The 71,921-nt window shown below is 49.3% G+C and overlaps 1 protein-coding gene and 1 pseudogene across 1 annotated transcript; one reads left to right on the forward strand and one right to left on the reverse strand.

Annotated features, from left to right (window-relative positions):
* Window positions 1–8,679: 8,679 nt before the first annotated feature.
* LOC136154191 (melanoma-associated antigen 10-like) lies at window positions 8,680–9,474 on the forward strand. The gene has a single exon (XM_065916459.1). It carries the CDS (start codon window positions 8,680–8,682, stop codon window positions 9,472–9,474), a length of 795 nt encoding a protein of 264 aa, XP_065772531.1.
* A 51,608-nt stretch (window positions 9,475–61,082) lies between these two features.
* On the reverse strand, window positions 61,083–62,359 carry LOC136154592 (protein EOLA1-like; annotated as a pseudogene).
* Window positions 62,360–71,921: the final 9,562 nt, after the last annotated feature.

The raw sequence follows: 71,921 nt of genomic DNA on the forward strand, positions 1-71,921 counted from the left end.
GGGCCCGAACCCAGAAACAGCCAACAAGCAAGAGAACAGCACTGTCCTCAGGCTGTCCTTCCCCAGGAAGCTCTGGATGATCGTAGAGCATGTGGTCTTCACCTCTGTGTACTAGAAACGACAAGGGAGACACAGTGGTCATCAAGGCAGATATCTTCCAGACAGAGGTCCTCCAGGGTAGAGTTGTGGACAGGATCTTCCACACAGACAACATCCAGTTACATCTGTGAACTGAACCTGTATGAGTTCAGTAAAATCCATCCTTCGGGTAGCTCTGTGGGGAAGAAGAGGATGATGGCACCGAAGAAATCCCTTCCAGGGAGACTAGACTAGATGAGCCGAGAGCTAGACAGGTTTAGTTTCCCAGGAGAACTTTTTTCTCATGAGAGGGTGGCCAAGGAAAGAGAAGAAAGCAGGGCTTTTTGTGTTCCTCAAACCCCCTTAGACAGGATCCACATGGGTGCCTCCAGACCCTGAGAGGCCACTTGATGTCAGGGACGGCCAGTAAGACCTCAGGTGAGGCTGGCCCCGGGGGAGCTCTAGGGAGCACACTCACTAGGACCTACCAGGAATGAAGAGACCTTGTCTCCCTCCTTAGGGAAGTTCAGGGCTGTGGTGGGGAGGAGGGTGGCAAGGAATGGCTATTCTCCCCCACATTGGCTAAAGTAATCCATTTTCTTTCAGATCTATCACTACTTCAACTTTCAGAGAGACAAGCCTCTCTTCCTGCAGAACATCTGGACAAAAGGCGATCCCATAACAACTGCTCAGCCCGCCACCAGCACAATAATGACTCCAAAGAGAAAGAAGCGAGTGTTGATGACTAGACACTCTCCTCGATTCCATCACAATGAGTCCACCCAAGAAGCTGACAAGAAGGCCCCGAAGGGATCCCCAACTGCTCACAGAACCCCCTGCACTCTTTCGTGTTCTGTGGCCTTTGGTTTATGGGCAGTGTAGCCGTGCAGGCCGGGGCAAACCATCTTCCCAGTGAGCAGGGTGGCCCCAGTGGAGAGGGTACGTCCAGCAATGCCACGTCTGTACCCCCACCTACTGCTGGAAGGGACACCACAGGGGAACTGCTGGAGAGTTTCCAGAGTACCCAGATTATGGTTCAGTGATGAGATGATTACGTACAGCACCTATTATTCCATCGTGAAGGCGGCTGTTTCAGTTGTGGCCCCAAACGAGGCCCCTGAAGTGGATGAGGAGAAGCAGTCCTCAGATTACAAGTGTGCCCTCTGTGAGCAGTTCAAGGACAACCCCAATCCCTGACCTGCCAGGTCCCCAGGGACACTCAAAATCACTGCCTTGTAATAAAGCAATCTATTTCTGGCTCTAATAAAGTAAAGCAAAACTGGCCTCCAACTAATAAAATAATATTAAAAAAAAAAAAAAAAACTAGTTCAAAGGCTTTCTCAAAAAAAAAAAAAAAAAAAACTTCACTGGAGTAAATAAAGAATTGAACAAGAACTGTGAGTCTGTCTTCTTTCTGTCTGTCCATGCTATTCACACATGACACTGGATGAGCCATATGAGGCTGGAAGCCCACACCCCAGGCCAGCTTCAGTCCAGTCCTCAACGTCCATTTTCATCTGAATCAGCAGCATTTCACACGCTCGGCCAAAGTTCTGACCCACAAGCTGAGTGCTGAGGCGAACCCAGGACGGGCTGGTCCCTGTGCCTTGCCTGCCACTCAGCAGACAGCCCAGCCAGGCTCCTGACCTTTGGGGTGTCACCTTCCATGAGTCATGCACCTTAAAGCAGAAGGGGCTCCTCCTGGGTCCCCCAGTGATGCCACAAGTTTCTGATCAGTAGTTGAGAGTCTCTAGCTCCCAATCCAGGGGTCTCCCCAAGAGGCCTACTGGAAAGCAGGGTGACCCCGCCAGCCAAAGGCCTCACAAACACATGACCCCAAACGCAAAGCCAAGTACAAGGTTTCCAAAGTCAAGCACAAGGGTGGTGAAGGCCAGCCCTTGTCTTTGGACGTGGAATAACCAAGCAGCACGTCCAATACACACTTTGTGAGCCAAGGGACACTTTACAGCAAGGCAAGGGTCACCTGCAAAGACAAACCACGGCCTATTTCTGGGCCTGCAGGCCTCTCCACGTGCCCGAGGCCTCGCTGGCTGCTGACACTCAGCCCAGCCCCTGGCCCTCCCCCATCACCTGCTGGACACTTCCAAAACTGGGGAGTTTGGACCAGAACATAGAGGGAAAAACACTAACTGGTTTCTTAAGAACACATTCACAACCACCCAGACCCAGCAGGACCAAAACGAGTGGCGATGTCATTTTTTCGTAAAGGGCAAAGTCCCGGGGACTCTCCCTGAGTCCAGGGCAGCAACACATGATAGGAGTCTTAGACCGGCCCTGCCCCAAGTGGGCAGCCCACCACAGGGCGGGGCCAATTCAGACCGAACCAGACGAGCATGTCCAGGGCACAGTGGCGACTGGACGGTGTCACCATGACCTAGTCTCTCAGTCACCTTCCACTTGAAAGCCTAGTCTGGACAGGCTTCCTGCCCAAAGGGGATCAGGTGCTCGGGGATGTCCACCTGGAAGATGTCCTTCCCAGCCCTCCCTGGGACGGTATGCAGCAGCCACTGGGAGTTGGCAAGCGCAGTCATTACTTCTGTTGCAGGTCGGGCAGCAGGGCTTGATTCTCCAGCTCCTCCACCTCGTCAGGACCTAGGTTTTCTTGGCACAGCAAAGTGACCCCAATGTCCACGAGATCTGTGTGCAAAGACAGGGCACAGAAGGAGAACAAGGTGATTCAAAAGTCACGTCTGCTAGAGAGTAAGATCGCATTACGGAAGGGAACCTTGGTGAACTGGATCCTCTGTCTGAGCCTTTCAGCGGGCTCACCTCGGCAAAGGGAATTCAGGGCAATGCCAAGTGAGGGAGGGAGAAAAATGAAAGGGAGAGGCCTGGCGCTCCAGGAACCCACCAGGACGTGGGCAGCTCTCAGTCTGACCACTGCAGGCCGCAGGGTCAGAGCAGGAGGGCCCCGGCGGGAAGCCTGTGGATATCAGGTCCCCAAGTGATTCACCAGCAGAGAGGTGTTGCTGTGGGGCCTCACCTCTGGGGAGTCAGGGGGCTTGTTCAGGCCCTGCTGCACGCAGTGGGGATGGGGAACCCAGGCTGGGTGCTGTGGTGCCTCTCATGTTCTCTGCCGGGCACACAAACACACACATATGTACATGCACAGAGACAAGTGCCACATGCAGACCTGGATCTGGGCGGGGCTCATCCCCAGCCTCTGCTCCAGGAGCTCCCACGAGGCTGCGTCCTCCCAGTCCACTGCCTGATGTGGACGGCCAGGGTACAGTGCCAGGTCTGCATAGTACAGGCCACGGACCGCGTTTCCAGGTTCTTGACATCATTTAAGAAGAAACCTGGATAAGTCTTTCAGGACAGACAACTGAACTTCATCTCCCAGGGCTCCCAGGGCCTCACGTGGCTGTGGAAACACAGATCCACAAGGGCCAGAAGCCTGACACAGCGGCCTGCAAGCTCACAGCCCTGGGCCGGACATCAGCCCCACGTGTCTAGGCATCCTCCAAGCAAGCTGACACAGAGGGGAGGGTCACAGAGGGCTGTTTCCTTCCACCCATCTCCACACTGTCTGTTGACTGGGTTTGGTGAGCCAGAGGACCCGTCCATCACATGCAGTCTGTGGGGAGGTCAGGAAGGAGGGCGGGACAGCAGGAGAGAGGCATGAGGTGAGTTTGAAGAAAGAGGGAGTTAAAACCCTGGGAGCACTCAGGAGGGAGGATGGGTCCCCTGGCTTCACAGCCAGTGGCTGGGCTCTGGTCCTCTCCCAGCACAGACAGGGACAGTCCTGGGCTTGGTTTCCCCCAACACTGGGCCCCACCCCACCCCTCAGCTCCCTGGCCCCATCACTGCCCATGCTCTGCAGATCCTCCATCTTAGCCCAGGGCTGCTGAGCGCAGATCTGTGCTAACCAATCTGGCCTCGACCCTGGGGCTGCCCTGGATCTCAGACGTCCTGCCAGGTGTCTTTCCCGGGTGTCTTCATCTTTGGGAGCCACCTTCCTCCCATCCCTTCTCACACCATGGCCTCCACTGTCAGCAGATGCCCTGGTCCCTGCCCAGAGCCTAGAGTAGAACAGAGAGCAGAAACTACTGGGACGGTCATGTCCTTGTCAGGGCCTGGGATGGCACCACACAAGGATCACAGAATTCAAACCTCAAATAACCCGCTAGGTTACTGTCACCTCATTTGACTGCTGAGGAGGAGCCGAGGGATAGAGAGATAGCCCATGACTGCAAGGGACCTGACCACTCGCCCCTCCATTCTCACTTCTTTCCTTGTACCTGGTTGGGGTTCCCTGTTTACTCGAGGGGGGTGGAGGCAGAGGAGCAGAGCCAAGGGCCTGAACATCAGCAGCATCTCAGCACCTCACAGGGAGCCTCCGTTTCCATGATTCTGTGATGACGGGGACAAAGTCCCAGAGGCACCCAGTTCAGGACCTTACGGGCCTTTCCTTCCCCAAACACAGCAAAGCCACAGTTCTCACAGGCCCACAAGGCCCCACCTGATCTGGCTCCTACCCTAGTGGTCTGCTCTCCTCACCCCTGGATTCACCCCCAGTAGCTATGCAGGCTGTCCTTTCACCCTTAGAACAATTCAGTGTGTTCTTACTTTAGAGCCTTTGTAGGGTGTGAGGAGTATCATCGTGTCCCCTCAGAGTCAGGTGCTGGAGTCTCAACCCCAAGTACCTCGGCGTGACCTTGCAGACAAAGGAAAGGTCTTCTCAGAGCTGACGGTGGTCAAGTGAGCTCATTCGGATGGAACCTCCTCTAACAGGACGGCTGTCTCCATACAAAGGACACATTTAGAGACAGACAGACACAGAGGAGAGCTCCAGGAGAAGAGGAAGGTGGAGTTCTCCATGCCCAGACATAGCCACCATGGCCAGCAAAGCCCCAGAAGTGAGGGGGGAGAAATGGAACCGACCCTCCACCTCCGTCATGAGAACCAGCGTCAGTCAAAACCTTGACCTCAGTTGCTGGCCTCCTGAACCAACACCGTTTGTAGTTTGAGCCACCCAGTCTGTGTGACCCTGACACAAAACCCTTTCTCCAAAGAAGACCCTTTCTTCAAAGACGACACAGATGGCCAACAGGCACATGAAAAGAAACTCAACATTCCTAATTAACATCCAAATACAAATCAACACTCCAATGAAGTATCACCTTACACTGATCAGAATGGCCATCATCATAAAAACCTATGAAGAATAAATGCTGGAGAGGATGCAGAGAAAAGGGAACCTTTGTACACTGTTGGTGAAATGTAAATTGGTACAGTCAATAGGGAGAACCGTATGGAGGATCCTTAAACAACTACAAACAGAACTCCCAGATGATCCAACAATCCCACTCCTAAATATATACATGGAAAAGACAGAAAGTCTAATATGAAAATATACATGCACCCCAATGTTCATTGCAACACTATTTACAGCAGACAAGATATGGAGGAATCTAAATGTCCGTCAACGGATGATTAGATAAAGAAGAAAGAAGATGTGGTGTGCACACACACACACACACACACAGGAATCCTTCTTAGCCATGGAAAATAATGAAGTAATACCATCTGTAGCAACATAAATGGACCTAGAGATTATCATATTAAGAGAAGCAAGTCAGAAAGAGAAAGACAAATATTGTATGGTATCACTTATATGTGGAATCTAAAAAGATGCTACAAACGAAATTATTTACAGAGCAGATACAGACTCAGAGAACAAATTTATGGTTACCAAAGAGGAAAAGCAGGGGAAACGATAAATTAGGAGTTTGAGATTAACAGATACACATGACTATGTATAAAATAGTACTACTGTGGTGCTGGGGAACTCTTGAAAGTACCTTGGACAGCAAGGAGATCAGGCCAGCCCATCCTAAAGGATATCAACTGTGAATATCCATTGGAAGGACTGATGCTAAAGCTGGTCACCTGATGGGAAAAACCGACTCACCTGGGCTCTGTCCTCTCTGCCCCTGAGTCCCCACTCCTCACACCAAGTCCCCAGTCTCTCAGAGCCCGGGATGTCAGGAAGTCAGGACAGGTCTAGTGTGTTCTTCCCACCCCAGGGGCTCCCAGGGCTGACAACAGAGGCGGGAATCTGTGGGGTCCCTTCAGTCCTCCTCAGGGACCTCATCTTGTCTCTGGGTAGGTCTTCGGATTCTCTCCTCTCCCCTACTAAGCCCCCAGCCCTTAAACCAGGACTCCAGTCACCCTGAGACCCAGATGTCAGGAAGTCTGCTCCCTATATCAGGAACCCAGGCTGAACCCCGTATGTTAGGAAGCCAGCTGCCTATACCAGGTCCCCAGTTTGAGACTGGATGTCAGGAAGTAGGCCCCCTATACCAGGTCCCCAGTCTCTCTGAGACCTGGATGTCAGGAAATGCAGCATATGTTCATCCGCCCTATGTCCTCCCAGAGCCCACTCTGCTCTGGGGTTCAGGGTCCCCTCAGTCCTCCCTCAGCATCCTCACCTTGACCCTCCAAAGAACTAAGATCTTCCCCTCTGCCCATCTGAAGCCCTGCCCCTTCTGACAGATGCCTAATGTATCTGAGACACAGATGCGGAAGTCAGAACAGGCTGCCAAGTGCTCATCCCACCAGCAGGGTGGCTCAGGGCTGACAGCAGGGGTAGGGATCTGTGGGGTTCCTTATAATCTCCCTCAGGGACCTCATCCTGAGCCCTGGCAGATCTGGGGATGACCCCTGTGTTGACCAGAGGTGGGACCCTCACATCAAGGCTCAGGGAGCACAGAGGGCAGATGAGCTCATGCTGCATTACCTGGCATCCAGGTCTCAGAGAAAACGGGGACCTGGGAGAGGGGGCGTGTCCTCAGGTGAGCAGAGGGAAGAAGCCCAGCTCCTGCGGAGTTTCAATTTGGAGACTCTGAGGGAGGACTGAGGGGACCCCGACCTCAATCAAAAGAGACCTCAGAGAAGCCTGTACCTGCTGTTGGTCCGTGGCGGCCGTGGGGTAGGATGAGCCCAACATGCATGGTCTCACTTCCTCACATCCGGATCTCAGACTGGGGACCTGGTATGGGGGCTGACTTCCTGACATCCGAGTCTCAGACTGGGTACCTTGCATATGGGGTGGGGCCTCAGGCGGTCCAATTCTCAGGTCTGGCAGGGTGTCAGGTTGAGGACCCTGAGGAGGAGAACTAGAGGACCCTGGACCCCACTCACAGGACACCTCAGAGAAACACGTTTCTGTTGTCAGTCCAGGGTAACTGTGGGGGTAGAATGAGTACATCAGGCATGATCTGACTTCCTGACATCCGGGTCTTGGAGAGACCGGGCCCTGGTATAAGGGGCGGAGCTTCAGTTGGGGAGAGCAGAGAATCCCGGGTCCTGCTCAGAGGCGAGGTGAGGTGCCTGAAGGAGGGCTGAGGCGACCCTGCGTGAGGACCGACGGAACCCCACAGATCCCCGCCCCTGTAGTCGGCCCTGGGAGAGCTGGGGGTAAGAAGAGCACACTGCCTGTCTGCCTTCCTCACATGCTGTTCTCAGAGAGACTGGGGATCTCGTGAAAGCGGCACGGTCTCAAAATGGCAGACGGGACAGTTCCCGGTCCTGCCTGGAGTCCAGGCTGCATGAGAGGATGGAAGGAGGCGGAAAGACCCCAACAGGGAGGCAGGGATCCTGGCCCTTATGTGGACTCTTGGAGGCCCTAGAGCGGGGTGAGCAGTTTCTTGGCCTCTGGCTTAGGGACCTTAGGAGGTGAGGTTTTTCTGGCGGAGGGTGGAGACTTCAGGTCGGCAGAGGCTGGACTCCCCAAACCCGAGGGAGGACTGAGGAGACCCCCGCCCCTGTGGCCAGTGCTGGGAGGCCAAGGCCGGACATGAGGAGGAGTTGAGGACTGAGCATCTCCCCAGCCTAGGACCCACAGGAAACCCTGGGTAGGTTCGGCTGCATGTGGAGCCCCTCAGTGCTTTCTGTTCAGGCTCGGACCTTGTTCAGAATTTCCATGCAGGTCCCCAGAGGGGAGGGACCAGGTCGTGCCAGGGGAAAGGTGAGCACTACAAGGGAGCCCTGAGGGGACCTCCTACCACACAACTTGGGGGACCTCACAGAGTCTACCCCTCGTACTGTCATGGAAGGCTCAGGGCTGTGCCACAGGATACCGCAGAGCTGCCCCCTCCCTTTCTCTCACAGGAGCTCCAGGAACCGGGAGAGGAAGGCAGAGGACTGAGGCTCCAGTCCTGAGGTCAGAGGGCAGAGGTGGTCCAGGCAGTCCCAGGAGTCAAGGTGAGGAGGGTGCCCAGAGTGTGCACCAGGAGCTCCCCATCCCAGAACAGAGGGGACCCCACAAGGGCTTAATCCCCCACCTTGTCAGCCCTGGAAATCACAGACTGTGCTGACTGCACCATGGGGAGACACCTCCCTTCCTCTTTCAGGTAGCCAGCGGACTGGCTGCCGTGGAGGCTTGCCCCTGTGAGGTCTGAGAGCACCCCACAAAAGGAGACCTGTAAGTGGCCTGTGTGAGACCGCCCAGGGTGTGGATCTCAGCTGAGGCCATTCACAGCCCCTCTCTCCCCTAGCCTGGCCCGTGATCCCCATCTATTCCCCTGCCCCACTCCTGTCTGTGGTTTGATCCCAGGCATCGTGCTCATGGTCGAGATGAGTGAGCTGAGCAAGCCCGAGGAAGGCTTTCCGGACCCTGGCGAGGCCCAGTGCCCAGTGAATGTGCAGCTCTTGGAGGCTGAGGCAGGGGTGGCTGCATCCACCTCAACCTCCTCCCTCACAGTGTCCTCCGTAGCCACTGGGGAGCCCTTGCCCCAGGAGGCTCTGAAGGAGATGAAAGCTAACCTAATAAAGTTCCTGCTCTTCAAGTATCGAGCCAAGGAGCTGACCTCCCAGGCGGAAATACTGAAGAAGGTCCTCAGGGATAACCAGGAGCACTTCCCGGTGGTCTTCAGCCAAGCCTCACAGTGCCTGGAGCTGGTCTGTGGTGTGGAGGTGAAGGAGGTGGACCCCAGGGAGCACATCTACATCATGGTCCCCAACCTGGGCCTCACCTGTGATGTGATGCTGAGCGGTGGGCAGAGCATGCCCAAGGCCGGCCTCCTGGTGCTGATCCTCAGCCTGATCATGAGGAATAGGGACCGTGCCCCTGAGGAGAAGGTCTGGGGAGCACTCAGCAGATTGGGTGTGTGTGTCGGGAGTGTGCACTGTGTCTTTGGGGATCCCAGGACACTTCTGATACACGTGTGGGTGCAGCAGGGGTACCTGGAGTACCGGCAGGTGCCTTACAGCTACCCTGCTCGCTATGAGTTCCTGTGGGGTCCCCGGGCCTATGTGGAGACCAGCAAGCAGGAAGTCATGGCATTTCTGCTCAGGGTCAAAGAAAGGGCTTCGAGGGCCTTCCCACCCCTGTCTGCAGAGGCTGTAAGGGAGGAGGATGAGGCTGCCTGAGCCAGAGCAGGATCCAGGTGATCCTTCCCTCTGTGATTGAAGACGGAGTGGTCAGCCTTCTCAGAAGTGAGGCCCTGGGGCACTTTGGGGAACCAGTCTATAGCATCTTTGGGTTCCTGTTCTCTATGATGACTTGGAGATTCACCTGCTTTCCTTAGAAAAATTTCAAACTTTGCTTGTTTTCATAGAGGACTGAATAAACTTCAGTGTCTTAGCTTCATGAATGATGCTGATCACAGAGCGTTTGTGCTTATCCAATTCATGAACAAGAGTTTTGCTGTTTTGTAAAAGATATTGGAAACTCTTCCATTGTGTTTTGTGGTCCTGAACAGAATGGAGTGGAATTGGAATTAGAACTGTTTTGGAAAAGTGAGCTTATTTAGCAGCAACATTGATGGGGGACGAACTAGATGATAAAAATACTTGTAGAGAATTCATGCTTCTGTCCTTCTTGTGTGTCATTTTCAAAAACTAAATTATCTCTTGTGCATTTGGATTTGCCTGGGTTATTTAAGGAAGTAGCAGATAATTAATTGAGCCCCCTGCTCACTGGCTCGTGTATTCCAAAGACCTTTACGGAGCCTCTGCTCCGTGAAAGGCTGGGTTTGCAGTAGGGACACTAGGAGAAGCAGGACACCCCCACACCTAGAGCGATGCTCTAGTAGCCCTAGTCACACAAAGAAGGTGGAGAGAAGTCCCCTAGTCCCACTAAACAAGGCAGCATGGGGCGGGGCGGTGAGGCTCCAGGAGGAGCACTGGAATGTCAGTGTCTGAGCCAGGGTGTTCTGGGACTTTGGGAAGCTGGGTTCCTTCTGTGGGAGGTCATTGTGATGAGGCTGCATGATGGCATCCCTCAGACCTGCCGACAGTGTATCTTGGGGGTGACAGGAAAGTCTGAAATGAATCATTGATGTGAAGTGTCCTTTTGCATCTTGGGTAAAACACAGAGAGATCTCTTTCTGGGTTGGGAAGGAAGGGGTCCTGATAGTTGTTGCATTGCTGTTAACCACAGGGACAAAGGAGGTGTTTTCTACCACTGCCCCACCATCTGCTCAGAATCCTGGAGAAATGTGCATGTTGCTTTGAAGTATGGCCAAGTATTCCCTGGGTTGGCCCTCTTCTCTCTGTCCTGGGAAAACTGATTACCAATATATTGAAATGAGCATTTACTTGGTCATCTGGACTTTATTTTGGCCACTTGTGAGCATGGTCTAGATTTCAGAGGGATGAAATGAGTGAAAGTGGAGAAATCCTGCTGGCTGACTGGATCCTGGGAACTTTGATTCCCAGCCGAGAAAGACACTGTTTCCCACCCCCTCAAACACACACTAACAGCCAAATTGAATAATATAACCTCTAGGAGGAAAACACACAGAACAGCAATTTTGACTGGTTTTCTATTCCGTTTCCTGTTGAGCTGCCAATCCTATGAGGTGTCTTGAAAACAAAACTATTTCCACAGGAGAGAGGGACAGAGTCTGAGATCTGAATAACAGGAGAAATAAGTGCTAGCCAGTAAAGATGCAACATCCACCAGCGTCCCCAGGTTCACGCAGGTTCAGAAGTGTGGAGACAGCAGAGACTCACAGCCTAAGGCTGTGCCTGGCATCAAATGACAGGAGAGAGTTCTGGGCCTAAGGAGTTGGTGAGGTCACTGCAGTGGGGTGTGCATGTGGGTGCAACGGGCTGAAGGGGCAACTCTAAGGGGTAGCTCTCCCTGTTGAGTGCCAGAGAACAATGGGAACAGGAGATGTGATTCTGGCCACACATGTGGTCACTGCCACATAGTCAATGGACACTTGGAAAAGGTGGAGAATTTCAAGACTCATGTGACCTGCTCAGACTCTCTTCCCCAAAACATAGGCGATTTTGTCTTTTTTTTTTTTTTTTTTTTGAGATTTTGTCATTATAAATTCTAACTGCTGCTCTTTGTTGAGCATCTGTTAGGCAGTGTGGAATTGGAGAGATCTTAGGTGCTCCACCACCTCTTGTCTTCCTCTCTCCCTGCACACATGGGGACATGAGCCTGCCAGGCCTCTTCACTTAGGATGGGTGATGCCATGACCCGTGATCAATGAACTTTGAGAAGAAGCATTTTTGTCATGACCATTTGTTTTGAAGGGACACAGGCACCTGAGAGTTAATCCTCAAGTCAGGACAACACTAAGACACAGAGGACTCCGAGTGAGGTTTTTCTTGCAGAGACTAAAGTCCTGTACTTCTGACCCTTGAGAGAGGCTGCCCGCAGGGAGCTGGCTACAGGAATTCCACGCACCCCCAACCCACAGCGTGCCCCCACCCACCCTGAGCTGCACTGTCAGTCCCCTCGGGGTTCTGCTCGTTCTCCATCGGGAGGATAGCAGCCAGCTGTCAAAGGTCCCTGTTGGAGTTGGGAGCATCCTCCTCATGGGCCCCAGCCACGAGCCCCCCCGCCCGAAACAACCCTGCTGCCCACAGTGCCCCCACTCCCTCAGAACCTGGCCTTGGGTTTTGTCCTACCTGCCCCCCACTGAGAGTGGCTTAGGCCCTGGTCCTGATGACCTCATGTGTGTATCTTTATCTGGAAGTCCCAGAGCAGCATCCCCTTCCACAGTGCTACAGGTGGAGCTGACAGGACTTGACACTCCTTATGGTCAGTCAGTAGTAATCATTGCCATGGATTCATGGGGCGCATCTCTATGATCCTGAGGTGTATCAGACCATTCCCTGTGGAATCCCACGTGTTGGAGAAAACTCAGGGTCTTCTAAATGTGACTGTAAGGTCATGGATTTTGAGCCTGAGTATGAGAGGAAAAGGGGTGTCTGGTCAGCCACCTGCAGAGCCAACTAGGAGCCAGTCGGGCTGTTTGAACAGAGGACAGGCTCTAGCAGATGGCAAGGGTGGTACCCAGGACGCCCTCCTAGGTGCCAGAGTCTCCAGACTCAAACGAGGATTTGGAAAGGAACCAGGCAGAGAGGACACTGGGGTCCCAGGGGTGCAGGCTGCAAAGAGAGCCGGCTGCCCCAGAGAGGTAGAAGCAGCAAGCCCCTGGAGATCCCACCTGACCTGCCCAGGGCTGGTCAGGAGAGGGAGCGGGGAGGAGATGCTGCTGCAGGTGAGCTGCCTCCCTGGCCTCCATGAGGACATCTGTGCTCTGAGGCCAAGGCCGGGACCCGGGGGTCACTCCAGGATGGACATGTGACAGCCATCATAACAGGTACTCCTCATGCCCCTTATTGGATATGACTGTTAGGTGTGGATGGGATCTAGCTCTGGGTACATAAGAACCTCAGGCCTTTGGCTGCTAGGAGGCCCAAACTGCCCCCTGCCCCCACCGACTTATCTGGAGGTCATTTTCAGGATCCAACATCTTCAGCAGCTGCCTCTGTGTGAAAACACACCACCCTGTTCCCAAGCTGATCTTGCCCAGGCCATCACCACTTGGACAGGCGCCTCCCCTGGCTTAAGGATTCAGTGAATGTTCTGCTCCTCTGAGAAGTCCCTGTGTTTCCTCATGGCTTCCCTGGAGGCTCAGTGTTAAACAATCCACCTGCAAAGTGGGAGACACAGGTTCGATCCCTGGGTGGGAAGATACTCTGGAGGAGGAAATGCCATCCCACTCTGGTATTCTTGCCTGGGAAATCCCATAGACCAGAGCCCAAGGGCGTGGGTGGGCTACAGTCTGTGGGGTCACAAGGAGTCGAACATGCTGAGCGACTAAGCATGTTCACACATACACACAGCTAAAGTTTTGCTCTGGACCCTTGTTTCTTTGGCAAGACACTGATCCTTGCCTGGAATTTCTCAGACATCTGTGGCAAATAACACTGGCAGACATCTTAAAGTGGTTTTTGAGCATTACAGGGTTCTAGGTCTATACCTGGCCTCGATTGGTGGCTCTTCTCATATCCAGGGAAAACATATATGAGTTTGGATAAGGGCAGTGTTTGTGGGGCTTGAGAAAAATTGGATCCAGAGATGTTTCTGTGGTGGAAGAGGCCCGGTTAGTGTATTATATTAGACTGGAGGTTAAGGCAGAGGAAAAGCTGAAGATAATTTAGGAAGGGTTGTTTCACACTTACAAGTTCCGTGTGCTTGTGCTTGGTTTCCTATTTCCTTTTTTAACATACTCAGCATGTTTTGCCGTAAGTTTCCTTGTGTCTTTTATTTTGAAACTGTCAATAGACTTTAGTTTGACCTTTTCCTTTGTAATCCTTTAAAATTTGAATAATATTTGTGAAAATAGTGGAATTCTCATATGCCCTCTCCCAGTTTCCCCTATTCCTAATATCTTACATTAATATGATACATTTATTACAATTAATGAGGAAGTATTGATGCATTATTTATTATCAACTAAAGCCCACACTTGACTCAGATTTCTATAGGTTTTTACCTGCTCCAGGATCCTGGCCAGGAAACCACCCTAACATTTAGTTGTAATGTCTCCTTGGGTTCCTCTTAGCTTTAACAGTTCTTTGTTTTGGAAGATCTTGACAGTTTTGAGGAGTACTCAGTAGATGTTTTGAACAATGTCCCTTGATTGGGAGATTTATCTGATATTTTACTCATGACTAGTCTGGGATTACAAGTTTGGGGGAGGAATATTACAGATGTAAAATCCCATTCTCATCACAGCATAGCAAGTGTGTATTCTATTAGTACAATTCATCATTGGTGATGCTCTCATTGATCATGTGGCTGAGGTAGTGCTTGTCAGGTGTCTATGCGATAAAGTGATTGTTTTATGTCCCCTTTCCATCTGTCCTCTTTGGAAGAAAGTCTCGATGTATGGTCCATGGCTTCAGGGGTAGGAAGTTACGCTCCACTCTCTAGAAGTGGGAGTGTCTGCATAAACTGGAATTTTTCTCTGTGGGAGATTTGTCTATCCTTGTTTGCGTAATTAAGAAATAATTAATTTTTCTCAGTATGGACTCATGGTATTTATACTATACTTTGGGTTAAAATCCAATACAACATTATATATTTTTATTTTCAAATTGTTCTCAGATTGGCTATTGGGAGTTCTTCCTGTCAGCTGCCTTTGTAAATAACTTTGTCATATCCCTGGACATTTTGCTTCCTTTTTTGAAAAAATTTTGAGTACTTTTTTTCACATGATACAAAGATGCTCCAGGCTCATTTTCCATATTTCCTGACCCAACTCTAGAATCATCAATTTTTCCATGGAACCCCTTGTTCCTTTTGTTGTCAAAAGGTATTGGCAAATCTCGATCTGTACACTCATTGTGCTCATTGGTACTGAAGGGTCATTGGTCTGGGGACCTCTTGGTTGAGAGAGCAAAGAATTATAAATGTACTTCCTATCATGTGTTTATGTATATATCTAGAAATATTTTAGGTGGTAAAGATTTCATGGATATGACAGCAAAAACAGAGGCAAAAAAAAAAAGAAAGACATATATAAATTGGACCTGATCAAATAAATAAATAAATAAATAAATAAATAAATAAAAGTCTGTGAATCAAAGAACACTATCAAGGAAGCTACCATATGATCCAGCAATTCCGCATCTGAGTGTATATTCAAAAGGAAATGAAAATAAGATATCGAAAAGATATTTTCACTCCTACATTTATTACAGCATTGTTCACAGTATCCAAAATATGGATACAATCTAAGTGTCCGTCAGTGGATGAACGGATAAAGAAGATGCGACATATTCAACATATTCTGCCATCTGCAACAACTTGAAAGGAGCTTGAGGGCATTATGCTAAGTAAAATAAGTGACACTGAAAAAGATAAATGCGGTTTGTTACATGTGGAATCTAAAAAGGACAAACTGGGACTACCCTGGTAGTCCAGTGGCTAAGACTCTGCACTTCCAGTCCCAGGAACATGAATTTGATCCCTGGTTGGAGAACTAAAAACCCACATGCTGAGCAACGAGGACAAAAACAAAATAAAATTAAAAATAAATTTAAAAAGTACAAAGGACAAACAGAGAAATGGGGAAGAGAGTGGTGTTTACAAAGAATTAGGGGATGGGGAAATAGGGAGAGACTGTTCACAGGGTACTAGCCCCCACTTATAATACTAACAGGTTGTGGAATCCAGTGTACAGCAGGATGCTTATAGCTCTATTCTGCATCAAATACTTGACTATTGCTAAGAGAGTAGAACTTCTACATTCTGAACACACACACACACACACACACACACACACACACACACAAATGTGATAGAATGGAGGTGGTAGCTAATACGACGTCACCATTTATAAATGTGTCATATCAACATGTCAAGATTTTTGCTTGAACTCCATCCTTCCTTGCTAGCAAGGTTTCTCTTCTAGTGGAGTAAACCTAACTGCAATGGTGGTGTCATTCACCCATATGATACTTCCAGATTGGAGCAAGAAACAGTGTGAGTGAAATTTTAAACGTCCCTTGGGAGCTACTGTCGCTTCTGGCTCCAGTACAGCATCCCACATGACACGCCCACATCCCACAAGGATTCTGCAGATCAGAATCCTTTTCTGCTTGTTCTAATTTCTTAAAGTTGGCATCTGTACACTGTCAGACTTTTTAAAGTTCAAATTCCCTTACCTTCCCTGACTGAACAGCAGGAATACCTAACGGGACTAGAGGACACATGCAGGTTAAGAATCGCTTTCCTGGTTCAAAGATCGATTACGCAGAAAGCGTCACCTCTCCCCCCACATGCAAATAGAGAACAATGTGAGTCCATTCCCCAGCTTTGACGATTATCACCACACAGTCAAGTTTAGTAAACACCACATGACAGAGCAAGATGCAACAGACCAGCAGACATGGGTGAAGACTGTCTAACAGTATCTCCATAGAGCTCTGCTCTCCTAAAGTCCGATTCTGAATTTTGCACCTGCCTATGGCCCTCATGTGTAATGGGTCTTGTATATTTTCATCAGTTGAACTGTCTTTGAAGTGAACTTGAAACACACTTGATTAATCCTTCACAAAGTGATGAATTACTCTTGGTTCCAGTTATCTGAATGAAGCGATACAAAGAGAGACCCACCTGCCTTGGATTAGAGTCAAGGCCTCACCGCCCAGGAGTCAGGAGCCAGAATCACTCCCAAGGACATGAGCATCTATGTTGCAATATCTGTAGAGATAATAAACAGAGACTTTCCTTCTTGATGTAGAGGAACCTCTGTTCTAGGTCACATTGCCCTGACTGTGGGCTTCCCAGGCTATTTCCCCCGCTCTAGGTTTGAACGCAATGTCCAGGTTAACAGAGACCAGGACAAGAGCCACTCTACCCCTGCTTCGACTTATCTGGGTCTTTCCCACTCTCCCTCCACAAAACCCTTTCCAAACTCTGCCAGCTGGGAAAGGCTGCACAGAGAGCTGGCTCTCCAGGGTGAGATCTTGAGAATGCCCATTTCCCCCTCTGGGAACTGGAGAAATGTTCTCTATCATGGTAACTCCATGTCTCCCACCGAGTGTTAGCAGATGCTCCTGTGATGAGTAAGCACCAATGTCTGCAGAAGCTGTGCTGAACTGAGAGTGGCTGTGATTGATTTCCTAGAACTCCATGGCTTTCTTGTAGGAGTCCATGAAATTGTCCTTTTATTTGAGAAAAGGACCATGATATTCAAATAGCTGTGCACCCCACCCTTAACTCAGTGGACAGCCAGAGTGTCCTGCACTGTGTGGAGCTCAAGAGTAAAGTGGTGAGGGATAAAGAGGGACTCATGGTTGCCACAAACTAGTTGGATGTTTTCAATTATTTTGGCCACTCAGCATGCAGAATATTAGTTCCCTAACGAAGGATTAAACCCACACCCCGTGCGGTGGAAGCACAGAGTCCCAACTACTGGACCTTGAGGGAAGTCCCTTCAGTATTCTTAACCAGGATGCCTCAAAATTGTCAATGTCATCAAAAAAAAAAAAACAAAAAAAAAAAACCACTAAGGTCTGAGAAACTGTCACTGCAAAGAGAAGTTAAAGGAAATATGACAGCTACATAGACTGTGGTATGCTGGATGTGAAATGATCCTCTAACAAAAAAAGAACATGGGGTAAGGACTAAATATTAAAATATAATATAAGCTAATTACTATTATAATATTATAATAAAGTAAATCGATCAGTGAAGTAACAAATCATAAGCATTAAATATGAATACATTAAATACAAAGTTATTATGAATATAATAAATCATAAAATACAAAATCTGTCTATCTCACAAAAAATATGGCGTACAAAGTCGAAGGTATTTACAATTTAACCATTTACCAGGAAAGTTTGCTGATCCCTGTAATAAAGCAAAATAGCATGAATATACTGAGGGATTTATAACATGGATAGAAGCAAAAGCCCTAGGCCCAAATCTGTAACCCTGTGGTGGGAGACTCATTAACAGCATGGCAGACACCTAAAATTTTGAGGGAGGGTGGTATTTCTCTTTGTAAAGAAAACTTCTGTGAGAAGTGACTGTTGCACTATTTTTGTATTATCTCACCACTTGGTCATCTAGGCGAATCCATTCAAAGGAAGTACACAACAGAGTGAAGAAACTATACCCACCCACCCACCCCTGCCACTCTGAGTGAGAGGACCAGAAGGAAAGCCTGCTGGTAGCCAAAGAGTGAGGGCAGAGAGTGGAGAATACCAAATATGACCAAGGGATTCCAGCAAGCTGTAGTAACTCCTAAGTTCAACCTGAGCTGTGCATGTAGGACTCTCACCAGAGGCAGGATACCAAAAGCTTGGAGAACTGCACCATTCCCCAAGGGAGAGACTGGGCCCTGTGTGATTCACAAACACTATGCATCTAAGTATCACTATATCAACCAGAGCAAAATGCACATTTATTTCAAGCACATGGGAAACATTCACCAAGATAGCATCCTATATCATCCAAACTAATTGAAAAAATTTAAATGATGTAGAGTTTGTTCTCTGACAAGAAAAGAATGAAACTGGAAGGCAAACAATATGGAAGGAGAAGAAAAATCTCAAAACACTTAGAAATTAATCAACCATCCATAGGTCAAATAGAGATTCTCAAGGAAGTAGAAACTGCACTGGGATGAATTAAAAGAAAATGCGATGTATTATAATTTATGGGATGTAGCTAAATCAGTGTTAAGAGGGAAAATTATACCATTTAATGTTTAGATTAAGAAAGAATAAAGACTAATAGATCAATAATCTATGCTTCCACCTTAACTTAGAAAAAAAAGAGAAAACTTTACCCAAAGAATCTGAAAACAAACAAACCAAAAACACAAGAGGAAAAGAAAAAAACTAAAATCAAAAATAAGGAAAGGAATTATGGGGAAAAAAGAAAACTGATTTATTGAAAAGATCAACAAATTGATAAAACTCTAGCCAGATAAGCAAAATTGAAAAGGAGAAGAAAAATGACTAATATGAGAAATGAAATGCTGACTAGCACTACAATTCTACAAGCCCTACACTAAAGATGGTGGAAGGATAAAAAGAAAATACTAAGAACAAATTTATGTACAGTAGATAAATTCAAGAACTTAAGTAGAATTGTACAGTTCCTCAAAATCCAGAAACTACCCAACACACCCCTGATGAAATGCATAACCTGTATAGTACTACAACTATTAGTGGGAGATCAGAAAGTGTTCGCTAAATAATGTCTTACTCACAGTTCCTGCAATCTAGTTGGATCAACTTTATTTGGCTCTCAATACATGAAACAGGTCAACGTGACCACAAACACAAACAGGAGCAGTGACAAGTACGCCTCGGCAAACATCTGTAGGAGAGGTGCCTGACACTTACATAGCCAACAGAGACAGAACTATTTTAAACCATGGGTAGCTTTTTTTTTTTTTTTTTCCATTTATTTTTATTAGTTGGAGGCTAATTACTTTACAATATTGTAGTGGTTTTTGTCATACATTGGCATGAATCAGCCATGGATTTACATTTATTCCCCATCCCGATCCCCCCTCTCACCTCCCTCTCTACCCGATCCCTCTGGGTCTTCCCAGTGCACCAGGCCCGAGCACTTGTCTCATGCATCCAGCCTGGGCTGGTGATCTGTTTCACCCTAGATAATATACATGTTTCAATGCTGTTCTCTCGAAACATCCCACCCTCGCCTTCTCCCACAGAGTCCAAAAGTCTGTTCTGTTCATCTGTGTCTCTTTTTCTGTTTTGCATATAGGGTTATCATTACCATCTTTCTAAATTCCATATATATGTGTTAGTATACTGTAATGGTCTTTATCTTTCTGGCTTACTTCACGCTGTATAATGGGCTCCAGTTTCATCCATCTCATTAGAACTGATTCAAATGAATTCTTTTTAATGGCTGAGTAATATTCCATGGTACCACAGCTTCCTTATCCATTCATCTGCTGGTGGGCATCTAGGTTGCTTCCATGTCCTGGCTATTATAAACAGTGCTGTGATGAACATTGGTCGTAGGCCTATTTTTTGTGCTTAGGTATCTATCACCTTACTGTCTCGACCTCTCTGTTGCTAGAAGGGTGGGTTTGCTAACCAAACACAGTCTCAGGTCCTTTTGACTTAAGCGAAAGTGAAATAGAATTACTAAATACTCCTTTCATACACTCACTTTTGTGTAATAGTGACAGGAAGGCCAGGCCTGGAATTCAAACTGTGCGGGCACTTGTTTCTTGTGTACTGACATTAAACTCATACACTATCAGGGAAGGGCCAGAATGTTTATCCTGTTACAAGGGTCAAAGGTCTCTGTGTCTTGATATGTGCCAGAGAATACTTTAGGAAAGACTGGGTTTTATACTTCTGGAAGTCATCAGAATATTGTACTCCTCCAAACCTAAATTCCCTTCCTATTGTGCCTGGTTGGTCATTTCCTCCTAAATGTCACTTTGGTTACCCAGCACTTGGAGGACGTGGGCTCAGATTGTCATTTTCTGAGGAGCTCTTTCTTGCCATCATTTTGTTCTTTCACAGCAGTGATCAGATTTTCATGAAAAATGGGATTTTTTAAAGCTACCCATGGCAGTTCTATTTCCAGCATTTTTAGATAGAAATGCAATATTGCACATGACCATAGTTTAGGGAGTCCATAATACACAATGTGGCTGCTCATCTGGTGTTTTCAGCTCCTCATGAAGACTTCATGCTTTCCTGGGTTTGGGGCCATGATGTTGAGCAGTCACTGGATGGAGTTTGACCTGAAAGAATTAAGAGAACATAGGTGAACTGAATGTGTGTCTTATTGAAACACTTTAATCTCAAAATGAGCAAAGGATTGTTCTTAGACGGGAGTTTAAATGCTGCCCTTCTTTTGAGGTATTCATCAGTACATTGCAAACTGAGAACACTTAAGCCTTCCTCATACCCAGTGAGGATAGTATAGAAGAAATCAGATCCAAATCCCACACCCAAAAGGAACTGAGGAGGATGAGAGGAGCCCAGGTGTGATCATGTCACTCTGCTGCTTAATTCTCTACCACCCATAAAAGAAAAAGCTTCACAGGTGTTGCCAGTGGAAACAAACCTTTCTGCCAATGCTGGAGACATAAGAGATGCAGGTTCGATCCTTGGTTTGGGAAGATCTCCTAGAGAAGGAAATGGCAACCCACTCCAGTATTCTTCCCTGGAGAATCCCATGGACAGAGGAGCCTGGAGGACTAAAATCCACAGGCCTGCAAAGAATCTGCCACGACTGAAGCCACTTAGCATGTAAAATAAGGTCCACACCACTTCCTCTGATATTCAGGGTCCCTCTAAGTTGGACACAAACCCCCATATATTCTCTATTTACACCATGATCCCATTTATTGCTTTCCATGTTGGAAGACTTCTCTTTCACTGCAGGAAATAGGGCTGAATATTTTTTGTTGGGTTGTAATTTGTGTCACAAGTTAGCCATTGTTAATAGTGATTTCTGGGCTGGTTATTTAGGAAATGATCCAAGTGCTAGCTTCCTCTCTTCCTTATTTCTGCCTCTGAGCTCAAGAGAGGAGAAAACCTGACAAACACTCCTTCAGCTAGGTGATCAAGGTAAATATCAATGGTGATAAATCATGTTGATAGAATGTACCCTTGATATGATGTGATAAGAATGGCACTTTGTCTTTCTGGTCTTCCTCCCCAAAACACATTATCGCAGTTGAATACTTTGGACTAACACTTATTTTTATGATGACTGGATGTTGATTTTTATTTGATGCTTTTCTGTATTGACATTGGTCTGATTTTTCTCACTCAATCTGTTATTGTAATAAGGCAATCCTGGGCTTATGCATTCCCAGATCCATCCCTCATTCCTCCTTGCTCTGTTCTAGTGTATACAGGAGCCGACTCCGATAGGCTGCAATCGAACTAGCAAAGAGTTGGCTGCCATTTTGGTTCAGCTTACCAGAGACACCAGCAAGAGATTAGAATCTTGGAAGACAGAGAAGTCAAAGATTTTTCTCCTTCCTCTGACTTCTCCCCTGGTGGCTCAGATAGTAAAGTGTCTGCTTACAACACGGGAGACCTGGCTTCAATCTCTGGGTCAGGGAGATCTCCTGGAGGAGGAAATGGCAACCCACTCCAGTACTCTTGCCTGGAAAATCCCATGGACAGAAGAACCTGGTAGGCTACAGTCCATGTGGTGGCAGAGAGCCGGACATGACTGAGTGACTTCACTTTCACTTTCTGCATCAAGTGGCTTGTCCTTCAGTGGTTCCGTATTCTCCATGACTCCTGCCATTCAACCATGAGATTGACCCATCCTGGCTCTGAATCCTGTTGATTCCAACACCCAAGTTCCAGTAACACGATCTCCTTTCTTTGTCCTTCCATCCTAGAGGTGAGTGATTTCCTCATGTTGCTAATCATTGGGTTTCCCAATTCTCTCCTGCTTGACTTCTTACCACTTTTGTAACCAACCTCATGCATTAAGTTCCCTCCATTTTACATATTTGCAGTGGCTACTATTTTCCTGGACAATCCTTGTCTGTTACATGCAGCCAATTATAATGACTGATCTTCTAGTGTTAAACTCCTTTGCATTCCTGGCATAAACCCATCTCTGTCACCAGCAGTTACAAATGTTTGTCTCTTCTGTAATTAATAAAAATAATAATAAAACAAAATACCCCTGGGCTCTGAAACTTTCCCCAAATAAAGTATCTTTCACCATCATCTTCACAGCCTTCTCAAAACTAATTTTTTACACTCACTCGTTTTGGGGCATACATTGAAAAATTCAAATAGCATACATGATAGAGTGATTTAGTCAACTTGTAAAAAAATTCAAGCAATATACATGAAGTTAAATAGCATGGCTTGTGTAACAGAGCCAAAATGATACTCAAAGGAAAATATATAACCTTAAATAGATGTATTAGAAAACAAGAAATATTTAAATCACCCAAGAAATTCAGGAAGCTAGGTAATGAACATCATATGAAACCTTAAGTAATAGAAGGTAGGGGATTAATGAGGATAAGTGTAGAAATATTGAATTAGAAAGCAGTAAGGCCAAACAAGAAATGCCAATTACTTGAAAATATTCATGAAAAAGACTTTTTTCCCCCAAAATATGACCAGATACTAAAGAAAAAATATAACATGTAAACAATATAAATTAAAAGTGTATAAACTATAGATGCAAAAGATATTTAAATGTTGTAAAAACACAGCAAATATGTTGTATGATTCCCTCATAATAAGCAAATGGTGATCAAGGAAAATTTTCTCCATATGAAAGTATTTCAGGTAATAAGCTAAAATTGAATGAGAGAATTTGAAAATTGCCCCTCTGCAACCTCCAGTGGGTAAATGAAGTTGAGGATCATCAATGACTGCCAACTCAGCACAAAGGACAACAGGCATTATGTTCTTCTTAATGGAAGTACATGGTGTCACCTAGGTAGCAGGCTTGTAAATAAACAAGTTAATCAAGCTTCTACCTGTTACTACCAATTTAAAAAACTGTTGAGGGGCCAATCTGATTTCGGTGTTGATGATCTGGTGATGTCATGTGTAGAGTCTTCTCTTGTGTTGTTGCAAGAGGGTGTTTGCTATGACCAGTGCATGCTCTTGGCAAAACTCTATTAGCCTTGCCCTGCTTCATTCTGTACTCCAAGGCCAAATTTGCCTGTTACTCCATCCAGGTGTTTCTTGACTTCCTACTTTTGCATTCCAGTCCCCTATAATAAAAAGGACATCTTTTTTGGGTGTTAGTTCTAAAAGATCTTGTAGGTCTTCATAGAGCTGTTCAACTTCAGGTTCTTCAGTGTTACTGGTTGGAGCATAGGCTTGGATTACCGTGATATTGAATGGTTTGCCTTGGAAACAAACACAGATCATTCTGTCGTTTTTGAGACTGCATCCAAGTACTGCATTTTGGACTCTTTTGTTGGCCATGATGGCAGAGACATTACTTTGTCAACAAAGGTCCGTCTAGTCAAGGCTATGGTTTTTCCGGTGGTCATGTATAGATGTGAGAGTTGGGCTGTGAAGAAAGCTGAGTGCAGAAAAATTGATGCTTTTGAACTGTGGTGGTGGAGAAGACTCCTGAGAGTCTCTTGGACTGCAAGGAGATGAGAGGTCAACAGGCAGGAAGGCCAGGGGTCTCCAAACGGAAGAAATAGGCTGTAAGTGCCAGACATTTTTATCTCTCTTAAGTGGCAGGAGGAAACAAACCAGCGGTATTTTTTTCTTCTCTATACAAATTTAAAAGGAGGTTTCTCTTAAAATGCTGTGTTGCCATGACACCTGGTTTCACCTGAAGTTAACTATTCTCCAACCTTGAGTTAACCAATACATTTTTTATGGAAATGTTTATCGTAAAGCTATGTTAATTTACCCCAGACTCTGTAAGTTCCGCCAAATGGCCTAACCTCCTTACTCAGATATCGTTCCCCTAATCTATGTAAACGAAACAATTTGTTTGGTAATCTGCCCTTCTATAAGAGTCAAGTCAATCGTTTTATGAACAGGGATGAATTATCTGGTGCCATTCTAAATTCTAAGACCTTCCTTTCTTTTCATTAACAGACTGTGAGTGACTATATAACTTACAGCTAAAGACTAGGAGGTGGGTACTCTCCTCCCCATTCTGATGCCTGTGTCAGAAGCTTTCTCTATCTCCTTTCTACTTTAATAAAAGTTTATTACACAAAAGCTCTGAACGATCCAGCCTCATCTCTGGCCCCGGATTGAATTTGTCTCCTCCGGAGGCCAAGAATCCCACGTCTTATTGTTCAGCAACAACCTTTCAGAGATCCAACCAGTCCATCCTAAATGAGATCAGCTCTGGGTGTTCATTGGAAGGACTGATGCTGAAGCTGAAACTCCAATACTTTGGCCACCTCATGCGAAGAGTTGACTCATTGGAAACGACCCTGATGCTGGGAGGGATTGGTGGCAGGAGGAGAAGGAGACGGAAAAGGATGAGATGGCTGGATGGCATCACCAACTCGATGGGACATGAGCTTGGGTAAACTCCGGGAGTTGATGATGGACAGGGAGGCTTGCCATGCTGCGATTCACGGGTTTGCAAAGAGTCAGACACGACTGAGCGACTGAAGTGAACTGAACTGAACTGAGGGGCCAAACGTGCTAAACGACATCAAACCGTTTCATTCAACATAATTTGTATTATGGGAAACTTGAAAAATACAAAACCTGCTTTTTTTCACAACAAAAACTACAGGAAAAGAAGATGATGCAAAAAGTTTCCCTATTGATTAAAAAAGACTTAAGGAACAGAAAAAAAAATTTTTTTTACTTGATATCAGAGGCTTTTCAGAATGAATACGGTCCTTCTGGTTGTTGTGGTACAAACAAACTAAAAAACAAATTAAGGTATAAGATAAATGTGGAAAATTGCTATATATCTGCTCTTGTTAAAACATTTAAATTTGGGGGAATGATCATTGTTTTGGGTTTATGTTTTATAAAATATTCCTTGTGTTTTAGATATGCATACTGGCATACTTAGAGATGAAACACCCTGATGTCTTGGACTACCTTCACATTAGTCCATTGGCGGAGATGTGGAGAAGGTAAAGGTACATTGGAACCAGATTGGCCATGTACTGCAGATGATTGATGCTAGCTGCAAAGTATATTGGGTCCCTTAAGCCATTCTATATTGCTGTATGTGTCTTGCAGTTTCTCATAATAATAAAGTTTTATGATAACTATCATGCAATTAAATTTGAAATTCTGGGTGAAATGGACAATTTTATTTTTTAAACGACCAAATTGGTCCATAAAGAAATAGAAAATTTTAAACAATATGAACTTTAACTGTACTCAACACCCAAGCTACCCTCTGGTGTTCCAAGACAGGCAATTTTGATGGCCAATTCTACCAAACGTCAGGGAAAGTTAATCACCGTCTTCAGTAAACTCTTGTGAAGCACACAAGAAAACTGGGAAATTATTTATTTTCTCAGACTAGCTTTCGTTTACCATAAAACCAGATGAGCACCCCCACTCCTGCCATGAAAAGAACACTTGAGCAAAGTTCACCCACACAGTAGCAAATATCCTAAGCAAACTAATAGCATATTCAGTATAGCAGTGAATTACATGAACAGACAAGTTATGGCTAAAGAATGAAAATATGATTCAAACTAGAAAATAGCTCAATTATAATTCTCCAAAATAATCAATTAGGGGAAATCATTGAAGCATGTCAATGGATGTGGAAAAGCCTTTGAAATCAATTCAATATGAGCACAACTTTAACAAATTAAGATTAGAAAGGAACTTCCATTTCCTAATATCTACAGCATACATACTTAAATGTGAATTGTTGATGCATTCCCATCAGAGAGCCAACACCACCAGGCCCTGCAAGCTCTGCCCAGTCCCTCAGGCGCATCCTGCAGCCCAACACATGGAGCTCCCCACACCCGCTCGCCTCCCAGATGAAGAACTGAGGCCGTGGGGCTTGGGCATCTTCCCAGGACCAAATGCTAGTGAGGGCCAGGGTAGGCTCAGAGCCCTGATCTCAATTCCTCTGGAGACCCCTCCCTTCCCGCCCACCCCAGGCCTCGGCCTGACCTTGCAACTTCTCACACCTTCCTCCTCTCAGTGCTACACGATGCCTCTGCCTCAGAGGTGACAAAAAGCAGGCCCGTGGAAGGAAGGGGACAAGGAGAATCAGAAGTGCTGTGGGGCTGCTCTGGGGTTTGCTGAGAGCTGACTCTACCGGCGGCCAGGATTTCTTTCCAGTCCCAGCTCCTCCTGTGTGAGGGCAGTACCCTGTTCCTGCTGCTGCCGTGGGACCTCCTGCCTAACTGAACCTGCCAGGCTGAGCAGCTCCTCGTTGCTGCCCCTGCTCAATGCTGCACAAGAGGATCTCCTGTCCTTCCCTAGACAGAGCATTCCGACTCCCTGCAGAAGTCCTCCGGCTGTCCCAGCCCTCACTCTGGAATCCCTCTGACATCTACAGTCCCTTTGCTTTGGCTAGTAAAATTTAGACACCTGGTAATCCTTCTGGGCAACTTTAACACATTCTCCAAATGCTTTCCCATTTGGTGTGTGAGTGCTCCCATTTGTCACGTAATCAGCTGGTTCCTTGGACATAAACCTGAAGTTAAAGAGAGGGATTTTTACTCTCCCCGCCCCCGACATTTGCAGCCAGATTTTAATGAGTGTCTTTGAAACTGGCCACCAGACCCATGCCCAGGTGAATGAGCTTAGTAGGTGGTCAAAATCCAAAGCCTCCACCTTACGGGATAGATGAGGAAAGACCCCAGAAGTGGAGCCAAGGTTTTCAAAGCTGAACTCTTGAAAAGTGAGGGATCCTGCTCTGAGATGAAAATATAGTTCCTTGGTAGCTCAAATTTTAAAAGAAAAAATAATTAGCCAGGTTTCCTTGGCCTCTTGTCTGGTACCTGACCCACAGGAAGGTCATGGTAGTCAGTGTGTCTAATGGTACCCGAGCAGGTGCTCAGGGAAGTCCAGTTGTGTGGAGGCAGCTGAGACTCCCAGGAGAAGATACCCTTGCACAAAAGGAAAGAGACCCTTCTCAATCGACTGACGCTACAGTCAGTATTACAGTCAGGAATGCAAAGGGAAGTACAGAAATGTGCTATGTGGTTATGTGCAAATCCACCTGACTGACATGTACATGCTCCTCTTAAGATTAATGTGACACAGTGGAATAGTACCTATTAAAAAGAATGCATTTGAATCAGTTCTAATGAGGTGGATGAAACTGGAGTCTATTTATTATACAGAGTGAACTCAGTCAGAAAGAAAAACACCAATATATATGGAATTTAGAAAGATGGTAACAATGACCCTATATGCGAGACAGCAAAAGAGAGACAGATGTAAAGAACAGACTTTTGGACTCTGTGGGAGAAGGCAAGGGTCGGATGATTTGAGAGAATATCACTGAAACATGTACATTACCATATGTGAAATAGATTGCCAATCCAGGTTCGATGCATGAGAGAGGGTGCTCAGGGCTGGTGCACTGGGATGACCCTGAGGGACAAGATAGGGAGGGAGGTGGGAGGAGGGTTCAGGATGGGAACACACGTACACCCATGGCTGATTCATGTCAATGTATGGCAAAAAAACCACTAGAATATTGTAAAGTAATTAGCCTCAAATTAAAATTAATTAATTAATTTTACAAAAGATTAATGTGACAATGTGTTTGAAAACATTTGACATATAGAAGGCACTTAAATATCTTAAGAATATCAAGGCAAATATGGCCTTCTCAGAAACTCTTCCAAGAAATGAAGAAGCTAGTCATAACAAATGATAATGTCCACTCTTAATTGAGTGCATATTATGGATCACTGTATGAGAGGGACTACAAGTGCTCTTCCGAATTTTGTCTTCCTTTCCTCCACCCCAGACACAGGGGACGCTACATCGCCTGTCTACTTGCAGTTAGGAAGGGTCATGGGACTAGCCATCGCCAGCAAGATACAAGCAGGTACGTTGTTGGTCACATCTGAAGCCAGTATGCCATCTCTGTGCTTTCTCTTTCACTCAGCAGCATACATGGCAGTTCAATGGTAAAACTCCAGAATGGAAACAGCATGTGAACTTGAGCCCCCTGAGGTCAGAATTAGTGTCAGGTGCTCAGTCATGTCCGATCCTTTGCAGCTCCGTGGATTGAGGTTCACCAGGCTCTTCTCGGATGCTCCAGGCAGGAATACTGGAGTGGGTTGCCATTCACTTCTCCAGGGGATCTTCCCAAACTAGGGATAGAACCTGCATCTTCTGTCTCCTGTGTTGCAGGTGGTTTCTTTACAGTCTGAGCCACCAGGGAAGCCCACGTTGAGCCATTCAAATTTCAGGTTTTGCCTGTTGTGTCAACTAGCAGTTACTTTAGCTGATATATAGCTACTATTTTGGCTTCCCTGATGGCTCAGATGGTACAGAAACCACCTGCAATGTAGGAGACTGGGGTTCAATCCCTGGGTCGGAAAGATCCCCTGGAGAAGAGCACGGCAACCCACTCCAGTATTCTTGCTCAGAGAATCCCACGGACAGAGGAGCCTGGCGATTTACACCCCACGGGGTCTCAGGGAGTTGGACATGACTGAGTGACTAACACTAACTAATAAAAGTGTTGGTAGAGTTACTTAAGTATTGTATTTACAGTGATAATAGTGCATGCACTCTTCTCGAAAAAGCTTTTAATCAAAACTTCAGAGAAATCATATTTTTCCATCCACAAAGTTTCTTCAAATTTCAGCCCCATCTTCAGAAATATCCACAACTAACGATCTGGTGTATGTAATTTTAAAGCTGATTCTAGACTCACAAAAATAATTGTTTGTGAGTCTGAGGATGTGGGGACTGATTATGACCATGGCGTGGCAGTGGCATGTGACAAGTTTATGTGGGCAGTACTTCTACAAGATGGCATGTGAAGGGAAGTCCCTCACAACAAGAGATCTTGCAGAGATATGGTGGCAAAAACTCAACACCCAGAAGGGCAAGATGTAATGGAAGTCCCAGAGGAAAAGGAATCAGAAAACGATGTCACCTTCTTGCACATTGGGGAATCCGTGGGTCAGAGAGCTCCAAAAGGCAGCAGTGGCTTGAAGTCTTACGGTTGCAAGTTATATTTATCTCATCTATGCCCAGTTACTGTTATCTATGCCCAGCAGATTTCAGTTCAGGTCAGTCCCTCAGTCATGTCCGATTCTTTGCAACCCCATGGACCGCAGCAAGCCAGGCTTCCCTGTGCATCACCAACACCCAGAGTTTAGTCAAACTCCTGTCCACTGAGTCAGTGATGCCATCCAACCCTCTCATCCTCTGTCATCCCCTTAGGTCCTCCCACCTTCAATCTTTCCCAGCAGCAGGGTCTTTGCAAATGAGTCAGCTCTTTGCATCAGGTGGCCAAAGTATTGGAGTTTCAGCTTCAACATCAGTCCTTCCAATGAACACTCAGGACTGATTTCCTTTAGGATGGACTGCTTGGATCTCCTTGCCACCCAAGGGACTCTCAAGAGTCTTCACCAACATCACAGTTCAAAAGCATCAATTCTTCAGCACTCAACTTTCTTTATAGTCCAGCTCTCACATCCATACATGACTACTGGAAAAACCATAGCTTTGACTAGACAGACCTTTGTTGGGAAAGTAATGTCTCTGCTTTTTAATTTTTTAATGTCTAGGTTGGTCATAACTTTTCTTCCAAGGAACAAGTGTCTTTTAATTCCATGGCTGCAGTCACCATCTGCAGTGATTTGGGAGCGTCCAAAAAGAAAGTCTGTTACCGTTTCCACTGTTTCCCCATCTATTTGCCATGAAGTGATGGGACCAGATGCCATGATCATATTTTTCTGAATGTTGAGTTTAAGCCAACTGTTTCACTCACCTCTTTCACTTTCATCAAGAAACTCTTTAGTTCTTCTTCACTTTCTGCCATAAGTGTGGTGTCATCTGCATATCTGAGGTTAGGGTGCAGTTTTTCAGGGTATGCCCAGAAAGCAGGTTCTAAATGGGGAAAATCAGTTTATTTGGACTATATTCAAAGTAATTAGATGTTCAAAAATTTAATCTTCTTGGGGAATATTTTAGGGTAGGGCTCCATCTCACACTTCTGTAACCATTCTGTAGCACACCCCACTCCTAGCCCCAAGCTTAACTTGCCTTCCTATTGTGCCTGATGGGTCATTTCATCCTAAATGCAACCACAGTTCCCCCAGCACTTGTGTGACACTGGCTCAGCTTGTCATCCTATGAGGAGCTCTCTCTTGCCACCATCTTGTTGCTTCACAGATTTGATCTGAGTTTCCTGGAAAGTGGGACTTTTTACAGTTACCCATGGGCTAAAATGGTTTGTTGATGTTGGCTGTGTAAGTTTCAGGCACCTCTCCTACAGAGGTTTGCAGATATGTACTTGTGTCATTGCCCCCGTTTGTGTTTATGGTCATGTTGACATGTATTGGGAGCCAAATATACTTGATCTGACCAGATCATGTGATCTGTAAGAAATTTTCTGATCTTCTACTGACTGCCAAGGCCCAAGGTGGCCACCAGGACCATAAAGCATGACATGTGAGCTTTGACTTGAGCAACGCATCATCTAATAGGGGATCTGGCCACATACTCTTCACGGAGTTCTTGAGGCAAGATTATGGATTGGATTGCCATTTTCTCCTCCACTGGACCACGTTTTGTCACAACTGTTCACTGTGACCTGTCTGTTTTGGGTGGCCCTGAATGCCATGGCTCATAGCTTCATTGAGTTATGCAAGCCCCTTTGCCTCAACAAGGCTGTGATCCATAAAGGGTACCATGATGCTGGGAAAGATTGAAGGCAAAAAGAGAAGGAGGCTTCAGAGGGGGACATGGTTATATAGCATCACCAAATCAATGGGCATGAATTTGAGCAAACTCCGCGAGATAGCGTAGGACAGAGGAGCCTGGCGTGCTGCAATCCACGGGATTACAAGGAGTCAGACAAGACTTAGCAACTGAATAACAATAAATGGCCACATAAGAAAGTTCCTTCTTTATGTTCTAGAAGTGCCAAGGCATATAGACAACAAAAATGGGTAATTACATACATGTTTGTTTTTGAGTAAGAATCTTTAGTCAGACTTAGGTTTAATGGAGTTGTCAAAGAACAGAGGCTCTGAATCCAGCCAGCCTGGATTTCAATCCTGACTCTGCCACTTGCTGGCTATGTGACCTTGTGTAAGCTTTCAACCTCTCTGTTCCTCAGTTCCGTCATCTATAAACCACAGATAGCAATAGTACCTAACTCATGGGTCAGTTATGAGGACAAAACCAGGTAATATCTGTAAAGCACATTCAACAGCACCTGGCACATAGTAAATGCCAAGTGAGTGCTTATTAAATCAGCAAATTCTGACCTCACCAGACACTGCTGTGTAGGATTTTGTCATTCAGCTCGGTAAATGGAACTTGGGAAGTTTGTAAAACAGGGCTAAAACTTGTGCTCCACTGAGCTGTGATGAACTTGAAACACTAGGCCTTGTGGAAAGCATGCTGTATGGTTATCCTTAACGGAGGCCTGGAAACCCTCGGATCCTTCCATGCTCCAGAGTTTGCTATTGCACCTCTTGAGTGTTTTTACTGTTTCTGCAACCACCCAGTGGTCAATTCTGTGAAGTCCCTTAACATCCTGAATGTAGTCCATGAATACACCGGCTTATTGCAGGATGCATAAATACATCATAATAACAATGGTAACTGCCTATCATTACACTGCAGGTTATACAGTACATCATGGAGATGATCTTATTTGCTAAAACAAGCAACAGGGCACAATAGACTTGAGATTCTGGCTTTTGACTGAGCCGGAGCCAAATAAATACATTGGGAGCTCTATTCCTAGAGTTTTTGGCAGAACACATGGATGGCCTCCCTTCCCAAGACTTAAGCCTGTATTAGCTAAACTGCAGGGTATAACTTGCGTTTCACTGTCCCTGTCATCTCTGCTGCCATTTCAGATCACAGAGGTCACAGTAATGATTTGAAACCAGATGTTTGCTATTCCTTAGCCTCTTCTCATTTAAATAAATAAGTAGCAGTAGATCAACATCCTGACATGTGCTACTCATCCCCAAACACTCATGTATGTCTTTTCTACCACCCTCTCATGCTGGAATCAAGATTGCTGGGAGAAATATCAATAACTTCAGATATGCAGATGACACCACCCTTATGGCAGAAAGTGAAGAAAAACTGAAGAGTCTCTTGATGAAAGTGAAAGAGGAGAGTGAAAAAGTTGGCTTAAAGCTCAACTTTTTTGGCCTAAAGCTCAAAGATTCAGAACACTAAGATCATGGCCTCCAGTCCCATCCCTCTACAGCAACTAGAGAGGGAAACAGTGGAAACAGTGGCTGACTGTATTTTTTGAGGCTCCAAAATCACTGCAGATGGTGACTGCAGCCATGAAATTAAAAGACACTTGCTCCTTGGAAGGAAAGTTGTGACTAACCTAGGGAGCATATTAAAAAGCAGAGACATTACTTTGCCAACAAAGGTCCGCCTAGTCAAGGCTATGGTTTTTCCAGTAGTCACATATGGATGTGAGAGTTGGACTGTAAAGAAACCTGAGTGCCCAATAATTGATGCTTTTGAACTGTGATGTTGGAGAAGACTCTTGAGAGTCCCTTAGACTGTGAGGAGATCCAACCAGTCCATCCTAAAGGAGATCAGTCTTGAGTGTTCACTAGAAGGACTGATGTTGAAGTTGGAACTCCAATAATTTGGCCACCTGATGCAAAGAGCTGACTCATTTGAAAAGACTCTGATACTGGGAAAGATTGAGTGCAGGAGAAGGGGACGACAAAGGATGAGAGGGTTGGATGGCATCACCGACTCAATGGACATGAGTTTGTGTAAACTCTGGGAGTTGGTGACGGACAGGGAGGCCTGGCATGCTGCAGTCCATGGGGTCACAGTCAGACAGAATTGAGGGACTGAACTGTATTGACCTGAACATCCTTCTCATGGGCATGTGCTTTTGTTGGCCATCAAACACATCCTGCTGCTATAGCAGAGGTAACTGGGAGCCTTGGCCCAAGTGGGAAATTCATATCTACAAGAATATTCATTGTTTGTGATCAGCTTCTAATTAGTTCCATCATTTCTGTGCTCTTCTGAGCCCACCTCTGTGTTTTTCCATATGTCTGCTTCCCTGGTACCTGAAGATGCATGTTGCTTTCCAGCACTGGTGGTCAGTAGCCCAGGGTAGAAAAATAACCCAGCGCCTGCACAGACAGTTCCCTACAGGGACAGAGCGCCAGTGAGATGAGCCAGACAGGCAGCTTCCTGTGATGCTTTCAGAAAAACAGCTCTTTGTAGGGGCCACTTCTGTTATAGGGACCCCAAACAAGTTGCTTTAAAATTAGTTGTGAATACATTAAAACTGCCGTTACTCAAAATTGCCCAGTGTCTCAAGAAACTTTGCAGGCCTTGCCTTGGGGCTTAATTCCTGAATCATGTCAAGAGCTGCCACACTTCCAGGCACGTGGGAGGTAGCCAATCAACTGTGACCCAATTTCCTGGGAGATGTCAGGCTGGTGGAGAAGCTGAAGGATTCAAGGGCATGCTAGTAGGTTTGTCCACACTTGTGTACACACTTGTGTTTTCACTTGTAACATAATGGAAACTCCTCCTTCCGTTTTCCCTGCCACCTTTGCTTTTAAATGTATATGATGTTGAACCTGGAAAGGCCCTGAGGGATTGTATATGGCAAGAAAAGTTATCTTGGTCCTCCTAGTTTATTCTAGATTATTCTGGTTATTCTGGTCCTCCATGAATGACTCTCTCTGACTTCTCTGATCTAATCTTCAGATAGTCTGCTGCTCACTCCTGATACATGTATATCAATACCATTGTACCAGGGTATACCAGTATATTGGTATATACCAGTGTACCAATTTATACAGATGTAAACCCAAATGTACACTAATTGATGAATAAATAGAATGTGTATCTATGCAGGGCTTTCCAGATAGCTCAGTTGCTCAATGACTTATTATTCAACTGTTAGAAAAGAATGAACTAATAACCTAAGGGGAAAAAAGAAGGAAGTCCTGATACTTGTTCCAACTGGAACCAACCTTTAGCTAATTGAATGGGTTAGGTTCCAGAGAATGGCTTTTCTTTCTAGAGAAGGATGTGAAGGGTAATTTGTAGCTAGTTATTTTCTAGAAGGGGATTCAGATGTTGGGTAGGGCTTGGAAGTGGAGGTATATATACACTCACACACACATGAAAGTTTCTCTCTGGTTGAGCTTACTGGTGCAACACCTAGAGGAGGGATGTAACATTTTAAAAGGACAACTTTTGGAAGGATATGAAAAAAGTGCAACCCATGGCTTTAGTCGTTTGCTTGTCTCTGATAAAAGCTGAAACTCACCTACAGCCTCCAATCCATGACAGGGCAGGAGCATTCCCAGTGTTCTTGCTGTTCAGTCTGAAGGGATGTAGCAAAATGGCAGGTATTCCAAAGCCCTTGTGAGGCATCTGCTGACTGGTTATCAGCTGCAGTGTCAAGAGTAACATCAGCATCCCAAACACGAGGGTCCCTGGCACTCATCATGTGTGTTAACTTCCCTGAACAAGCACTAGCAGATGGTAGGGGAGGCCAGGCTTGGATCAACACTCTAGGGTGGTAAGACCTGTTCGGGGTTTGGGAAGGGGGAGTTGAAGTTCTAAGCTCACTGACCTGCTTCAGAGATTCAAATCTGCTGTTTGATGCTGCAAGACACAAGTTCATTCTCAAGGAGGAATTGGAAGAAAGGAAAATCCATAGTCCATGTCACACAGCAAGGTTTGAACACGCGGTTGGAATTGCTTCAGAGACTGAGTTAGTAATGGGGGAGGCTCTGGTTTGCACAGTCAGGCAGGGACCTGCTTTTGTGTACAAGCTGACTCTCACACATATTTTGGTCAATCTGCCCTGGGCTCTGCATAGGCCCCATCTATGGGGACAAATACCTTTGCCAAGTGAGAACAAAGGCAAAGAACAAAGGCAGTGGCCTCTACAGAAATGAAAGCTACAAGTGAAGCCTCAAGAGGTATAACTAGGCTACTGCTCTCTGAGCCAGGCCCTTGGTTGGACACATTGGGTGGTAGGATAAGAGGAAGGAAAATAAGGATGGCAATGTTATCAGGAGCCAGAAACACAGGCTTAGGGAACCACCTTTTCCCCAGAGCCACTGACATGTTAAGTGGCCTCTTACCCGACTAGGCTGGCCAAAACTGGATTGGCTTTGTGTCTCCTGTCTTTTTCCCACCCACGCCAGTACCTGAGCCTCCACACTCATCCAACCACCAATGTCCACCAATTCTAAGTCAGAGATGTCTCGACCCCGCTTTCTCCTATGCGCCATGGTCTGAATTCAGGCCCTCGTTATTTCTGGTCTTCTAACTGCTGTCTACTCCCAGGATCTCAAATCTGCCTTCCACACTGCTGATGAGGAACTATCTAGGAGCACTGGCAGGACCACTGAGATAGGCTCTGGGCTTTCTGTAGGTAAGGGGAGGAAGTCTCCAGTTCAAAAGCAACCCACATCAGCACTGTTGGACAGCCAATCTGGCATTCCACCCTGCAACCTAAGGGGCAGAATAAGAGGCACGGAGCTGGCTGGCACTCCCGGAGGAAGTGGACTCTCAAGAAATGGGCCACGCAGAAATGTGGGCCTTGCACCTCCTCTGCCCTGTATGGAAATACCCAGTGCTTCCCACCTGACTCTTAAAAACTGGTCTTTGCACTTCATGTAACATCTTTCTTCAGGGGATTTCACAAAAGAAGCTCAAAGCAATCTGCTCATAGACCTGGTTCGCAGGCATCCGTTCCCCAGCAGTGTCTGAGGGCAGGAGGAGAGGACAGGGGAGCAGGGCCCTGGCACTTACTTGGGAGAGTTTCTTCTGCTTGGAAATTCCTTTCTGGTCCTCTGAAATCTAACATAGAATCCCATTTAATATGAAGAATATAAACGAATAGCACTGTGTGTTTGAGCGGGAGACTGAGAACAGGGTGGGGAATGGGGCGCAAAGAAAGGCAGGAAACAGAAGGACTGAATGGTTAACAATGCTACCTCTTCTGGGAAGCAGGATGGGGGTGGGCTTTGTGGAATGATTGCTCCTTTCAGTTCTGGGCTATATGATTTTTTGTTGTTGTTGTTGTTTTCAAAAAATTATTTTTTTCCATTTATATTTTTTAGTTGGAGGCTAATTACTTTACAATATTGTAGTGGTTTTTCTCATACATTGACATGAATCAGTCATGGATTTACATGTATTCCCCATCCCGATCCGCCCTCCCACCTCCCTCTCCACCCGATCCCTCTGGGTCTTCCCAGTGCACCAGGCCCGAGCACTTGTCTCATGCATCCAACCTGGGCTGGTGATCTGTTCCACCATAGATAATATGTTACTCAGCCATTAAAAAGAATTCATTTGAATCAGTTCTAATGAGATGGATGAAACTGGAACCCATTATACAGAGTGAAGTAAGCCAGAAATATAAAGACCATTACAGTATACTAACACATATATATGGAATTTAGAAATAACCATCTGCCCACAGATGGACCCGCCCCATCGGAAGAGCAAAGCTAGAAGGATTGATCTAAGTAGCATGGTCCAGCCTCTATTACTCCATGTCCACCAAAGAATTCATCCCTGGTGCACCATTTAATCTCCAGGGTCGAACTCAGCCCCAGTGTCAGGAACCTCTTTGTGGGACTGAACCTCATGTGAGGCAACTCAGGACACAGGAGCGATGTGTCCAATCACGATTTGCTTGCTGGTGGATAGGCTCAAGCAACTCTGGTGTTCTACTTGCAGGAGGGAAGAAAGCCCATCAATGCCAGGGACAAGCAAGGGCAGTGTGGAAAGCCAATGGTGTGGGGGGTGGGTACAGGAGGGCCCTGGCCACCAAAAGTCCCCCCACTGGCCTTCAGTCACTTGCTGCTCAGACACAGAACCCAACAGCAGAGTGGGAGGGGTAGTGAAGTGACTCTATGCACCTGCCAGGAGCTAGAAAGGGGAGCAGGTACTGGGGCTGGGGACAGGGGTTGGTGGGGGCAGAATTCAGAGAAGAGCAACAGACCCCGGGAAGGGTACAAGCTTGGGAGAAGGCCCAGGCGCCCTGGGAAGGTCATGAGAGAGGGGGGCTCGGGGCCTGCGGAGGGACGAGGGGTGCTGGCCAGTGGCCTATGAGTTTTTGAAGACAGACGGTGGGCTTCTCCAGTGTCTGGAGAAAGCTGCAGAGTGTGGGGACAGAAGAGGATGCAGGGCTGTGGTGGGGAGTTGGGGCAATAAGCAGATTTCAGAGATGGGGAGAGGGCCTCAAGGCTTGGGAGAGGGAAGAGTGCTCCACGGAAAAGAGGGGGTTCCGGGGAGAGGGCTCAGGATCAGAGGATCAGGATGGAGCCACAGGGTCTTGTGAAGAACTGGAGTCCTGGGGATTTCCAAGAGGACACCAGGGGTCCAGGGAGGTCAACAGGGTCCAGGGAATGGATGCTGAGCTTAAGATAGGGCACTAGGGTCTTGGGAAGGAATTCAGAAACAAGGGAAGGGCAGGCGCTCTCAGGAGGAAGAAGCACGAGGTCGGAGATGGGAGCACCCAGAGTACGGGGAGGGATGCGGGACTGGGAGAGGGCTTGGGGTCCTGGGGAGCAACACAGAATCCATAGGAAGAGCGTGGGGTCTTGGGAAGAGATGCAGATTCCAGGGATGAATGCGAGTCGAAGGGCTGGGGCCTCAGGGGGCTGAGGCAGTGCTTTACCTGCTTCAGATGGGGTCATTGTCCAGGTCCCGGCAAATGTACCACAGGTTCACGTAGAGGATGAGCAGGATAGCAAAGAGGAAAAGAGCCACGAAGATAGCCTTGGTCACGGGAGAGACCAGGGTCTGCATGGTCCCCCCGAGGGGACACCGTGGGGTCCTGGAGGAGGGACAGCAAAGAGAGCAGTGAGGGCTGCCACCTGCACCCATGGAGAGGCACCCTGACAGGTAGGAAACTTCTGTGGGCCAGCATCCCTGAGGCACCTGCGTGCGTGGGGCCATGGACTTGCCTGGTCTGGCAGAGACATCAGGTCCCCTGGACCCCCAGCCCCCAGGACTCCTTCCGTGTGGTGCAGCCTGGAGGCTCTGCCCTTGGCCGGTGGGAATCAAAGAAGCTTAAGGATGAGGGAGAACTGTCAGGCGCTGTGGGGCACCTCCAGTGTGGACCTGGGGTCTCCTTGAGGAGAGAGACTGGGGAGAGGTGTGGGGGTCTCCCCTATGTTCCCCAGGCCATCCCTAAAAGACGATCCCACTCATCTCCCTGGCAATTCGGGAAAGGACAGATTGGGGAGATCATTCGCTAGGCCCAGCCTGTCCCATCCTGTGGCCAACGTGACACACAGACAGTTTCCTGCTCACAGTGACCGGTTCCAGGGCCATCACCATACTTTGGTGAATCTTTGGGATAAAGTGAAAGTCGCTCTGTTGGGTCCGACTCTGTCAGTCTCCTCCGTCCATGGAAATCTTGAGGCATCACTGGAATGAGTTTCCACTCCCTTCTTCAGGGAAATGAACCCGAGTCTCCTGCACTGCAGGCAGGTGCTTTACCATGATTCCTAGACACCAGGAATCTCTGATCTCTAAGAAGGGAGGAGCCAAAAGTAGCCGCGAGGAGCCAGGGCTGCTTGAACAAATCCCGAACCTCTCAAGGACCACCAGGGTGTGTCCACCTGTGTCTGGGGAGAGCCAAGGCCCACTCTGGCTGCTTTGTCTCCATTGCAATCCACGCCCCTACTCCTACCCCAACGCCTGCCCTCCTGTGCAGTCCACCGCTGGATTGGACAAATAGCATCCACATCACCCGGGTGCAGAGAAGAGAACTGCTATCTCAGGCTCCACCCAGCTACGCAGCGAGGATCTGCATATTAACGAGATCCCCAGGAGGGGGAGGGGCTTCCCCGGTGGCTCAGATGGTAAAGAATCTGCCTGCAATGCAAGAGACCCAGGTTTGATCCCTGGGTTGGGAAGATGCCCTGGAGACCGGAATGGCAACCCCAGAGTTTCATGGACAGTGGAGACTGGCCAGGCTTCCATGGGGTCACAAAGAGTCAGACAAGATAGAGAGACTGATATGTTCACTTCCAGGAGGGGAAGGGGGCAACTTACCACGTGTTCACTGCCCCTTGTGCTGTGGTCCTCTGCCTTGTATAGTCTGTGAATGCAGGGTCATTGTGTCTTCCACAGTCAGGAGTGGTCTCCCCAGTGGCTCCTGCGTGCCTGCTTTGTCGCTTCAAGCCAGTCCTGCGTTGGTCAGCGGGTTCTTTAACCCCTACCGCAACCTAGTGGCAAATAATTCGCCTGCAATGCAGGAGCTAGACTGGGAAAGTTCCTTGCAGGAGGAAATGGCAAACACTCCAGCTTTCCTGGCTGGGAAATTCCATGGACAGAGGAGCCTGGTGGGCTACAGTCCATGAACAACTCAGCAAGAACGAATAGTCAGAAGTAATTGAGCCTGATTTCCTCAGTGGAGACTCTGGAAGCTCCAGTTAGTTACTCACCTAGCAAGAGTTGTTCTCAGTTCCTTAGGAGCGTGATTTCATTCATTCTTGAGAAGAAATTTCTCTGTGACTGAAGAGCAAGGACCACGGAGAAAAAAAATGATCTTAATGGTTTAAAGGAAAAGAGAAGATAGGACTTCTCTTCCCAGCCCCACCCCACTTCCGAACCTCTGTTCTTGGCTTTCTCCTACTGTCCAGGTGGTTTCTCAGGTGGAGACAGGCAATAAATACGGATTTCTGTGCTCTGTACATCAACCCTGCAGTCCAGCCTGTTCTAGTGGGAGGGAGAAGTAGCGCTTTGCCCATGGGATTGTCAGAAAGCATGATTGTCGCATTTGCAAGCACTGGCTGCACAGGCCAGGTCACCTTTCACTCCCTCAGCTGCCAACATACCATTTACCAGCCACTGTCAGGAGAACATTGCTGTTGGATGGAATGAGACCACATCCAATCTGAGTGAGATCCTGTGTGCTCAGTCGCTCAGTTGTGTCCGACCCTTTGCTATCCCATGGACTGCAGCCCACCAGGTTCTTCTGTCCATGGGATTTCCCAGGCAAGGATACTAGAATGGGTTGTCATTTCCTCCTCCAAGGGCTCTTCCCAACCCAGGGATTGAACACTCATCTCCTGCATTGCAGGCAGATTCTTTACTGCTGAGCCACATCGTGAGATATCTCTGAATTGTCATATCACTGAACAAGCTTAGCTGAGTTCAAGCAAGGAGTGTTTTCCCATTGTCTTTGCTGCTAAATCCCTTCACTTGTCACTGCTCCTCTGAGTTAGTGTACCATGATTTTCTCTGCTGAATGTTTCCCTATGGTGGTAGCAACTTTCCTTCTTCAGCACCAGGCAGGCGAGCAGGACCATCCAGTGTGTCAAATATTAGGCACCTACTGATGAGATGGTTGGATGGCATCACCGACTCAATGGACCTAAGTTTGAGTAAACTCTGGGAGTTGGCGATGGACAGGTAGGCCTAGCAAGCTTCTGTCCAATGGGTGGAAAAGAGTCGGACACAACTGAGGGACTGAACTGAACTTACTATGTGCAGGGGGTACGACAGAAACCAGGATGGGAGTCTAGTGAAGGCCTTAGAACAGCATGCAGATACCTAGGGCAGAGGCGGGTGTGGGGTTTGTCTACTCAGATCTGAGCAAAGTTCAGAAGAGAGACTGAAGAGTGAGGTCAGATATGGATGGCAGAATGGGAGGAGGCTTCGTGGAAGAGCTAGCAATAGGAGAGAGGGAAATGTCACTGCATGTTCTGCTAACCCAGAAGGGTCAAGTGCAGTCCTATGTGAGCAGTCCCAATAGGGTCATTCTGTGGCTAGAACAGAAGGTTGTGGTGCAGGGCAAGATAAATGGAACACAGAAATGAAGATGCTGGTGGGGGCTCGATGGCTGATAAAAATGAATGAAGCTGCCCAGCTGCAGGGGAAACACTGGCCCGACACAAGAGCCAACTGGTGTCAGTGCTCCACCCCCACCATTTTTTTTTTTAATTGAGCTGTAAATCCAGATTTTGATGTGGCCTCTCCCAATTTTAAATGGTTGGCAACCGTTGTGGAAATGCTAAAAGCATCCTTTCTCTCATACTGACATGTCTCCCAGTTCTGTTCCCCCACATATGACTCCCTTTGCTTTTCTCTTCTCTCCTTTCCCAGGGTTACACTGCACCGAGCCAAGAAGGTACCTGTGGGTAACAGGTGGTGGGTGGGAAAGGGTGAGGGGTAGAGAAAGTGCCATGGTGATTGAAACTACCAAGCTCAAAGGAAACTACAAGTAAGGTGAAAAGACAGCCCTCAGATTGGGAGAAAATAATAGCAAATGAGGAAACAGACAAAGGATTAATCTCAAAAATATACAAGCAACTCCTGAAGCTCAATTCCAGAAAAATAAATGACCCAATCAAAAAATGGCCCAAAGAACTAAACAGACATTTCTCCAAAGAAGACATACAGATGGCTAACAAACACATGAAAAGATGCTCAACATCACTTATTACCAGAGAAATGCAAATCAAAACCACAATGAGATACCATTACAGGCCAGTCAGGATGACTGCTATCCAAAAGTCTACAAGCAATAAATGCTGGAGAGGGTGTGGAGAAAAGGGAACCCTCTTACACTGTTGGTGGGAATACAAACTAGTACAGCGACTGTGGAAAACAGTGTGGAGATTCCTTAAAAAACTGGAAATAGAACTACCATATGACCCAGCAATACCACTTCTGGGCATACACACTGAGGAATCCAGATCTGAAAGAGACACTTGCACCCCAATGTTCATTGCAGCACTGTTTATAATAGCCAGGACATGGAAGCAACCTAGATGCCCATCAGCAGATGAATGGATAAGGAAGCTGTGGTACATATACACCATGGAATATTACTCAGCCGTTAAAAAGAATTCATTTGAATCAGTTCTAATGAGATGGATGAAACTGGAGCCCATTATACAGAGTGAAGTAAGCCAGAAAGATAAAGAACATTACAGTATACTAACACATATATACGGAATTTAGAAAGATGGTAACGATGGCCCTATATGCAAAACAGAACAAGAGACACAGAAGTACAGAACAGACTTTTGAACTCTGTGGGAGAAGATGAGGGTGGGATGTTTCGAAAGAACAGCATATATATTATCTGTGGTGAAACAGACCACCAGCCCAGGTGGGATGCATGAGTCAAGTGCTCGGGCCTGGTGGGCAGGGAAGACTCAGAGGAATCGGGTGGAGAGGGAGGTGGGATGGGGGACTGGAATGGGGAATACGTGTAACTCTATGGCTGATTCATATCAATGTATGACAAAACCCACTGAAAATTAAAAAAAATAAAAAATAAAAAAAAAAATAAAAAAAGAAACTACCAACTTCATTTACTCTCCAGAGATGCAAGCAACAAGTTCCTGGTAGGTGCTCATTCTCCCTACCAGTCAGAAATAGCACCCAGGAGACAAAGACGAACAACTGTTCTACCAGTTTTATTGACATATATTTTACATACCAGAAATTTTACTCTTCCCTCATTTTCAGTGTATCATTCAATGCATCTCAGTATTGAGTATGATGCTTGCTCTAAGTTTTTCTTTATAGATACCCTTACCAGGTTGAGGAGTTATTCTCCTATTCTTAACTCATTGAAGAGTTGTTATTATAAAAGTGTGTTGGATTTCGCCAAATGCTTTTCCTGTATATATTGAGGCAATCCCGTGGTTTTTGTCCTTTCTTCCATTAATAAATACATGACATTAATTGATTTGCAGACGTTAAAACAACTACATATCCGGGATAAACCCAACCTGACTATGCCGTATCATCCCTCTTATGTGTTGCTGGATCCAGTTGATCAGCATATCGTTGAGCATTTTCTACATTTGTCATGGTGTATCATTGTCTTTCCTTTTGCTGACTTTATTCAGTTTGGTATATAATACCGGCTGTGTAGAAAGAGTTGGGAAGTGTTTCCCCTCTCTTTAACACTTTGGTACAGTCTGGAAAAAATCAGTCTTCATTATTTTAATGCTTGGCGGAATTCGCCAGTAAAGCCATCTGAACACGGGCTTTTCTTTGTGAAAAGAATTTTTACATACTAATTCAAAATTCTTACTATTAAAAAATAATTTCTTTTATTTTTGACTGTGCTGGGAATTTTTTGCTGCATGCAGACTTTCTCTAGTTGCAGCTAATGGAGACTACTCGCTTGCTGTGGAACATGGGCTCTAGGGTGCACGGGCTTAAGTACTTGGGGCACATGGGCCCAGTTGCTCCATGGCACACAGAATCTTCCAGAGATCAAACACCTGTTCCCCACTGTGGCAGGCCGATACCTAACCATTGGATGACCAGGGAACTCTCCAAAATCCTGACTTTTAATAGTTTCATTTAGATATTCTATTTCTTCTTTTTAAACATTCTTTGAAATATGTCTATTCATACAAATTCATATAGCACACGATTCACCCATTTAAAGTGTAAAATGCAATTATTTTTGGTGTGTTGGAAGAGTCAGACAAGCATAATCACAATCAATTTTAGAAAATTTCCAGCACACCAGTAAGAACCAAAGTGAATGAACATTTACAGAGACTGTATCCACCACCACCTCCCCCCAGCCCACCCCAGCCATGTATGTGTGTGTGTTCAGTTGCTCAGTCATGTCTGACTCTTTGCAATCCCATGGGCTGCAGCCTGCCAGGCCGTTCTGTCCATAGGATTTCCCAACCAAGAATACTGGAGTGGGTAGCCATTTCCTTACCAGGGGATCTTCCCAAGCCAGGTATTGAACCTGTGTCTCCTGTATTGGCAGGCGGATTCTATACCACTGCACCACCTGGGAAGCCCCCAGCCTGAGGTAACCATTAATCTTCTTTCCTTATCTGTAGATTTCCCTCTTCTGGATATTTCATATAAGTGGAATCATAATATGTGGACTTCGGTGGCTGGCTTCCTTCACCTAGCATGGTGTTTTCGAAGTTCACCCACACTGTCTTTTTTCATTTTGTTCTTTATGCATTTCGTGTCACATCTAAGAATCTACTTCTGAAATCCAACGTCATAAAAATGTACCTCTGTTTAGAGACACAGATGGACAGAAGTTTGGATTCTGTGGGAGAAGGCGAGGGTGGGATGCTTTGAGAGAACAGCATCCAAACATGTATATTATCTAGGGTGAAACAGATCACCAGTCCAGACTGGATGCATGAGACAAGTGCTCGGGCCTGGTGCACTGGGAAGACCCAGAGGGATCGGGTGGAGAGGGAGGTGGGAGGGAGGACCAGGATGGGGAATACATGTAAATCCATGGCTGATTCATGTCAATGTATGAGAAAAACCACTGCAATATTGTAAAGTAATTAGCCCCCAACTAATAAAAATAAATGAAAAAAAAAAAAAAACAGCAGAAGAAAAATGTACTTCTGCATTTTCGTCTGAGAGTTTTAATGGCTCAGGTCTGTGGATTTATCAAAGGACTGAGGCTCTCTGCTTTTGTCATTCAAAATAGACTTTTGTTCATTTGACTGGTGACATCTCTGCTTGTTCAGATCATGTAAGAACTTACTGGGTTTCCTAACTCTTTTACTTCTAGGAAGATCGTGAACAGCTAGATAAAACCATAGAGCTGCCCAAGTCAGACTCTTCTGATTGGTGCTTTGACTCTGCTCTCCATTACTGTAACCAGGCCTACCATGCCCTTGGTGGTTGTGTGCAGCCACTTTGCTCTGGCCATCTGGGGATCTAAATACTCCCACTGCCCTTAGGTTTCCCAGTTCAGAGACTGCAGTTCCTACCGTGAGTTCTGGCCTGCAGAGAAGAGCACTCACAGAGTTCTTCAAGTGGCTTCCCTCACAGTCTTGATAAAAGGCATGTCTTTGGGATTCTCCCAGTATTTGTGAACAGGTGTTAAATGACAAATCCACACCAACAGTCAAATCTCCATAAACCTCTGAATGGCTTCCTCTGTATTAAACCAATGCAGGTCTGACATTTCCACTCACTGTGGGTCAACTTTTGGCGCGTAGTTCAACCAACCAGACAAACTAATAAGAGGCCTTTCTAACTCCCTGAGTTGCGATATTAAATACAGAATTTATGCTTAGTGAATCACTTTGGCCTGATCTAGCTTTATATAGGGAGGCTGATCCCACTGGGGTCAGGAGGCTGCTTCCCAGAGACAGTGGGGAGGATTCTTCTACTGGCAAGAAGGACTCACCAGACTCAATGGGCTCAGTGTCCCCAGCTTCATCAGGGTCTCCGCACACAGCTCTATCACAATGTACAGAATCCCATTCTTTCCAAGTCAGGGCCCTCATTTTAATAGGAAACTCTAGGGGCAGAATTCAAGTTCAAGTCTAATTCAACCAGTTGAATGATGAGCATTTGCCTGTGATCATTAGCAATCTCAACCCTGTATCTATAGGAGATTCATGTCTCCTTATGGGTACACATAGAATCTTTTGGGTCTTTTACTGTAAACTGAGCTAATCCTTTTCTTTCACCACTCTTTCCAACTACATTGAAGGCAACCAGAAAGCTCATCATATGTATCGATGTTCCAAAAGTATTCAAAAGTATCATATACACAGTCACAGAACACCTTGCATCCAGCACTTCTTTTAAGTGGTTCATCAGGCATATCCAAAGGAGATATTTTCCATATATCTGTTGCCATAGACTATCGATGCTGTCTTTAATACAGAATCATTAGCACCTTTAATCCTAATCAGATTACAGAGCTAATTCTAGAAACCCCAGAACCAATTAAGAAAACTCACTTTTTAAATTAAGTATAGTGGCTATACAGAACTATATGTTACAGATGCACACTATAGTTATTTAAAATTTTGAAGGTTATACACCTTTATAGCTATCACAAAATATTGGCTATATTCCCCATGGTTTGCAATATACCCTTGTAGCTTACTTTATACATAATAGTTTGTACCTCTTACTCCCCTATTCCTACTTTGCCCCTATCTCCTTCCCTCTCCCAACTGGTAACCACTAATTTGTTCTTTGTGTCCGAGAGTCAGCTTCTTCTATTTTAATATTCAATTGTTGTTCAGTTGCTCAGTCATGTCCAACTCTTTGAGAACCCATGGACTGCAGCACTCCAGGCTTCCCAGTATTCACAATCTCCCAGAACTTGCTCAAACTCATGTCCATTGAGTTGGTGATGCCGTCCAACCATCTCACCCTCTTTCCTGCCCTTCTTCTGCTGAATTCAATATTTCCCAACATCAGGGTCTTTTCTAATGGGTCAGTTCTTTGCATCAGGTGGCCAACATATTGGAGTTTCAGCTTCAGCATCAGTCCTTCCAGTGAAAACTCAGGACTGATTTCCTTTAGGATGGACTGGTTGGATCTCCGTGCAGTTCAAGGGACTCTCAAGATTCTTCTCCAATACCACAGTTTAAAAGCTTCAAGTCTTCAGTGCTCAGTCTTCTATATGGTCCAACTCACACATCCATGCATGACTACTGGAAAAACCACAGCTTTTACTAGATGGACCTTTGTCAGCAAAGCAGTGTCTCTGTTTTTTTAATACACTGTCTAGGTTTGTCATAGCTTTTCTATGTCCATGGAACTCTCCAGGCAAGAATACTGGAGTGGGTTGCCATGCTCTTCTCCAGGGTATCTTCCCAACTCAGTGACTGAAGCTTCTTCTCTTATGTCTTCTGCCTTGGCCGGCAAGTTCTTTACCAGTAGTGGCACCTGGGAAGCCCATTTGTTAATTTTTGCTGTTATTTCCTTTAATATAGGAGCAAGCATCTTTTAGGTTCATGGCTGCAGTCACCATCTTCAGTGGTTTTTGGAGCCCAAGAAAATAAAGTCTGTACAGTTTCCATTGTTTCCCACCTATTTGCTGTGAAGTGATGGGACCGAATGCCATGATCTTCATTTTTTGAATGTTGAGTTTTAAGCCAGCTTTTTCACTCTCCTCTTTCACCTTCATAAAGAGTATTTTTATTTCCTCTTCACTTTCTGACTTAAGAGTAGTGCCATCTGCTTATCTGAGGTTATTAGTCTGTTTTATTTTTTAAATTCAACATCTAAGTAAGATCAACATCTAAGTAAGTATTTGTCTTTCTCGGTCTGACTCATTTCACTTAGCATATTGCCCTCAAAGTCCATCCATGTTGCTGCAAATGGCAAAATGCCATTCATTTTTATGGCTGTGTACTATTCCATTATGTGTATGTGGTGTGTGTGTGTGTGTGTGTGTGTGTGTGTGTGTGCGTGCGCATGTGTGCCATGCCTCATTTATCCATTCATCCATTGATGGACACTTAGATTGCTTCCATATCTTAACAATTGGAAATAATTCTACTGTGAACATTGGGGTGCATGTATCTTTTCAAATTAGTGTTTTTGTTCTTTTCAGATATATACCCAGGAATGAAATTGCTGGGTCACATAGCTCAATTTATTTTTCTGAGAAACGTCCCTACTATTTTCCACAGTGACTGCACCAATTTACATTCCCATCAACAGTGCTCAAAGATTCCCTTTTTGCCACATCTTTGGTACCATTTGTTATTTGTGTTCTTTTTGATGATAGCCATTCTCACAGGTATGAGGTGACATTTCATTGTGATTTTGATTTGCATTTCCCTGATGGGTTAGTGATGTTGAGCACTTTTCATGTGCCTGTTAGCCGTCTGTATATCTCCTTTGGAAAAGTTTCTATTCACTTTTTCTGCCCATTGTTAAAGTGTGTGTTTGTGTGTCTGTCTGTGTGTGTGTGTTTACTGACACTATGTTTTTAAGCTATTTATATATGTTGGATATTAACCCCACATCAATCATTTGCAATATTTTCTCTCATTCAGTAGGTTCTTTTCATTTCTTTTCAGTGGTTTCTTTTGTTATGCAGTGGCTCTTAGGTTTAATTAGGTCCCTGTGCTATGCTAAGTAGCTTCATTCATGTCTGACTCTCTGCCACCCTATGGAGTGTAGCCCGCCAGGCTCCTCTGTCCATGGAATTCTCCGAGCAAGAATACTGGAGTGGGTTGCCATGCCCTTCTCCAAGTTATGTTCCCAACTCAGGGAGTGAACCTTCTTCTCTTTTGTATTCTGCCTTGGCAGGCAAGTTCTTTACCAGTAGTGCCACCTGGGAAGCCCATTTGTTTATTTTTGCTGTTATTTCCTTTACTATAGGAGATGGATCCAAAAACAAGGCTATTGTGATTTATGTCAAAGAGTATTCTGCCCATGTTTTCATGCAGAAGTTTTACATAATCAACCTTACACATCTGTCTTAAATCCATTTTGAGTTTGTTTTTGTATATAGTGTTAGATAATGTTCTAATTTCGTTCTTTCACATGCAGCTGTCCAATTTTCCCAGCACCACTTACTGGAGAGACTGTCTTTTCTCCACTGTATGCTGTATTCTTGCCTTCTTTGTTGTAGATAAATTGACCATAGGTGCATAGGTTTATTTCTTATTTCTATCCTATTTCATTGATTTGTATGCCTATTGTTGTGCCAGTACCATAGTGTTTTGATTCCTATAGCTTTGTAGTATAGTCTAAGGTCAAGAAGCTTGATTCCTCCAGTGCTGTTCTTTTTTTTCATTTTAATTTATTTGACAGAGCCTGGTCTTTGGTACGGCACATGGGATCTTTGATATTCATTGAGGCATGTGGGATCCTCAGGCGTGGCATTCGCAACCCTCAGTTTTGGCACTTGGGATCTTTTTAGATGTGGCATGCAGTGTCTTTACCTGCAGCTGTAGCATATGAACTCTAAGTTGTGGCATGTGAATCTCAGTTGAAGCCTGCTAACTCTTAGTTGCTGCATGTGGAATCTAGTTCTTTGATCAGGGATCAAACCTGGGTCCCCTTTCTTTGAGAGAATGGAGTCTAAACCACTGCACCACCAGGAAAGTCCCTCCAAGGCTGTTCTTTTTTCTAGAGATGGTTTTGGCTATTTGGGGTCTTTTGTGTCCATACAAATTTCTAGTTCTGTGAAAAATGCCATTGGTAATTTGATAGGGATTACTTTGAATCTGTAGATTGCCTTAGGTAGTAGAGTCATCTTACAAAATTGATTCTTCCAATCCAAGAACATGGTATAGTTTTCCATCTTGTGCTGTCTTCAGTTTCTCTCATCAATATCTTACAGTTTTCAAAGTACAGGTCTTTTGCCAACTTAGGTAGGTTTATTTCCAGGTAGTTTATTTTTTTGATGCAGTTAAATGGGATTATTTAATGGTCAATGAGATAATATCCTGAAGTTATCTTTCTGCTAGTTGCTGTTAGTGTACAGAAATGTGAATAGACTTTTATATATTAATTTTGTATACTGCAGCTTCACTTAATTCATTGGTGAGCTCTAGTAGTTTCTGGACCAGGAAGCTGGGAGGTCTCTTTGCCACAACAAAAGGGAACCTCAAGCTGCCATGAGCAGCCAAGGGGCTAAGAGGTGGTTGATCACCTCTCAGGAGTATGCAGGGACAGGCAGAACATATAGAGAGGGAAGGGGGGGAGGCTGGGGATTCAGCAATTGGCAGGGAGTAACATGCCTCAATCTTGACAGTTGAGGAGGCAACCAAGAGTGTTTGCAGGGTCCCAGGCAGTCTAAAATGGAACTTGGCTTTCCAGGGATCTGAGGCATCCCTGGATCACATGGGAGGGCACTGCGTAGGGCTTCTGTCTATGGGGAAAAACCTGGGCAATTCTATCTCACTCACCCGAGCTGTCTCTAGAGGCGTTTAATTCAAGCGGAGTTTCAGCCCCCAGTTTGCAAAAGTTGACAAGGAAGCCCATCCCTTGCTGGTGACAGGAGACTTCTAGCACAGAGCCAAGGCCCACTGGGAGATCAGTCCTTATGCACCTTAGATGCAGACTTGCTGTGAGATACAGCCCGCTTTCCCGTAACCACGTGGCAGGCTTAAGTGTCAGGAACCTCGCAACCTCCTGTACCTTCCCTGAGTCCTCAGGACCCAGTGAGACAGGTGCCCCTAGGATTACCTGTGTAGGGAAGCAGAGGCTCAGAATTGGTGAGCCATGCAGCTGGGGATCAGCAGGGCTGAGGTGCCCGCCTTGGGATCTCCTCATCTGAGCCCTCTCTCTCACCCACTGGGCTGGGCTTCTGGGCCCCAGCTGGCTGATACCTCAAGGTCAGAGGTATTTCTGATTCTGGAAATCTTGGGAAGATTCTCAACCCCAGGACCAGAGTTGGAGTGGAGGGCATTAATAGAGTGGGCCGCCCATGTGAGCTGCCCTGCATGGCTGCCTCTTTGATGCCAGAACATCAGGCCCCGGAGCAGGATGGCAGCTGCCACAGCCTGGACACAGAGCCAGATGGAGGTGCCATGGACAGTGGTCTCAAGAAAGGGAGCCACACTGTGTGCGGAGGCTCAGGTGACTGCCCCCTCCCACGTGCCTGGGACCATGGTGTGCAGAGCAAGGGCAGCCTGAGTTGGACATGGGCAGGCTGAGGAGCCCAGAGGACAGTGGCTTGTCCTCCTCCTGTGTCCCTGGAACTTTAGCCAATTTCTCTACAGCCCCCACCCTGGGGTTCCCGCAGACCAATGGCAGGGCCCGGAGAGGGTCTGTGTGGGTCCGGCTACTTGGCCAGCAACAGTGCACAGAGGGCCGGTTGGCTGTACCCTTGACCATGGATCCCCACCCTGGACGTGGCTGTGTTTGAGCCCAAGGTTGCCATGCACAACCCTCAAGTCAACCGTGAACACAGAAGAGGGGCTGACTTTGAGGGTCACACGTCTGTCTGTATGTGTCTGCCTGGCCCCAGGGCTCCAGGACCAGAATGCCATGCCTGGTTTACACAAAGGCTGGGCCTGAAACTTCCCACCTGTGCACTAGTGTCATGGTGCCCACTGCCATGATGACTGTGGACCAGAAGGCTGGCACGCTGACTAGCCTGGGTGCAGCCGGCCCTTTATTAGGTCACTTAATGACTGTCTTGTGATGTCAGCCCCGAGCAAGCAGAGGCCTCTGGTGAGGGGTCAAGCACCCTTGTGAGCCTGGACTGCTCCTGGCCACTGTACTGTCCCTTTTCCAGGAAAGAGGGATGCACCACCCTCCACATGGCTGTGGACAAGGAGGGCCCCGTGATGCACAGGGTGCCCGACTTGGGGGGCTTCACTTTCTTCCAAACACAGGGGCTCCAGCCCTCAGCTCAGGGATCTGCACTCCTCGCTGTGGACCTTTCAGTTGCCCTGGCCTAGCCCGTGCCCACGGGCCACCGCAGCTTCAAGCTGCTGCTGGAAGAGAGTGCTTTCCTGGCTTTGAGTGGAGAGCCTTTGTTGAAGAGACCACACACAGAGTGTGGTGCCCTGCCAGGGGGGAGAGGGCAGCCTCCCCTCCCTCCCCTTTCCCAGGAAGAGGTGGACCATCGTCAACAGTCACTGCTTTGTGTCCATCTACTGGGAGGATGGCACTTGCATAGGCATCAGTGAGGAGCTCTTAGAGAACATTTTGGAGAGGGTGGGCTCAGACAAGGTATTTGGGACAGACTGTATGAAGAGCTTCATCCACCAGTTTAGCCTGTATGGATTCAGCAAAGTGTGCCAGGGTTTGCTCACCTCGCTCTGCCTGACCAACCTGCTTACAGAGGAGCCCGCCTGTCTCCTGAGCAAGGTAAAGGCAGGGGAGTACCTGCTGGGCCCTGGGGGCAGGGTGGGTGCCAACCTCAGAGCCGCCAGGGACGGCGGCAGGTCTGCCAGGAAAGCTATGTGTAAAGACAGAACTGGGGACTGGTGTATGTGCCCTGGGTGGAAGCAGGTGGGGAGAGGGGTTTGTGTGCCTCTATGACTCCCTCGTGGCTCAGACCTGAAATAATCCACCTGTAAGGTGGAAGACCTGGGATCTATCACTGAGTTGAGAAGATCCCCTGGAGCAGGTCACAGCAGCCCACTCTAGTATTCTTGCTGGGAGAATCCCCATGGACAGAGGAGCCTGGCGATCTATTGTCCATGGGGTCGCAAAGATTCTCACAAGACCTAGAGACTAAGCACACCACGCACATAGCTGTGGAACAGAAGTTTAGTGCAGGGAAGCACACGTCCTTTCCTGCGAAGTGTCCTGGTCAGCCGTGGAAGTGCAGGACAGGGATCAACACCTGCAGAGAAAGCAGAGAAGCTTCTGTAGTCTGCCCGCTGCAAACGTCGAGTCTCCTCTCTGGGTCTTGTATCAATACTCTTGGGCCACTCTGAGTCATTTTCCAAGTGCGAGAGTCAATGTTGAGTTAGTGAGTGATGAGGATGTGCAAGCTGGGACACTGCCTCATGTGGGACAGGGTCCCACTTTCTCCATGAGGCCTGGGAATAGCTGGGTGAGAGCACCAAAGGGTCTAGCCAGGAGGGTGCTAGTTTCAGTAAACCTGATGAGAAGTGAACTTTGCTATTCTCTCTCTCTCTCTCTCTCTCTCTCTACCTCCCCCCCTCTCTCAGTGAATCCCAGTTACAGTTCTGCTGCAGTCCCCTGTTGGAGAGAGACAGCCCATACCTCCTGGGGCAGATGAAGAGGAGAGGGGTGTTAAGCCTGTGTCTCAGCAGGTGGAGGGCAGGAGGGCAGCCCTAGGCATCACTCTTGCATCCAGCACAATGCAGCCACAGGACAGCCTGCCACCTTGGCCTGAGGGTGCCCAGGGGACCGCGAGCAACCTGAAACTTGCCCCCACCACCACCATGGCCAGGACCTAAGCCGTCCCGGCTGCTGGTCTGGGGACAGCAGCCACACCCATCTTGATGGGTCCTGATGCCTGGCAGCCCTAGGGGATGCAGACTCTATCCTCACTAGTCCCTGTCCTGAGGAGGTGGCCCTGCCCATCGAGAGCCTGTGGCTCTGCTTCACCTGGCCTCCTGCCCAGATGGCTCCTCTTGTGATGGTGGTGGGCTCCACCACTGTGCCCACCCAGATCTTCAGCCTGCCCCCTGGCAGCTCCCAGAAGCCACGCTGGTGATTCTGTGCACTTCCTTGATGCACATCGTGGTTCAGCCCCAGAACCCCTTCTGTTACTGCTCAGGTAGCCCCTCTTTCTCATCATCTCCAGCCATTCTTTCCTGTAATCCCCACCCCCTTCAGGTGCGTCCCCAGAGGACGCCAAATATACACCCTATTCAGAGAGGTAGAGGCAGACCTGTGGTCAGAACACTGCAAGGCAATAAAGTGCTTGATAACATGAGCAATTTCCCACCCAGCCCACGTCTTCAGTGCCTTCATCTTGGGTCCGGCTGATCATTTTGAGTCCCCTCAGGCAGCTGCTTGCCCGTGAAGGCAAAATAGATAGCCACCCACCCTCAGCATAGTGCGGGCACCTCATATACAGCTGGGGAAGCCCTTCAGATGCTCTGGACCCACTCATTTAAAAGACACATCAAGGGCTTGACAAGAGCCTGGTGGAGTGGCTTCACAGGTACAGGGACATTGTCCATCCAGCAGGCTACTCACTTGACAAAAGAGGAGAAATTAGGCCTCCCCTTCTTGGGGGCCCCAAAAGAGCCCTTACTGTCCTGAGATGCACAGGGCTGGAGCCTGTGGTCTCTGCCCGAGGCCTGGAGGTGTTCAGTTTGGGGGCTCGCTGGTGTCTGGACAGCAGGCTTGAGGCTTGGCTTCATTGCAGGGTCTGCACCTGGTGACATTTTCTTGTTTCTCTTTTCTTTTCCCTTTTCAGCTGAGCACTCCGAGGGTGTGACACATCAGCACCCTCTGCTTGCTGGGGTGTCCAGTTTATAATGCAGTTTCTCTTAAAAGACTGTTTGTCCTGAGGAGCATAGCAAATAGCCCTCCAGGGTCGTGCTGCAGAGACAATGGCTCCAAAGTCAGGGGAGGGGAGAGTGCACACAGCAGCTCACCGGAACCGGAAGGCTGGGTCTCCCTTGTTAGCAGTCTGTCGCAGGCAGAGGAGGCCCTGAGAAGTGACACAGGGGGGTGCAGCCCAGGGCTCTGTCAGCCTCAGCACTGAGCTGTTGTGACGCCCGACCGGGCTGCTCAATTCCAAGCCAAAATGCAGCCCCTTATGAAGGTCCACAGCCTGGGGAACTGCTTAAATTTCAGAAGGTTTCATTAGCTTTTCTGTCTTGACATCCATATGCCTCCTGACCTGGAATCACATGCAGACGCTGCTACTTAAAGACTACGTTCCCAGAAACCTCAGCATGTGTGGCACCTGCTTACCTGTAAATCTATAGAGAAAGCAGAGATGTGCAGATTGCAATCACAAGTCACCTGCTTGTCACAAAAAGCAACTTTTATTTACAAAGTCAAGACTGCCTGATATCAAAAGAGACCCATGTGGTACTTCACCCCCACCACTCAGTCCTTGGTAGATTTTGACTGATGTCTGCAGAGTGAAGTGGCTAAGCACACATCCTCCTGGGCCAGGCAGAAGTGGCAGCCTGAGGTCACACAGGATTGCAGGGAGGGAGCATGGTCTTGATGAGCTGGCCCTGGACAATCAAACTGTCATGAACCCCACACATGCCCAGGTCACCAGAGGAGAGGCCAGGCAGCTCCATAGGCACAGGTTTAATTCAGTCCCCAGGGCCAAACAGGTGACAGTGTCTAAGAGAGTGGAAATGCAATTTAACCAGACAGGGTGTCTCAGAGAGGGGGCCTGCCTCAAAAGGGCTCCAGCTAGGAAACGGTGACCCTGGAGGCCCAACCAGGAAGACCCTGGGGAGCCGGTGATCCATGACCAACTCACTTCCCACCAGCTCTGCCTGAGCCTCCCTCGGCCCAGCGTTCATCTTGGATCCTCAGTGGCCCCTTCTTCCCCTGTGCTCCTTTGCTCTGTCCCTTCACAAAGGGAGGTGCCATGGCCAGACATGGATGAGGTGGGGAGGCTGGAAGAGGCTGATTTCTGGATGACAGAAACAAGGCTTAGCCTGTGGTGAGCAAAGCTGGCAGTGCTTTGGATTGCCAGGTCTCTGCGGGAGGAACCGCCTGGGACTCCCTGGGAACTGTCATGAACCAAGGGCCTGGGATGACTTGAGCTACAAACTGCCAGGGGAGGGTGATGAGTCCCCACAGCCTGGGTCTTGTGAATGCCCGACCCCACAAGCAAGGCCTGTGACTGGGCAGCAAGGTGCTCAGCCGTCTGCTGAGCCTCTGGAAAGGAAGGGAAGGTCCCCATCTCCAGGGTCTGAGGTCACGGCCAGGGGGCCTCCCAAGGCCCAATGCAAACCCCTCAGATGATGAGCTCTGTATGTTCCCACCCTCAGCAAACCTGGGGATGCTCAAGCCTCACTCAGGCAGCACCTCCAGCCTCTGAGCGTTGCTCTGGGAAGTTGTAGAGGGGAGACGGCAGCCAGGCTATCCTGGAGGCTGGGCCGAACTGCAGTTTGCCCTCAGAGGCCCCAGGGGCAGGGCAGGTCAGCGACCCACCCTCCTCCTGAATGTCTCTCCTTCCTGGGGGAAGAGTCTAAAGTCGCCCGACCAGTGGGGACTTTGAACACACGACTCACAAGTTGTGGCCCCCGAGTGCCCCTCTGGCCACTCTGCACAAGAAGAGCTCATGGAGCCAGGGGTGGGGGGGCATCCATGCAGAGCAACCGAAGAGAGCCACCAGGAGACGACCCTGGGGATACCCCAGAGAGGAGAAGTGTGAAGTCACTATGAGCGGCCACGGCCACCTCCAGGCTGCTGAGTTCTTGCTAACTCTCCTGCCGCTGCCCACACTCTTCAGCTAAAACATCATTTATACAAAAGTTTCCGAAGTGTGGTGACACTGAGGAGCCCTGGTGGGAAGGTGAGTGGTTGCCAGTGCTCCCCCAAGGTCATGGGCACAGCAGCACCCCATTCCAGCATCTGTGCTAGGACTGCAGCCTTCTCTCAAAGGTTAACGAGGTGCCCTCCTGAGAGAAGACAATGAGATCCAGTCACCCAGGAATAGAGGATCCTATGGAATACAACTCCAGCCCAACTGGGACTCCTGGGGGCCCCGGTCTGGGCTGTCAGGCTGAGTCTCCACACCGCAGCCCCCTCCCCCCCCACTTTGTCAGTTAACTCAGGGAGTCATAGGCTTGGTCTTTGGGGCCAGTCTCAGGTGGGCAGAGGGAGGGGCCCATGTGTTGTGGAGACTCGAGGTGAGGACCAAAGGAGACTGAGGGTCCCCAGGGGGTGCACGTGCAGCCCTCCTGACAGCCCTGGATGACTGTGGGGCGTGGTGTCCAGGTGTAATGTCACTGATCCCGCTGGGATGGGAGAAGTGAGGGCCTGGGTCAGGTGCCCGGGTTCAGGTCAGCAGAGTGAAGGAACCCAGCTGTGCTAGGAGTCAAGGTAGAACCCTGAGGGGGGCTCTGGGGCCCCAGGACATCCAGATCAACACTGATCTCAGCCCTGGGAGACCACAGCAGGGTTGTAGGAATGAGCCCCCTACTCCCGCTTGCTTCTCAGGGGTCCTGGCTATGGAGGGCCTGGTTCTAAGGGGAGCAAGGTCAGGGACAGAGGATGGTGCTCAGACCTGCTGGGAGTCAAAGTGAAGAGTAGAAGGAGAGTGGAGGAATGCCCAGGGCATCATCTCATCTCTGGGAAGCCCTGGGTTTGGAGCCCTGGTGTCACGTCCACAGGCTTCCCTTTGGGGTCTCAGTGAGGTGATGGCCTTGGAGTGATGGCCCTGCAGCTGGTAAACACAAGGGGCATCCCTGGAACTGCCAGGGCTCAAGATGAGGACCTTGAGGGAGGAAACAGGGAACCCCTCCGGTCCCGGCACCTGCTGTCAGCCCGGGACGACTCTCACGGGGGCATGAGCTCTGGGTCTCAGGGACATTGGAGACTTGATATAAAGGGCGAAGCCTCAGAGATTGGAGGGGAGATTCTTAGGTTCTGAAGGAGTTTAGGTGAGGTCCTTGAGCGGGGGGTGCTGAGGGGAGCCTGGACCCCAATCAGAGGAGACTTAAGAGAAGACAGTCCTTGCTGTTGGTCCTTGACATCCCTGGGGTAGGATGAGTGCAGGAGAACATGGTCAGACTTCCTGACATACAGGTCTCATACTATGGACACAGTGTGGGGGAGGAGTTCCTGATATCTGGGTCTCAGACTGAGACCTCACATGTGAGGTGGGGACTCAGGAAGACAATTTCCCAGGTCCTGCGGGGTGTCAAGTTGAGGGTCCTAGGAGGGACTAGGGGACCATGGACCCCAATCAGAGGGCACCTCAGAGAAGCCCATCTCCGTTGTCAGTCCAGGGCGACAGTGGAATAGAATGAGTGAAATAGGCATGGTCGGATTTCCTGACATCCGTGTCTACGAGAGATTGGGGCCCTGGTATAAGGGACAAGGCTTCAGTTGGGGAGAGGCATGAATCCAGGTCCTGCCCGGGGGCAAAGTGAGGTGCCTGAGGAGAACTGAGGGGACCCTGAGGGAGGATTGATGGAACCCGAGAGATCCGTGCCCCTGAAGTCATACGTGGGAGCCCTTGAGGTGAGAAGAGCACACTAGGCCCGTCTGCCTTCCTCACATGCAGGTCTCAGAGAGACTGGGGGCCTCATGAGAGTGGGAGGGCCTCAAAATGGAGGACAGGATAATCCTGCATCCTGCCTGGAGCCCAGCCTCCATGAGAGGAAGGAATGAGGCAGTTAGACCCTTACATGAGGAGGGATCCTTGCCTTTGATGGGGGTCTTGGAGGCCGCAGAGTGGGGTGAACAGGGTGAGCAGTTTCTTGACCTCTGGCTTAGGGACCTTGAGACCTGAGGTGATCAGGCGGAAGGCTGAGGCTTCAGGTCCACAGAGGGTGGGCTTCCCGGATGCCGAGGGAGGACTGAGCAGACCCCAACCCCTGTGGTTAGTGCTGGATGGCCAGGCAGGATGTCAGGAGGAGCTGAGAGCCTACGGGAGACCCTGAGAAGGTGTGGCCACATGTGGGGCTCCTTAGCACTTTCTGTTCTTTTTCTGAGTTTCTATGCAGGCCCCCAGAGAGAAGGGACCAGGTTGTGCCACGGGAAAGGTGATCATTACAAGGGAACCCCAAGGGGGCCTCCCACCACACAACTGGGGTGACCTCACAGAGTCCACCCCTTTTACCATTCCAGAATGCTCAGGGCTATGCCACAGGATACTGCTGAGGTGCCCCCTCCATGTCTCTCACAGGAACCAGAAGGCAAAGGTAGAAGTCTGAAGCCCATGTCCTGAGGTCAGAGAGTAGGGGAGGTCCAGCCAGTGCTAGGAGTCAAGTAAGGAGGGTGTCCTAAGTGTGCAACAGGGCTTCCCTTCCCAGAATAGAGGGGACCCCACAAGGGCCTAACCCCCACACCTTGTCAGCCCCAGAAATCTTGGACTGTGCTGTCTGCACCCTGGGGAGCCACCTCACACCCTCCTTCAGCCAGCCAGGGTACTGGTCACCCCAGAGGCATGCCCATGTGAGGTCTGAGAGCACCCCTCAAGGGGAGACCTGTAAGTGGTCTGTGTCAGACCACTAAGGATGCATTTCTCAGCCTAGGCCACTCACAACCCCTCTCTCCCCCAGGCCCATCATCCCCATCTATTCCCCTGCCTCATTCCTGTCTGTGGTTTGATCCCAGGCATCACACTCGTGCTCAGGATGACTGAGCTGAGCAAGCCCAAGGAAGACCTTTAGGATCCAGGAGAGGCCCAGGGCCCGGTGAATGTGTAGCTCTTGGGGGCTGAGGCGGGGGAGGCTGCATCCACCTCAACCTCCTCGCTCCCAGTCTCCTCCTTGCTCCTGCAGACAGAGGATGAGACGGTTGGATGGCATCACCAACTCAATGGAAATGGGTTTGGGTGGACTCTGGGAGTTGGTGATGGACAGGGAGGCCTGGCGTGCTGTGGTTCACAGGGTCGTAGAGTCGGACACGACTGAGCCACTGAACTGAACTGTACTGACACAAATTTTAAAAGGAGGTTTCTCTTAAAATACTGTGTTGCCATAATGACACCTGGTTCCACCTGAAGTTGACTATTCTCAAACCTTGAGTTAACCAATGCATTTTTCTTATGGAAATGCTTGTCTCAAGCTGTATTAACATACTATGCTTTTACCCCAGACTCTAATGGCTCAGAACTGACTTGACAGACCATTATGTTATACTCAGACATTGTTCCCTTAACCTATGTAAACGAAACTATTTGTATGGTGATCTGCCCTTCTACAAGATTCAAGTCAATTGCTTTATGGACTGGGATGACTCCTCTGGTGCCAAGAGAATCCCAAAATACATCTTACTGATGAGAGGCCTGGTGCCATTCTGAGTTTTAAGACATTCCTTTCTTTCATTAACAGACTACTAGTGAGTATATAACATCCAGCTCAAAACTAGCAGGGGGGTACTCTTTCTGCCGCCTTCAGATGCCTATGTCAGAAGCTTTCTCTACCTCGTTTATACTTTGATAAACTTTATTACACAAAAGCTCTGAGTGATCAAGCCTTGTCTCTGGCCCCGGATTGAATTCTCCTCCGAAGGCCAAGAATCCCAATCTTCATGGGTCAGCAACAACCTTTCAACCTGTTACTCCATCCTGATGGCGCTCTTTTCAGTCATGGTCCCAGTCGAAACCCCTGAGTCAAAGGAGGAGCAGGGAGAATCCTCAGATTATAAGTGTGCCCTCTGTGAGCAGGTCAAGAACAAGCCCAATCGCTGAGCTGCCAGATCCCGAGGGACACTCAAAAGCACTCTTTTGTAATCAAAATAGATTTCTGGCTCTAATAAAGTAAAGCAAAACTCCACTGGAGATAATAAACAATCAAACAAGAACTGCGAGTCTGTGTTCTTTCTATCTGTCCATTGTATTCACACATGGCACAAGATGAGCCAGAAAAGGCTAGAAGCCCACGCCCCATGCAGGCTTTGGTCCAGTTCCCACGGTCCCTTTTCATCTGAAACAGCAGCATTTCACAGATTCATCCAAGCATCTGACTCATGAGCCGAGTGCTGAGGCAAGCCCAGGACAGACAGGTCCCTGGGCCTTGCCTGCCACTCAGCAGACGGCCCAACTGGGCTCCCGACCTTTGGGGTGTCACCTTCCATGAGTCATGCACCCTGCAGCAGAAGAGATCCTCAAGTGTCCCCGAACGATGCCACAAGTTTCTGATCAGCAGCTGAGTGTCCCAGCTCCCTATCCAGGGGCCTCCCCAGGAGACTCACTGGAAAGCAGGGTCACGCCAGCCGCCAAGTGCCTTGCAAACACATTACCCCAAACCCAAAGACAAGTACAAGGTTTCCACACGGTGAACACCAGCCCTAGTCGCTCTGCCCTCACAGCTGTATTTAGGAGCCTCTCTTTGGGCGTGAGGCGGCCAGGCACTGCGTCCAACACACATGCTTTGAGAGCCAAGGGACACTTTACAGTAGGACAAGGGTCACGTGCAAGGATAAACAGTGGCCTGTTTCTGGGCCTGTGGGCCTCTCTGCCTGCCGATGTACAGCCCTGCCCCCAGTCTTCCCCTATCACCCCCTGGTCATTGTTCCAACATCCGGGACTTCGGACCAGAACAGAGAGGGAAAAACACTAACCTGTTTCCACAACACATTTCTCTCAACCACCCAGATCCAGCAGGGCCAAAACAACTGGCAACGCCATCAATTCATAAAGGTCTAAGTCCCAGAGACTCTCACTGATTCCAGAGCAGCATCACATGAGGGGAGTCCCTGTCCCTAGCCCCGCACCAAGTGGGCACCACAACACAGGGTCGATTCAGACAGAACCAGATGGGCAAGTCCGAGCGCTATGGTGACTGCATGGTATCAGCATGTTCTGGTCTCTCGGTCACTTTCCTCTCGAGAGCCCAGTCTGGACAGGCCTCCTGCCCAAAGAGGACCAGGTGCTGGAGGATGTCCACCTGGAAGATGTCCTTCCCGCCCCTCCCATCGATGGACTGCAGCAGCCAGCGGGGGTTGGCAAGCGCAGTCATGTACTTCTGTTGCAGGTCGGGTAGCAGGCCTTGATTCTCCAGCTCCTCCACCTAGTCGGGACCTAGGTTTTCTAGGCACAGCAAAATGCTCCTGATGACCATGAGATGTGTGCAAAGACAGGACACAGAATGAGAACAAGGTCATTCAAAGTTGCACCTGTTTGAGACTAAGACCATATCATGGAGGGAACCCGAGGTGAACTGGGTCCTCTGGCTGAGCATTTCAGACGGGCTCACCTCAGCAAAGGGAACTCAAAGCGAGGCCAAGCGAGGGAGGGAGCAAAATGAAATGGAGAGGCCTGGTGCCCCATGAACCCACCAGGCCACGGGCAGCTCTCAGTCTGCCCACTGCAGGCCACAGGGACAGAGCAGGAGGGCCCCAGCAGGGGCCAGCAGACATCAGGTCCCCAAGGGATTTACCAGCAGACAGGTGTTGCTGTGGGGCCTCACCCCTGGGGAGTCAGGGGACTTGCTTAGGCCCTGCTTCAGGCAGTGTGGGTGTGGAACCCAGGCTTTGTGCTTTACTGCCTCTCATGGTCTCTGCCGGGAACACAGACACACGTGGGGACACAGACACACAGACAAGTGCCACGTGCAGACCTGGACCCACCTCTGCCGCAAGCACAAACGGGGACTGAGGCCCAGAGTGGTGATCAGGCACCTCGGGCAGCTGGCTCCCAGCCCAGGGACCCTTGCTGCCCTCTGAAGAAACCTCAGCCGCCACGCCCAACCTCACAAACTAGTTCAACAGAAAACAAACAAGCACAATCCGGCCAAGATCCAGGGCAGTGCTGGGGGCCATGCGGGCAGCAGGAGGCAGGGGATCACTTACCCACGATCACTCCATGACTGAACTTTACCCCGTCCCGCAGCAAGGCCTGGATCTGGGTGGGGCTCATCCCCAGCTTCTGCTCCAGCAGCTCCCGCCAGGCCGCGTCCTCCCAGTCCCGGTGTGCCATGTGGACGGCCAGGGTATAGTGCTGGTGGCCACGTAGCATGGGCTGCTATGGCATCTCCATCTCCAGGGTCTTGACACCGTTTAAGACAAAACCCGCATAGGGCCGTCAGAAGAGCAGACAGCCGAACTTCATCTCCCAGGGCTCCCAGGTCTTCATGTGGCTGCAGAAACACAAAACCACAAAGGTCAGGAGTGTGATTCAGTGGCCTGCAAGCTCACAGCCCTGGGCTGGACCTCAGCCCCACGAGCCTGAGCATCCTCCAAATCTGCTGACACAGAAAGCATGGGTCAGAGAAAGCTGGCTCTTTCCGTCTGTCTCCACACAGTTCACTGATGGCACGGTGGTAACCCAGAGGACCCATCCATCCCATGCAGTCTGTGGGGAGGTCAGCAAGGAGGGTGGGACAGTGGGAGAAAGGCATGAGGTGAGATCCAAGACAGAGGGCCCTGAAACCCTGAGAGCACTGAGGAGGGAGCACAAGCCCCCTGGCTTCACAGCCCAGAGACCAGGCTCTGGTCCTCTCCCAGCACAGACAGGCATTGTCCTGGGCTTGGCTTCCCCCACTCCCTGCCACCACCCCACTTTTCAGCTCTGCGGCCCCATCACTGCCCATGCTCTGCAGATCCCCCGTCTTAGCCCAGGGATGATGAGGGCAGATCTATGCTAACCAATGTGGACTCGGCCATGGGGCACCCTGGACCTCAAAAGCCCTGCCAGGTGTCTTCCCTGTAACTTTGGGAGCCACTTTCCACCCAGTCCTTCCCATACCACTGCCTCCACTGTCAGCAGATGTCCCGGGCCCTGCTCAGAGCCTAGAGAAAGAACAAAGAAGAGCAGGAACTACTGAGATGGGTGCACTCCATGTCATCACCAGGGCCTAGGATGGCACCATGTAGGGATCACAGAATTCAGACTTCAAATAATCCACTAGGTTATCGTCACCTCGTTCGACGGCTGAGGAGGCACGGAGGCATAGATATGTAGCCCATGACTGCAGGGGACTTGAACACACGCACCACCATTCTCACTTCTTTCCCTGTACCTGGAGGGGGGTGGTCCCTGTTCACTGGAGGGGGGTGGAGGCAGAGGAGCAGAGCCACGAGCCTTAACGTCAGCAGGGTCTCAGCACCTTGCAAGGGGCCTCCGTTTCCACATGACTGTGAGGATGGGGACAAGGTCCCACGGGCACCCCGCTCAGGGCCTTCTGGGCCTTTCCCTCCCGGAGCACAGCAGAGCCACAGTTCTCACAGGCCCACGAGGCCCTATGTGATCTAGCTCCTACCCTGGTGGCCTGCTCTTCTCAACCCTGGATTTACCCCCAGTAGCCACAAAGGCCATCTTTCCATCCTTTTAACATTCCAGTGTGTTCCTTCCTCAGAGCCTTTGTAGGGTGTGAGGACTCACATTGTGTACCCTCAGAGTCAGGTGCTGGAGTCCCAATCCCAAATACCTTGGCGTGACCTTACAGACAAAGGAAAGTTCTTCACAGAGCTGATGGAGGTCAAGTGAGCACAATAAGGATGGACCCTCCTCTAACAGTACAGCTGTCTCCATATAAAGGGCACATTTAAAGACAGACAGGCACACGAGGGAACTGGGGTGAAGAGGAAGGCAGAGCTCTCCAAGCCCAGACACACCCACCAAGGCCAGCAATGCCCTGGAAGAGATGGAGGAGAGATGGGAGAGACGCTCCACAGCCCTCATGAGAGCCAACGCCAGCCAACACCTCGACCTCGGCTGCCGGGCCTCCTGAAACAACATGGATCCTAGTATGAGCCACCCAGTGTGATCCGGATGTGACTGCCGGCAAATGAAGCCAGAGTGTCAGCCCTGTCTGAACATCTCTCTGCAGGGGCAAGTGGGGAGTGGGGGGATGGCTTCTCCACTCCCAGCACCTCGGGCACACTCTTCTACGTCTCCACATCTTCATGTGTCTGTATACACCTGCCAGTGTCAGGGGTCCCACAAGTTACTGATGCTTCCCTCTTGATGGAAGGGAAGGGAAAGCTCATTCTGCCAATACAGCCACTCGACATGACCACACACTCATTGAAAAACCATGCAGGAGGTGGCCCAGGCCACATGACACACACCCGAGGTGCTGACACACACCAGCAAATGGCCTCCCACAAAGGCTTCCCCTGTTTCCATTCCACCAACCACAGGCAAGGGTGTCATGGCCTCATGCACTGGCTGGCCCTGAGCATCATCATTCAGTTGAACGTTTGCCCACTTGCTGGGTGACAAAGGGTCACACTCTTCACCGGGTCTGGCTTGGTTACAAAGGACCTGGCTGGCCCCGGGGCTTGGCCATTGATGTGTCTTCTACTGGGGTATGTGACTGGATCCCAGGCTTGCCCAGTGGCCACCATTCAGTTTCTCAGCCAACCCAACCCCTTCCTCCTGAGAGCCTCCAAATCTCACCTGTGTGGGTGGAATCCCTGAGCAAGAAGTGGCTGCAAGCACTCCTACAGCCTGAAGCAGTGGGTGCCTGCTTGATGGCCAGAGGAGAAAACATGCTTCTGCCTGCTTGACTGGGCATCTTCACCTGCACGAGGACCAGAGGAACAGGGAGAAAGTCACCAGTGACAATACAGCAATCTTGGACAAGAGCTACCACGGTCTTCTCCTTGGCAGGGCCCTCAAGCCACGGGTTTCCAGGAGGGCCCTACTGATGAGAAACACATGAGCAGTTTCCCTCAGGGTGGGTTGTGCTCATCACAGCAGCTGGCCTGTCCTCATATGGCTGGGACAGGGACCCCATGATGTCTCAGTCCATAGCACATAAGCCCATCTCCCAGGAGTGATTGTGATTTACAGCCCAGGAGACCCTGCAATACAGGAGAAACCAACTGCTTCCCTCACACTGCCACTCTGGAAGGATCCGGGGGCCGCCACAGTCAGTGGGCTGCCCTCCATGGACTCGTGGTTGGGCCCCACCAGGAGGGGAACTGGGGACAAGCAGCTGAGCCCTGCAGGGTCAAGCTTGGGTCGGGACGACTCGCAGGGGGAGGGTGGGCCTTGTGTGAGTTCATAGTCCAGGGGCAGGGTAGGAGGCTGGAGGGCAAGTCTGCTGGCATCTTCCCATGTGGCCCAGGGCATCACTGGGATGCACACGTGGAAAGAAAGTGGGCGGGGATTATGGCCGTGGAGGGGGCCAGAAGGTCTGCCTCGGCCCCCTGGCAAGCACTCCTTGTCCCAGAGCCTGGAAACCCCCGCCTGGAGGTATCATCTGTACATGAGGCAGGCTCCGCCTTCCTGCAAGCAGAGAGAGTCACAATCGCTTTGGGATGGCTGGGCTGCGGCCACCAGGCAGGACAGTGATCTGCCACTGGGACCGAGACAGCTGACAGCACCAGCTGGCCTCAGTCGCATCGTGCCCACAAACACTGACGCCCATCATTTCCAGTGTGTATGGCTTCCCTTACTCACGTAGGCACGCAGGTACGTAGGCACGCAGGCACGCAGTTACATAGACACGCACGTAGGAACAAAGGTGCATTCCCTCACTGGCGCTGTCTGCTAGGAGACAGACTAAGATCCGCCCAGCTCTGAGGCACCTGGAAGGTCAGACAGGGAGGAGCCTCGAGACCAGGGGCCTGGAGTGGGACCCGGAGGAGGACCAGGAAGTGAGCAGCCTAGTGGAAGAGAGGGGAGGAGGTGGGAGGAGCAGTGTGGGAGGAAGAGTATGGGAAAGACCGGGGTGAGGTGGAGCTTCTGGAGAAATACTTGGGGCTGGGGTGGGGCGGGGTGGAGCAGAGCTGGACTGGGAAGGAAAGGGGCTGGGGCTGGGCTGGGTTGGGGTGGGACTGGGGTGAGGCTCCTGCCTGGCTGTGGGTGGGGTGGAGCCATCAGAGGCAGGGCGTGGCTGCAAAGATGGAGCTGTTTGCCTAGGAAACCCACGGAGAGTGGGCCTGTCCAGCTTCATGGCAGAGGCCAGACTGTGCCCTTTTGAGTCCTTGCCATAGGTGTCCAGTCTGCGAGAATCGGCGAGAGTCAAAGTGACCATGACCCAGTGTCTTCAGCGACTGCATCTGAACTTCAGAGTGGACCCCAGGGGCCAGGGAAGCGGAGAGAGGCACGACCTCTGGGCAGAGTTCCCCATCGCTGGGCTGAGGCTGGCTCCCCTCCAAGCCACCCTGGGACTGCTGGCCCGGTGCTGAGCAACAGTCTATCTGTTTTTTTGCAGAGGCAAAAGAAAATCCTCAATGTGTTTCCTGCTGCCCCTGGGACCTGAGATGTCTCAGAGAAAGGCAGCTTTGCCTTCAGAACTGTTTCCTGAACTCTTCCTTTCGTCTGGGAGCTCAGCTCACCCAGAGCAACCATCTGACTCTGTTCCTATCCACCGCCCTGCCTGCTGTGTCCCTGCCTCCCAAGTGCCTGATCACGGTAAATGCTCCTCTTCCTGTCCCCACTGCTACTAGCTGAACTCAGGCCTCATGGGCCGGGGTGGTGCTGTCAGTCTAGGCCCCCCACTAGCCTGGAAACCTGTCTCTCCATCTCCAGCTGGTGTTGTACATACCATTGATTCTGTATCACACTGCATGCACATCTGTCCTCAACCCCGGATGGAAACCACAGTTGAGCCCTCTCCTGTTTAAGCCCCAACCTGACCGTGGTGCCCTGGGGGGCTTTCTGTGGTCCCAGGTCTCCTTCCTCATCGCCCAGCACTCTGGGTGACTGTGCTGGCCCTGGGCTCTGTGTAGAGCACATCCAGGACCCCACAGTTCAGCTCCTGCAGTTCCTGCCCCTAGACGGCTGGCTCCTCTTGTCCTGACAACCCTCTGTCCTCCTTCCAGGCACAACCGTAACATAAGTGTCTGTCTTGCTCTTTTCCGTCTGCCCAAGTGTCCCTTGCTCTCATCTGGTAGTTCTGGGGCGCCCTGGATCTTCCTGCTGATGCCTTTGCCCTCCTTTTCCTCCCAGGCTGTGGCTGCTGTGCATGAGTCTGGACCCCCGAGGGTCACCGAGTCCCTGGAAGGCAGGGTAGGTGTCTCACTGGTTCCCGTTAGCTGGGCGCCCACGCAACTGCTGCTTTGGGAATGGTGAGTTCTAGCAGTGCTTTCCCTTCTAACATGCAGCCTCTTCTCTCCTTGCAGAAGCCTCCCAGCCACGAGTTGAGGGGCAGAGGCTGCCTCCTGGATTTGAGGCCTCAGTGCTGCAGGGACCCAAGCGATCACCACACCCAGCTCCCTCATGCTGGTGCTCTCCTCCTTGCCCCAAGAGTGGTTATCAGCTAACTCCATATACCCCAAAACGTGCTGGTAGTGGTTTCAGATCATGAGGGAGGGTCCTGTGAATGGTAGGTGAGCTGCTGCTGTTCTTCCCTCATCCTGGCTCTGAACAAGGCCTTGCCCACTGAACTGGACACCTATGATGTGTGGCTGCTGATGGGGGCAGCTGTGAGGACCTAATCTGTGGCGTTTCTCTGCACCTGTCCCTTTCCAGCTGCTGGCGCCAGCTCTCCTCACGTGCCCAGATGTGCAGACCGAGCCCCGGGGAGTGCTGCCTCCCACCCCATCTGGGTCTCTGAGGCTTGGTGAGGGTTCCACTTTGCTCCTGCTCTGCATTTGCGGCAGCACTGACCTGGGAGCGCTCGATCCAGATTCTCGGTTTCCCTCGTGTCCTCCTTGGACGATGTGGTTTCCTCTCTGAAATGCCTGTTGCCCATTTTTCTCCTGAGCTGTGTGTCCTTTCTGTGCCGAGTTGTGAGCACTTCTTTTGGGCGCTCATCCCGCCCTGGTGTTTGTATTACAGATTTGTCCTCTTCTGTTTGCAGGCTAGCAATGGACTCAGTACTGGCTTGGTGTCTCAGAGCCATAAGTGCCCCACAGGTCAGCATGTGTCCATCATGCCCTCCCAATGGGGGTCACCATCCACCACCAGGCTTGGCACCTGGGGCGAGCAGTCCCCAAGGAGACACTGCTCTGGTGTCCAGCACTCTGCCCGTGAGAGAGGGGCCCTTCACATCCGTGTCAGTCCCTCGGTCCCTGCCTAGCTTTGGTTCTGGGTCTTGGACTCTCACATGCAGGACAAGCCCAGGGGCAGCTGTGTAGCTCCGGGAGGTCAGCCAGACCTACTTTCCCTCTGTCTCCAGGGCAGCTCCCGTTGACCACAGCCCTTTCCATACAGGCCAGATGGAGGGGCCAGCCTGAGAACCAGACGCATTTCTGATTTCATCTCAGTTCCACTGCAGTTCTTTGAGAAGACGCGGCACACATGGGGCCTGCGGACACGGGTGGCCATTCTGCTGCCGCTACTTGGGGTACTGATTGCCCAGGGGATGGGGCACCACCCAGGCTGACTGGGGGAGCTTTTGTAAGCCTCTGGTGTTGCCCTGCTCGCATTCACATCACAGGCCTTTATATCACGTTTGACCCGGGGGTGTGAGGTGCTGGTTTGCACGTGTCCATCACTCCCAAGCTCTGGGGTCTGCATGTTCTTCACTGTCCTCCATCTGGGCAGGTTGGCCACGACCCAGGTGCCACACCCCCCAGCATTGGAGGGGGCTTCCAGACACCATGCTGAGGCGCACAGACCAGATCCAGCTATTTAGTTTTTGAGAATGAGGAGCAGGGAGGGCAAACTGGAGTGCACATTGCCATCCCATACCAATGGTGAGAGGACTTCAGTGAGGGGACTCTTGTACTCTGGGTGGGAGCCCCATTGGTTATCCTTTGAGTACCTGTGTGCCCACTGTGGTGACTTGGCCAAGCAGAGTGGGTGTGAGGGGTCAGGAGCAGAGGATGCCCATGATTTGCCACCAGAGGTGAGAAGGTTCCCCAGTTCATGAGTGGGGCGTGTATCCCCCCTCTTTTTCTGTGTTTCTCTTTCACCCACTGGAGTTCACACCAAGTTTCCATTTGGCCTTACCATCTTTCCCTCACATCACATGTTCCCCCAGGTTCTGAAGGACTCCTCGACAGACATCTCGCTAAGCCCTGAACCTGGCTCTGGGGGATACTGCATTCTAGGCCTCAGGCCCTCCCAGCTCAACCAACTGACGAATCCTCGGGACTAGCCCCATGTCTCTTGACCGCTGAGCCCCTGTGCCCAGAAAGCCCAGCCCAGGGGGTCATCCCACAGAGGCCACAGAGTCAGAGTTAACCATGTCTCTCACATTGCTGTCAACTTGACCCTGTGTCTGGCAACTTCCATTCCTCTGGTCGTCCCACCTGCCTGTGTGGGTTCACCATCTCAGAGCCCGAGATCCCTTTGGGCGGGCCTAGGGTTGTTCCCATGTCTGTTTGCTGTGGTGCAGTAGCGTCCTTCATCCAGGGACCTGCCCCATCCCTGTTCCTCAGTTCCAGACCTGAGAACTGGCTCAGGGGCCAAACATGGGTGAGGTATTTTGACCTGTTTACCGGGGTGGCTGCCCTTGTCCTCAGTGTCGTTTTGGACTGTACCTTGGTTGGTTGCCTACCTATCAAGGCTCTGGGAGCCCGCATTGTATGGACCACCTTCCCTGTTCTGTGGGTCCGGCCTCCGGGGAGGCAGCAGCCCTCTTCATGGTCCCTGGCTCCTGGCCGCCTAGTGCAACCCCACGACCTCTGCTGCAGTCTCTGCTTGGTGGCCGGGCAGTAGGTGGCCAGTTCTTCCCATGCTTCCTTGTTCTCATCCTGGTAGTGCTGTGGGCTCTGCCACAGATCGGGGCGGCCAGTTCCCCTGCTTCCTGGGATGAAGGGCACCTGTGAGGGAGGCCTCTGGTCCAGTTTGCTCCCTTGAGGGTGGGGGGCACCAGCTTAGAAGCTCAGAGATGTCTGGGATGTCCCAGTCTTCTGGGGCTTGCCTTCCAGTCTCCCTGGCCTTTGTGTCACTGATGCATTTTTTCCTGAGAGGACATCAGATACCAGTGGGTCAGTCCTGCCTTGGCGGAACATTCAGTGTCTTTAAGTTCAGTCACTCCTGTCGAATCCTGGGCCAATGTTTAGCCCTGCATGAAGCTTTGTCAGCTACTGGGGAGACCCTGCCCCCTCCCTTGGTTCTCACTGTTCTTCATCCTAGGCTGGTCAGCTCCCTGCAGACAGCAAAGCAAGGAAGTCACTTTCCTGTATTCCCCCCCTCCACGTTCCACACACCTAGATATTCTCACTTGCCAGGGAATTCCTCTCCCCTTGCCAGCCCAGCACAAGTTCTAGCAGCTGGGCTGTGGCCTTGAGCCCAGGGCTGAGTACACACTGACTACCCCCAGGATGGGTCCTCATAACCCATGGGGCAGGGATGTCAACCCCCTACCAAGACCCCATCGTGCCACTTCTCCTCAGACCACTCCAGAGCCAGCCTTCTTGGGATGGGTCCTTCGTGAGGCTGTTCCCAGGGGTGGGGAGGGTAGAGAGTTGGTGCAAGAGGCTGGCTGGGAACTTAACCACCAAGGGGACAGGGAGCAGACATGGCCGGGCAGGGCACCCATCACCTGCAATGTTGACCTGACAGTTCCTGCCAGCCCGTTGGGAGGTGCAGAGCACAGACAGGCATTGAGGTGTCCACAGTGGGCCCTGATGGTATGGCGTGCAGGGCGTCGCGTATCCATTCACACCTGCATCACTTAGGTCTGGGGATGGGGAGGCTGGAGTGCATCTTCCAGACAGATCTGTAAAGCACAGAGCCTGAAATGAGGCAGAGGTTGGGGGGCATGAAGCCTGGGGAACCAATCCCTGAGTCACATCGAGGGGCCATGGAGGGCTTTTCAGATGGGAGGGCCATCTGTGCTGGGTCTTGTAGTGAAGAGGGTCTCCTTGGCAGGGAAATGGAGGAAGGGCACCCAGAAGGGTCAGACCCATGGAGGGAACTGAGCCCAGGTGTGTAGCTGAAGCAAGTGAGCTTGTGGAGGGCCCCCAGCCTGACACTATCTGTATAGGTTCCCTGAGGGATTTTCGGCAAAGGATTTCTAAAGCCTTTGATGTGCTGTGAAGTTTCATCCACTGCCTGCAGAGACAAGGCTGCGTGCAGGCATGTGCAGCAGCCAGGTAGGCTGGGCAGGCTCTGGTCCTCCACACAGGTGGTGTGGGAGGAAGCAGACACTCTGCTCTGCCATCTCAAAACTCGATTGGTCCCCAGCACCACCAGTGCTGGAGCGTGAGTCTCAGCAAATCACTCCCTCTCTGAGTCTCCGTTTCTTTATCTGAACGATGAACACGGTGTGAAATGTCCCCATTAGGAATAGTCCTATTTGCCGGTGTATCTGATGAGAGTGAGGCAGTCTGGGATGATTCACATAAAAGCAGTCTGTAAACCAGAAAGCACCTACTCTGAATAGTAGTTGAAGAGGCATCTCTTGCCAAGAGAGGTTTCCCCAGAATGAGTGGGAATGCAGCCATGTACCTTGAAGCCTGCAGCTGGGAGACAGGGAGAGAGTGAAGAGCCTCCAATTAGGAAAAGAGGAGAACATGGACACACTGGCCCCCAGTGCCAAAGATTCTATAGGATGTGGCCTGGGTTGGGACTTGAGGGCCATCGGCAGATTTTGAGCAAAGATGTACATAGTGGCACCTGGGACAGAAGGCAGTGTGAGCTGAGTCAAACTGCCAGGCTTTGTGAACTGGGGACTGTAGCAGGACCAGGAATCCATGAAGCTGGGGGCCTCTTCCCTGAACTGTGCAGGAGACAGCATCTGACCACTGCCTCAGGTCCATTATCTGCTTTCCACCACTCCATCACGCAGAACACTTCAGCAGCCAAGTGTTTTCACCAGCTT

This window comes from Muntiacus reevesi, chromosome X (genome assembly GCF_963930625.1).
Source record: "Muntiacus reevesi chromosome X, mMunRee1.1, whole genome shotgun sequence".
Lineage (NCBI taxonomy): Eukaryota > Metazoa > Chordata > Mammalia > Artiodactyla > Cervidae > Muntiacus > Muntiacus reevesi.

Coding starts and splice junctions, on each gene's coding strand:
- LOC136154191 (XM_065916459.1), top strand. CDS start 8,680: ATGAGTGAGCTGAGCAAGCCCGAGGAAGGCTTTCCGGACCCTGGCGAG.